Source organism: Gymnoscopelus microlampas, assembly GCF_963454915.1.
Source record: "Gymnoscopelus microlampas genome assembly, chromosome: 7".
Lineage (NCBI taxonomy): Eukaryota > Metazoa > Chordata > Actinopteri > Myctophiformes > Myctophidae > Gymnoscopelus > Gymnoscopelus microlampas.
Window position 1 is genome coordinate 21027697 of NC_139944.1, and position 72089 is coordinate 21099785.

Consider the following 72089-nt stretch of genomic DNA (forward strand, 5'->3'; position numbering starts at 1 on the left):
CTTTAGATGTGAGGAGCACGTTGATATGAAAGGTTTTATTTCTGATCGTCTGATATGCTTGTTTGTAGGTTTGGGGGGTTAGGCCTAAATTGCTACCTTAATTTTCTACTTTCAGAAATCTATTTCGGAAGCAAATGTCTAATGACAACAATTAATGAACAAAGTGCTCCACTTTCCTTTTTCTTTTTCAAATGATGAATATCCCATTTTGGACAAGAGACTGAGCAGTGTTAATGTAAAATGAATTGCACCACTTTCTTTTCCCCCTCACTGAGACACACTGGTAACAGAAAATAGAAACATCACAATTAACCACTTATACTGTATTTTGTTGTTTCTACCCTTGTCTACACTGTGTAGCATGTAAATACTCCAAGAAAATGAACACATTTAAAAGTGCAGTCACTAACAAACAATACACCATCAGACAGTTTGTCAACTGTAGTTCTTCCAATGTACAGTAGTCTACATGATTTCCTGCAAATGTAATCGCCAGTATGTAGGCAAAACATCCAGATCAGTCCGCACACGCATTATAATAGAACACATGAGTGCCATCAGACGCAAGGACATTAAATCTCCTATTGCCAGACACTTTATGAAAGCCGGTCACTCTGTAGCAGATCTGTCATTCACAGTGATAGAACAAGTTAAAAAGTCCAGAAGAGGTGGTGATTTAGACACCAAACTCTTACAAACTGAATCCAGATGGATTTTTCACTTGCAATCTGTTAACCCGGGTGGCATGAATGAAGACCTTTCCCTCCAATGCTACCTATAGGAACCCTGCATTTATCTTATTTTGTACTAATTTGTATAATTTATTTTAAAAATCCTTAAATGTTACTAATGTTACTGTTTTAACAAATATTTTTCAAAAATGTGTATCAAAATAATGCTGACATGACTGGACTGGATGCATAAACTGTTTACATAGTGAACTTCATGATTCAAATGCAAATGTGTTATCCTGGTCTTTCTGTCTGCAATTGATTTGTCCACGCCCTACGGTAACCATGGTAATGACCTTGAGTAGTGATCCTCAGCACCTGAGCTGAGGTGATCAAGCACCCCATAAAAGCAGTGTATTTGTCTGTGTCCCACCATTATAGCACTGACGAAGGTCCTGGGAGGACAGAAACGTTTACTTTTTAATCCACTGAGCACCGAGCACATTATGGGCATCTAAAAATAAAGAAAATGTTTTTTCTTTAACTCTTGTCTAAGGTCTTGTCTTAACCTCCATGCAGTGAGCGAGTCTCCTTCAGTCAGTTTACCTTTATGCTGTACAACAAACAGCAGGAAAACAATATATATGTTAAAAAACTAAACAAACAAAAAACACCTATAATGACATACCCAAAATAGGGACACCAAATTGAAATTTAATAAAAAATAAGTAATATTAATCATTTTCATCAACAGAATAATCACTTTGCCGATCGCAGGTGGAAACCAAAAGCTGCCACTAAATAAGCGGAGAGGGAAAAGCTTCACATTCAACACGATAACCACTCGCCCCTCATCGCTCAATCTAGTCATCTCCCGTCAAATCAACACAAAAGAGGAGAGGCCCGTTTCCTCTGTCAAATGCAGCGAAAGTGGCTGTGCTCTGTGATTAGCCCTGAAAGGGATGCAGAGGCCTGATTGGTGGAGGGATCCATGGGTCAGGCATTGTGCCAGGGCCTCATACAGGGGCTGCTGATTGCTATTCATCCATTGATTACAGTAATTTCGATCTGCAAGCAGGCTACAATTCTATGCTCTGTCGCACGACGGTGTTGCCCGCTGAAAATAGATGATCTACAAGCTCACGACGCGCTGCATCCATGATGCGCCGTGTGCTTGTAGATCAGGCTTGTGACTCTGAGCTTGTAGATACACCGGCATACGATGAAGTATTCAATTTGGCAGGCAGACAGGCGGGCTGGAGGCCTGGCTGGTGCTGTCTGTGTGGTGAGGGTGTTGGGTGGGTGTGTGGGGGATTCTCTTTTCCTCTGGTGATGAGAGAATGAGACCTCCAAACTATTCCCAAATGAAACAACAGAGCGTGTGTGTGTGTGTGTGTGTGTGTGTGCGCGCGCACACACACACACACACACACACACACACACACACACACACACACACACACACACACACACACACACACACACACACACACACACACACACACACACATATATCGGCTATAGCTGATCCTTATGGCTCTCCAATTCCCATTGTGGCTACTGGGAGACCTTGTATAATCACAGTTGATGAGGCAGTTAGTTGAGAATGGTTTTCCAGGAGGGAATGCAATGATTAATCAAGGAACGACACCGACCAACCGGCTTCTCCACCGGCACACATTACAAGGTTGATCTATCCATTGATTATACCAGTACAGCAAACCATTACTTCGCTATAGATTTCCTTCATTGTGTGTGTGTGTGTGTGTGTGTGTGTGTGTGTGTGTGTGTGTGTGTGTGTGTGTGCGCGTGCGTGCGTGCGTGCGTGTGTGTGTGTGTGTGTTAGCAAATGCATGAGTACCACTTTATGGTGGTGGGAATGAAGGCAGCTGTAAATTAATATGCATGATAAATGTTGCCCACATACAAATCCATCCACCTCACTCCTTTCCTCTCCTCAAAAACACACACATCTTAACAATGTTATTTTCACATTTATTGACAAATGGGAGACATTTATTTTACAAAAAAATAAAAATAAAATAGTTTCTACCGTAACGCCTAAGATATTTTCACAGAAGGGGAAGAACATACAAACTGATGTAAACTCTATGAACAGACATTCAGTGTGTTGTCTTTGACAACCATACAGCGTTGTAAAAGAAACCAGTGTCTTTAACACTAACAGTACAGTAGACTAGATTGTTTTGATTATGAGAAAAATACCCCTCAAGTCCACAACCGCACAGATGACCTGCCTGATACAACCATAATGTATGACTGACAATCATTTACTCCTTCCAGATGCCTTGGATGACTATATACAGTAATTTAACACTGTTTATATTGCATTTTTATATCAATTTAGCCTCAATGGCTCAAACAGCTCTTCTTTCCTCTCCTTCCCTGTCACAACAAACACAATGACTCAATATACAGTTCATGTAGAGGAAACCTGTGCCAGTGATTCGACGACATCATATTCCATTGTTCAACCAACCACTCAAACCCTATTATACTTCATTGACTGGAGTCCCCCAGGGCTCTGTACAAGGCCCTCTAATGTTTTCTCTCTTCACCCATCTGTTTGTCGAAAATACAATCTACAAGCTCACAACGGGTCACAATGTGACTCGTCGTGAGCTTGCCGATCGGCTATTATCGCCAAATGTTTGCCCCAGAATAGGGATGCTAGGGGTTCATGTGGTCAACTGACAGCGTGTCCCTGTGTGTGTGTGTGTGTGTGTGTGTGTGTGTGTGTGTGCGTCATGTTTCCGGGGCTTGGCTATAGGTTGTCATACTGCTTGCCCTCTGGGAGGCAGCTTTAGAGGTGACCTAGTTCTCCTGATCATTGTCAGCAGAAGGGTCGTTTCATCAGCGTGCTTTGTGCCGGGGCACTGAACTGTGTCTTGGATGCAGGGGACAGGCCAATTGGACTTGTGTAATGAAGCTCGACACACACACACACACACACACACACACACACACACACACACATCGTCGCTGCTGGGTGGAAACCTTGTATGTCCGAACAATTTGTTAATTCTTATTATAATCTTTTTTGCGATGCGTTGTGTGCTTGTAGATCGGCTATTTTCACTACTTTTGTGGCGACACTCTTGTATGATGAAGTAGGGCATTCATTTAAAGAAATGATTGAAATATGGAGATACTTGGTTTCTGCCCCGACAGCAACGACATGCTGAGGCAGAAGAAAAAAGATGCGCGCACACATCAGGTGCACATGTACAGACAAAAACAACCCCCCCCCCCACACACAAAGCATGCAAGCACAGCACTTGTCCATTGTCCCGTCCAGCGGGGCAGTAGATTTTACAACAGCCATATATTACATTCCATTTTCCTCCAAGGCCTGGGACTCCCTGGTGCTATCTTCTGATGCATGTATCACACTGCCATTATGATCCATTATGGGGAAGGCACCCCGAGATGGAGCTGACGGTGTGTTGCTGATGGATGTGGCTGCAAGCCTGGGCCGTCATTACCTTGCCTATATCGAGTCCGGGAGACACTTTCCTCAAAATGGCGGTGAAGCCACAAACATGGCTCGAAACTGAGGTGGTAAATGATTGGAGTCTAACGATCGGTACGAAACATTTCAGCACATTCATTCTCTGCTTGAGTGTGTCTGGGGCTGCAATAGCTTACTGGTTTCGTGTTTAACTCGCAGAGTCACGACACGATACATTCATCCGACACATTTCTTGTCAGACATACAGCACTGGTGATTTCAATACGTCTTTATCAAAAGGTATACTGTATGGCTGAGCAATATGTTTTTAGGCATTACATTTATATCCTTCATGAAGGTATACCAACAAGTTGTTTAGCGGAAATCCAAAGAGAGATATTGAGAGAAAGAGCTGATCGTGAAAACGACAAAACCAAAACAACAGAAAGTACAAGAACACTGCAAATACCACATGAGAATGGGTGAGTTTACACCGCAGCCACACTGTTGAAGTGAGAGAAGTGACTCCCCTTCAAGCTAAATGTATTTCACATAACATTCATGAATACATAACAATTGTATTGTTTCACATTCATATAAATAATCACTTGTACGCAAGAGTCACTTCAGTATATTAAAAAACAAACAAAAGTCTGCATTCGTGCATAATGCATTTAATAATAACAAAAACAGGAGGCTGAAGTCCGGCTTCACTGCCTGTCCTTAACTACTCCCTTTAGAGGTAACGACACAGCTCACAGATGTCGAGACGCCGGAAATCCCTTGGCATTAAAAGAAAAGAAAAGGAGTCTCTTTGTACACGTGCTCTCTCTCTCTGTGGGGGGTCAGGTGTTGGACATTTGAGATTTATTTTCTTCTTAGAAGTCCCGAGAGAGAGCAGAGCATGACAGATAGGGGGGTATCAGTTCATCAGGGTCTCTGTGTGCCCCCCCCCCCCCCAAGTTTTTCTTTTACTTTTTTTGAATGGTGCCATTTCAGAATGAAACCATACATACACACACACGCTCTCCACATCAGCCCACCTTTTGTTGCGCAAAATGTCTGTTGCAAAGTGGGAAGGGGGAAATTGAGCAAAAGAAGAGAAACTGTGTGTGCGTGTGTGTGCGTGTGTGTGTGTGTGTGTGTGTGTGTGTGTGTGTGTGTGTGTGCGTGCGTGTGTGTGTGTGTGTGTGTGTGTGTGTGTGTGTGTGTGTGAGAGAGAGAGAGAAAGAGAAAGAGAGACAGAGAGAGACATGGAGAGAGAGCGACGTAAGTCTCTTGCAGTCAGTCAACCAGTCAGTTAGTGTATTCTTGTAGCCAGAGGCGGACTGCATCACCATCTGCTCTGTCGTTGTCAGAGTTGATTGCCTGAGAATATAGCCAGCAAACCAAAATGGTCCCGGCCACTCTCCTGTCCTGTCCTCTCCTCTCACTGTCAACAGTCCTGGCAGGACATGTCTATCTGTCAATCAGTCTCGACTGACAGACAGACAGACAAACAAAGACAAACACGTAGTCAGATAGATAGAAAATGAGGGATAGAAAGAAAGAGAGAGAGAAAGTGCAAGGTTTGTGGACTCCTTTGTGTTTCTGGCAGTCTTTCCTTCTCAGGGCATGCGTCTCTCGACCTTGTTCTGTCCTATGTTGGCGTAAGTAAACGGAGGAGCTTGCATGTCCCCCCCCCCTCCGTCCTTCCACAGTCTCTGGTGTGGCTGTCCTGGCCGTCACAGCCCTCTGCTGGCACTGGGTTTCAGCTTGATCAGCCACTCCCCTCCTGGGTTGCTGTTGTACAGGTCCAGAAGGTGCGTGTTGGGATCCAGACAGTGCTCACCTGTGGGACACACACACACAAATGCAGTTATGAACTGAAAGCCTTAGATCATAGGTCTTCAACAAGCAGTTTAAGTACCGAAGCAAAGGTCAAGTTAACTAAGTATTGAGGGTTTAAGTGATTAAATGTCTGAAATACACATTAGCATGAATCCAACATATAAATAGAAAATACAAAACAAAGAAACAAACAACATTAATTTACATAGTGCTGTCAAACAAGTCTATGAAGCTATTTATGAAACTTCTGCAACACGTTCTGCAACACCATTTTATACAACAAAACAAATGTTCATCCCACTCCAAGGCATCATCCATTTTACACACATGTAATGTCCATCGGATCGATGGCCTGAGCCCATCTATACTCTCGTGTGTGAGAGCACGTAGTACATGTGTGTCCTAATATGCAATTGTCTGCTCTGATAAGTGCAGATGCAGTGCCAGGCACAGCTCATTGCGTAAGACCCTCACTACCAGCCTCATCAGTTCAACAGACAGAAAGACATGCGAACGTCAGAGCCAAGAGAAATGGTTCCATCATCCTACTTACCGATGTTCCCTCCCACTTCGTAGATTGCGCATTCCGGGAAGACAGCGGAGCCGTTTCTGCACGGGAGAGATACAGTATAAGAGAGATGATGGTACATGAAGATCACTCAGTTATTCTAAGTTTGATTGCACAGTGGAATGGCACAAATACAAGTTTGATTGCATGGAAAGATCCATATCAGTCGTAATGTTGATTCTGAGAAACGCAAATCAATAAACTGAGTGAAATCATAGAAAATGGAGGTAAAACTAGAGCAAAGAGAGGGAAAGAAGTGCAAGCGAAGGTAACTAGTCATTCTAGTCATCGTACTAGCATTGTACTAGCAACTAATCATACCTCCGTAGCTTGCCCTTGCTCTTGTCAGGGCTGCAGAGGAACTGCCGGTTGAACTGGGCCAGTAGGTCCGACGCCCGGGAGTTGGCGTTGACCTGGACTTCCATGGTGCTGCTCAGATCGCCAACCTGGATCTTCACCGTGCGGGACGGCTGCAAAAACACAAGCAAAAAAGGGAGTAGGTTAACAAACTATTAAACCTGGAAATGACACATTTGAGATGGAGTCCGTCCTCAAGAGGAAAGGAATTACATTTTTCTCTCTTCAGATATTTTATTTTAAACCAAGCATGCCATGTGTGTGAAATGCATTTTGAGGACCATGGTGTATTTTCTTTCGGAGTTATTTCTTTGTTTATAGAGTGTGTAAACGGCAACATTGCAAAGATCTTTTTTTTCTCCGAAAATTGTTACTTTTCTGCCTGATTTTACTTTCATTCTGATTTCATGCATTGTTGTTTTTATCCCAGTGTGATTGTGATGTAAAGTGTCTGAATACTAATGAAAAATACTATACAAACAAAATGTTTGTGTCTGACCTCTGCACATTTCTTGTCGTCTTTGTCCCGGCTGTCCGTGTGGATCTTCCTCAGCAGGTTCTTGATGCGGCGGTCATAGAACTGGTAGCGCTTGCTGCTGTTCTCATTAAGCTTACGCACCTGGCCCATCAGGAAGTTAGGCACCTGAGAAAAACAAAACACATCCTCCTGTCATCCTGAGAGTCGTGTCAACCAGTGGTAGACAGTAACTAAGTACATTTATTTGAGTACTGTACTTAAGTGCATTTTTGGAGTATTTGTTTTTTGAGTGGTGCCAACCACTCCTATATCTGACTTTGTCTGTGCGTCCGTGTGTATGTCCGTATGTCCGTGTGTATGTCCAATAAACAAACATTGATGACAACATCAATACGGGGCTCATCAAAGGCACCACTCTCTTCACACAGGGTGTGATTTTTTATTTGTATGTTTATTTTGAGTTGCACAAGTTGAAATAAAGGAAACAGTCCTCCTGTCCCCTCCATCATTAAGGCTGATTTATACATAGTTGTTGTTCCGTGCCAAAAATTGTAACACGTTGTGAGATGTAGATCTGCTAAAGTACTTTAGTTTGCGGGACACAGTCAAATAACTACATATAAATGAAACTACCCATGAAACTACCATCCATATTGTTGCTGTCGAGCAGAAATCCTGTATCTCTATATTTCAACGTTTTACGTTTTATTTGTAAATAAAATGAACGAGTGTCACGCAAAAGTAGCAAAAACTCTACAAGCTCACAAGGCTTTGTGGTGAGACGCGCTGTGAACTTGTAGATAGTCTATTTTTGCTATTTTGGGAACAAAAATGAAATTGAAAGTGTAAGTGGTTCTGTAGGTTTAATAAATATTTAACCAATGAAAAGTATTAACAAGAGCTTGTTACTAAATAATAACTACATTGAACACAGGTTATTTCTTTTGTCCATATCCTGTAAAAGAATCGTTTTGGACATACATAAGGTTTCCACCCGACAGCGACGATATTCAATAATAACATCAGCATATGTGTTGCTGTCTCTGAAGGCTGGACTGACCGTCCAGAGGAGGTCCTGGTAGCGGATGAGGAGCCTCATAATGTCGGCCGCCTTCTCCGCCTGTCCTTTCTCTGCGCCCTCGGTCAGCCTGCTGGGCACGGCCTTGTGGAGGAACAGGTTGGGAGCCATGATGGTGGCCACGGCCCACAGGTTCATCCTGTTCCTCTTCTCCCTGGACACCACCTTGCTGAGGAACTCCAGGAGCGCCTGGAGGACAGGGGGGGGGGATGGAGGAGAGAGAGCCATATGTTCAGAGATGAACGCATGCGAGAACACATCGACATGCATGCACCAATTATGCATTTAAAGTCTGGAAAAATATGCTTAAACACGCGTACAGAAAAACACACAGACGGGCGCATATGTACGCATGCACATGCACCTGACATGTAGGCCTACAGATGCACACACGCTCAATGAACCAAGAGAGAGGAACACAGATATGGAACCCATTTCAGCATCAGCTGCTCTGTTATCAGAATGGAGACAACATGGTAGCCCAACCTTCCTGGCGCGGAAAAAAATTATGATTATTTGCAAATTGGCTACTGTGTGGATTGCAGTGGTGTAAAGTAACTAAGTACATTTACTCAAGTACTGTTCTTAAGTACAATTTTGAGGTAATTTTACTTTACCGGAGTATTTCCAATTGTCTATACTTTTACTTCTACTCCACTACATCTTAGAGGTAAATATTGTACTTTTACTCCACTACAATTATTTGAAAACTTTAGTTACTAGTTACTTTGCAGATATACATTATTATATTATAAAACATACATTAACCACTTTAGCCCTATTTTACACATAGGCTATTTGGAAATAGCCTATGTATCCTACAAGCTCACAACGCGATGCGACGCGTCAATTGCAGCACTGGTGTGGAGTGCAGCACTGGTGGATTGCCAAACCATGGGGTGTAACCAGACTGACTCTTATAAGAGGCCACTTAAAGCTACAATCTTATATTAAAATTGGCTTAAGGGAGGACCGACCGACCACGTTGTCACGCTCATGTCACTATGACTGAGCCATAACCATATAAGGAGTTCCCCAATGCAGCTACGCCCAAATATGGGGTGTGTTGTCTAACTTCAATATGTAGTCATGGCATCAGCGATCTCCATACATGGGCATAAAAAGGACAAGGACTGACAGATACAGAGACATAAGATATTGTTCGGATCGGCGGTGCGATGTAGGTGTGAGGGCCGAACCTCTGGTAACTGCACGGAATCTGAGTGTCTGTCTGTCTGTCTGTCTGTCTGTCTCAGGCATAACTCGAGGGCCATCTGGTCGGTTCTACATGGAGACCAGCCCACCTATGCCAGTATATATATATATGCATGTGTTCCAGAGCCATTGCACGTCATTTCTATTTCCTTTTAAATCGACCTATAAATGCTTCTTTTTTTTCTTTAGTTGCATTCCTTAGGTAGCAGTGGAGGCAAAGATCTCTGAATGCAGATAAATACTTTGTCTACTATAGAGGAATCATGGGATATCTGGCATTGATTATCAACTTTCATATAGTTTTTCTATAGTATAGTACAAGTTATTTTTCCCACAACGCTTTTGCTCACTTTCACATTCTCTCTTCTCGCTATTTTTCTTTATAATAATAATATACGCAGGGGGAATGGGCACAAAGAACGGGCCGGAAAGAGCCACAGTCTTTCTTCAACAGTTGGTTTAGGCGCGGTTGGCGGCCATGTCATCAAAGGGGTGGAGCGGGTGGAGTGGGAGGCTCTTTCTTTGCCGCTGCAGGCATTGTCGTTGTCGTCTTTGCATTGGGGTTCGCCATCTCTTTGAGGTTGAGGTTCTCTAGTGCCACGTCCAGGGTCATGAGCTCCACGCCGCCCATGGACTTGAAGTCACCGAACTTCCGCAGTGGCCGGTGGCAGTCGTTCTTATCCTCGGAGGAGGAGGAGGCCGGGCCGTCCTGGTCGGGCATCAGCGTCGACAGCAGGAGCTCCGTCACAAACAGGCTCCGGTCGGCCCACTGGGCCTCGCACGCCTCCTGCTCTTCCTCAGACAGCGGCGGCTCGCTCAGCCTGTTGAGTAGGAACTGGGAGCTATGTGCCTTGTGCTGCGTGTTGGACTCACTGGGACACAGGCTGGGACTCGGGTTAGTGTCCTGATTGGTGCTGGGGTTGGCGGCGCCCGGGTTGGTATGGAGGATGGCGGCGGCCGGATTGGTATTGAGGACGGCGTTGGTCCCGGCGTTGCGGGTCATTTCCAGCTGCTGTCGCGCCTCCTGGACCTGCTGGCGCTCCAGCTGTAGCTGCATGTGAAGCTGCTGGAGCTGGGACAGCGACGGACCCGAGTTCAGCTGACCGAGCCCCGAACCCTGTAACGCCGAATACTGAGACAAAAGCTCTGCTATGGAGTCTGTAGCTTCTCCACTGTGGTCGTTGGAGCTTTGGGAAGCGCTCTGGCTGGCAAGCCCGCGTCCCGGGGGAACCACACTTGACTTTTCAGAGGCTCTGAGTGCTCCGTGTTCAAGTGTGAGATGAGCAGCAAAGTCGTTGGTCACACGATTAGGCTCGCCACCCGGCAGCGCTGCACATACAGGACAGACCACCTCTGTGGGGGTCCCTGTGTGCTCGGCAGCTACGTGCTCGTGCAGGGAGACCAGGGTGTGGCCCATTCTGCCGCAGTAGGGACATGTGAAGGCCTGGGGCTGCCCTGGCGAGAAGGCTTCTCCCCCATAACATACGTCAAAGTCAAACGGGGTCAGTATGCACTGCATGGGATGCTCCGTGGCGTGTTTGTCTGAGGTTGCTTCCTTCCCGTAGCATAGTGCGCATAGATCATAGTCGAAACAAGTTAAACATTTGAATCGTCGCCCTTGGAAGTCTACTGTTTCACACGCGTCACAGCTCACACCTTTATGATGACGGGACATCCTAGGAGCGTTAACTCGGCACCCTGTTCAGGCTCTCTGGCTTGTAACACGGAATAAAATAGTGTCATCAGTATAGGCTCCTATATGGGCATGCCCTGTATGGGCGTATACTGATGACATCAGGGACCTCCATATATGGACATAAAAGGGACAAGGACTGATAGATACAGAGATCTCCATATATGGGCATATCAGTCGGATCGGCGGTGCGACGTAGGTGTGAGGGCTGCGTAGCGGCTCGAACCTCTAGTACTGTATATGGGCATAAAAGGGACACAGACAGACAGACGGGTACAACAGGTACTCTGACTATGGGTACAAAGGGTACAACGCGTATTGCATAAACAGGTGGGGCATGCATTACCAACATCGTTCCTGAATGACAAATTGTAACTCTTTCACTCCATTCTTATTTGTAATATTACATTCTTCAAAAGATTAGTTTTCGTTCTTTCATAGCATCATATGCTAATGAGGGTTTTCTATTGCAGTTTTCTAAGCAACATTTCGTAGTTGGCTAAAGGGGATACTTGGATTCAGAAATCAAGGTATTGAAGAATGAATCCCTGACATGGCTAATACACGTATGGAGCTCTCAAACTGTATCCAGCTCCAGTATTTACATGGCTAATACGCGTACGGAGCTCTCAAACTGTATCCAGCTCCAGTATTTACATAAACTGTATCCAGCTCCAGTATTTACATGGTTAATACGCATATGGAGCTCTCAAACTGTATCCAGCTCCAGTATTTACATGGCTAATATAATACGCGTATGGAGCTCTCAAACTGTATCCAGCTCCAGTATTTACATGGCTAATACACGTATGGAGCTCTCAAACTGTATCCAGCTCCAGTATTTACATGGCTAATACACGTATGGAGCTCTCAAACTGTATCCAGCTCCAGTATTTACTTCAGGCAGGTTTGAACTTACATAACAGAACAATCCCCACTGACAGGACAGCTGCAGAATGTTTTTTATTTTTTCCCTGGAGCCATTAAGCAGAGAGTTGATTGGACACTTACATCAGTAAGAATGAGTCACGGTTAATGCATGCCATTACATAACTATAGAGGCTTTCAAATCAGGTTTAAAGACAAAACAGGTCTGCGTTATGAAACTGCCGTGAAATCATATATTGAGATAAACTCACAGAGCAGGTTAACTGAGGAGCGAGCTACGTCTGTGCCACACTGTGTAGGCTATGGGAATATGATTTATGACTGACACGAGAATCTTGCATCAATTTCCTCTCCATGGAGGTTGTAACAGTGACCTGGTCTAATGCCTGATTTATACACAATGCATCATGTGCCGAAAATAGCTGATGCGTTCACATTGTAGAATGCGGGTAGATCAGCTATTTTCTGCATAAATGAAGCATAATAGTTTTGATCTTTAGAGAGTATTAGCGATACAGTAGCTACAATAGAGCAGAGAAGACGTACAGAATGTCTGTAGGGTCAGTGTGTTTGCGGAACAGTCCCTTTGTGGACAAGATTAATTTTCACATTCAAATCTTCACCAAGGGCCAAAATGTTGCAGAGGCCATCTTGGGTGTCAGCTGACTCAGCACGTGAACATATATGAAAAGGAGATAGAGCGAGAAAAAGGGGGTGGTATGAGGGTAACCCTCATAACCTTGGTGCCAGCCTGGTTCGGGCTGAGTAGCTGTGAGTAGTTAATAAACATGCAGCTCTCTCAACAGGGGGACTCTCCATCTGATACTACTGGCTAAAGTGGAACTCCACACAACAGTGAGGGCCAGTCATGGACTGAGTGGACATTCAGTGGGTGGATACAGCACAAAGCAGATAAATGGGCCTCTTGTGCATTCTAAAAGAGAGCCAGAGGTGTGAGGTGAAAGGTCACCATTGTTTATGTGTGTGCATGAGGTTGTGTATTAAACCATTTGTGTCTGGGTGTGCGAGTGTACATTTATGTGTTTTTGTCGGGTCTGTGCAAAATGGTGTGCATTGGAGTTTTTTTATGTGTTTGCGTCGGGTGTCAAGTGTGAGGTGAGCGAGACATGTATGTGTGCTGCGTCTGAGGGCATGCATGAATGATTCGATAAGTTTGGAAGTTGGTGAAAGAATGTGAAGGTGTGAAAACATTAACGTCAGAATAGTGAACAGCGGTGAGAGCTGACCATACTGTCGCAATTCACAAATGGTAACTACAGAAAATGGTGCTGGCTGAACTGCAACCAACAGTGGGGAGAACCTGTGTGTGTGTGTTTGTGTACCTTTAGTGTGTTTCTGTTGGGCTCAGGCAGCAGTAGGATCAGAAGATTCAACATGTGGAGTTTTTGCTTCAGCTCAGAGATGTCTGGAAACGAGAAGTGAGCAAACAAATTTAAGACCTGGTTCACACACATCATCCGTTTCTAAAACATTGATTGAGCTACAACCCCCCCCCCCACACACACACACACACACACAACCAAAAACAAACACACAACTCATTTCCTCTATGTTTGGCCCACGAATAATGGGATGCGTAAGATTAATGGCAGTGTGACAGCGGGCCATTAGGTCTGTTAGCTTATGTCTCCATGCTCACATATCGTTCATCAACTTGAACACGTCATACCGCCTCGTCTCTCCACCTAGACACCCAGTGATGACTCATCAATCACATAGTAGTCATATTAAATCCTTTCTGTTTTTCTCCAGGTGAAACTAATGCTACAGTAATTGAACCTTCACAGGGGGCTCCTCATTGCTCCAGTTACCGTGGCATCGCCGTCAGAGTGCTCTCTGAAAAGGCCACCGACCTGTCTATGTTTAGGGTTGATTTTCCTCTTATTGAGGAGCAGAGATCACAAGCGTCACACCGCTGTCATCACTATAGTGGTAACTAAGATGTGAAACATGCAAAACTGTCTGGTGGCTTAGGGCCTGATTTATGTTTTGTTGAGCTCATGTCGCGACGCGACGCAAGCTTGTTTATCAATAGTTTCGGCTTGCGACACCATCATACCACAAAGTTAGGAGAGTGAAGGCGGGACAAACGGGTCGGACGGTTCTCAATATGACAAATGAACTGTCACAATGAACTGTGAAATAAGTTGCTTTTGGTCGCGTTGTAAGTTTCAACCCGCAAGCTACTCGTAAATATCTTAGGAGCGCACACTGTCAAATCCTGAATGTTAAAGGCTTAGTTTGTAACTTTGCCCTGTGTGTTTACTTAACAAAACAATATATGCATTTTTTTTACCCATCATTTCCCTCTATACCAACAGTCATCAGCCACTACAGTAGTGTGGTGGTGTTTACCTGCAGAAACACGCTGCCCTCCTTCTGTATTTTTACGTTCCGTCTACGGAAACAAACAGTGAAAACACCAAAATACAGCGAGAGGGCAGCATGTCTTCGTAGTTACACCACCACACTGCTCCAGTGGCTGTTGACTACTGAGATGTAGGGAGGGAAATGATTGGTAAAACGTTTACTTATTGTTTTGTAACGTAAACACAGGGCACAGTTACAGACTTTAAACTAAATCTGAGAGTGTACAAATAGACACGAAAGGGGTCTGTGTAATAGTCCATGTTCTACATGGTGGTGGAGGGCCACTGACCTCTGACAGCGCTGAAGGCATTGAGGTGCTCGGCGGTGAGCAGCGGAGACGGTAGCTCACGGATGAACTTCTTGAGCAGAGCGGCAGCGTCGTTGGGGCTCACCTCGTCCCAGCTCACCCCTCCCGAGTAGAAGTTGGACTCCAGGTTCTGCTGGAGCAGCTGGGGAGAAGAGAGAGCAACTCATTCAGTGTTAATGTGGTTTTGCAGATGTACAGCTTCTACGGGATGATTCTTGTACTGGTGAATTCTCATGATTGTGAATTGCAAAAGAAAATTTTGATTTTTTTGCTGAGTTGTTATCAGGACACCTGAGGGAAAACGTGTAGGCCTACATTGTCAAAAAAGGCAACAATGACAACAGACAACAGAATGAGTCATCGTTTTGAAATGTTGACAACATGTCTCAGACATTTGGTCCCTTTCATATCTTTGTTTCCTTCCTCAGAGCTCAACAGCACCCTCAAATGTCCACTCAACGTAATTGACAGCAGACCGACAGTACAAGCAACGGACTGCCATAATAAGGGAATTAATCAGAAGCAACAGAAATTTGATGACAAATTAACTTAAAAAAAACGTATACAATAAGAAAAAAAAAGTATAGCGAAAACAGCCGATCTACAAGTATAGGCCTACAATAGGGCTTAAGCGATTAAAACAGCATATTCATAGTCATCTTCACATAAATTGAGGGAAACTGAATTGACTGAATTTGCATACAAATACCTTGATTCTGGACTGAGAGCCTGGAACCCGCAGGATCCCCTCAGAATCTACACCTTTCCTCTCCAAGAAGGTCAATAACTGTACATATAAATATATAGAGAAATGCACACAGAGAGTGGGAGAGAGAGAGGGAGAGGGGGAGAGAGAGAGAGCGAGAGAGAAAGAAAGAAAGAGAGATAATGGAGGGAGATAGAGAGAGAGACATAAAGAGAGAGGGAGAGAAAGGGGAGATCTCAGTACAGAGTGAAGCATCCACAGCCTCTACAGATCTGAATGTCTCATGTACCTCTGGCCCTCTGCTGGTTACTGTCAGTAACTGCGACCATGAGCAGGGTGTGGTCAAATGGTTTCACATACACTAGTGACATTGAGGATTGAGGCTCACATTCATTTGTGCGTTCGGTTCGGCAGAAATAAAATGTGGTGTTTTCTTATGGTCAAGTAAACTATGATCTTTGAGTTCCAACAGACGCCTTATTTTATGTCAGTTCTATTATATAAGCAGAACAGCAGTCATACCGTACATTTAGAATAGTTGAAGAAAAATAATGAATGGCTGCTTAATGTTTTCTTGATGTCTATGACTGCAATGATAAAAAAATATATATATAAAAAAAACATGCAAGCAGTTGGAAATCTGGAAGCAAAACACCTCATCTGCTCTCTGTAAGTGTTTTATTTTTTAACACTTTATTTATGTCGATTTTTACCATTTATCGGCATTAACATAATCTCAGGGTACACCTGAGCTGTAAGATCACATCCAAAACAGACAGATCACAAAAACAAACAAACAACAATAATAATATAATAATAATATTATTACTTTTGTACATATTATGTAGATATTATGTACAAAATCTATCAATGACATCTAAGATCATTATGTCTGTTCTCTTGGCAAAGAGGCGATTAATTTCGACAGACCACAGTGCATACAGTATGTGATGGTTGCTCACCGCTTGCAGGAAGAGGGGCGTGGCAGTGTTGGCCTTGACCTTCTGGTCGTTCTCCAACAGGGTGGCCAAGGGCACGCCAAACAGAGCGCCGTCTGTGAGGGAAGAACAAGCACCACTGTCAACCCCACTGCCACCTTTCCTTCCCTCTGTCTGACGTAGGGACTGAGCCAAAGTGACAACTGCTGGGGAACCCTGCCCCGCGGTGTGTCTGTATGTGTGTGTGTGTGTGTGTGTGTGTGTGTGTGTGTGTGTGTGTGTGTGCGTGTGCGTGTGCGTGTGCGTGTGCGTGTGTGTGTGTGAATCCTACTGAGTATGCGCAAGTACAGTATATCTGTCAAGTACAATAAAGTCACTGGAGCAAGTCAGACAGTTAGAGCCTTTTTCTTTTATTAACAGGATGCAAGGATGGAAAAGACAACAGTATTACATGTTCGTCAGGTCATGGTAGTAACATTTAGATGTTGTAATTTCCATCCTTGTATCCTGTTAATAAAAGAAAAGGCTCCAACTGTCTGAGTTGCTCCAGTGCCTTTATTCTACTTGACATATCGTTAGCCTCATAGCATAACTGCCTAACTCACTTTTTGGTCAAATTGACATTTTTGCCTAGCTCTACTCTCCTAACACTGCTGCATCATTGTGCCTTATTGCCTATGTCCTAAGCCAATCAGAATGCTTGTTACATTTCAAAATGACCTACGTTTTGAATGTAACAGAAATGCATCCTGATAGGCTGAGAACATTGGCAATAAGGCAGGATGAATTAGCAGTGTTAGGAGAGTAGAGTTAGACATATATAAATAAACGCAGATAAACATGACTAAGTTATCTAGATTCTAGGTGACTTAGGCAGAAAGTGTTTTTTTTGTTTGGTCTCTCCTGAAAACCTTACAAATATTATGCTATTCCACGCACGCACGCGTACCACCATACCTGCGATCTTCCTCTTGGAGGTTTTGTGCCTCTTGATGTCCACCTCCAACAGGTCGCAGAGAGCCGTCATGTCGATGAGCGCCAGCTGACGCACCTTCTTCATGTCGGCGGGGGACAGGTCCTGGATGTGGGTCACACCCAGGCGACACTGGGGGCACACCACCCTCTGAGAGAAGGAGGGGGGGGCAGACAGTGAGAATAACAGTGAAGACGGAAGCAGAACGGAAGAAATGTACAGACAGAAGGAGGACAGGATGTCAGAAGAAGAGAGAGACATATACGCATTCATTGCATTTGAAAAAACGTTATATGTTAAAGCTGCACTTTATGTAACATTTCTGTTCTACCCCGGATTTGAACCCCTGGACCCCTGCGCAAGTGCTGCCATTTTTACCACTGAGCTAATAGAACCTGCCTGCTTGCTCTGGGGAGAAATGACCTTCGAATTTGACCTTCTGGTCAAAATGTGTGTCAAACCAGAAACAGGATTGTGTCAAAGGTCGTGTCCAACCTAGACACAGGATCTACATTTGAATGTCTCTCAATAGAAGAGCAGGGATACCAAATACAAAAAAGTTTGAGAACCGCTGATATTGAGTGTGTCAAAGAGAAAGGGATGGAGAGAGGGAATGAGAGAGCGTTGAAACATTTTCCTATGTGCTTACAGCGTATCACTCTCCATCACTGTGTGTGAAACGTAGCCAAACGTGTCTCACCCGCACGTGTTCTGAGATTGCTAATCCTGCGAGGGAATTTATAAATCTGTTCACCTCTGTATTCATGTCATAACACGTGTCTTTGTGCTGCTGAGCTAATTCCTTTCATTCCTTTTTGAAACCCTGTTGGCTAACAAGCGAGGCGGATGATTAGGGTCAGCTTAAAAAACTATAATTCTCTGAGCACGTTTGGAGCTTAATTTTTTAGAATGAACATTTGTGTCCAGCGTGACCCAACAACGAAAATATTTGTACAGTACATGTACAGTGTATCACTGGAGAGTGACAATTAATGCTTCATTTATACAGTACTCCGTGGTGAGGCAGTGAGCTTAGATCGGCTATTTTTGGGGCATGACACCATCGTACAACAAAGTTGAGTGCAATGGACCACAATGCAAACAAGCCCCCGGGGTTTTTTGTGTAACCATTTTAGCATACCCTTTGACTGTACTACCTAGACTGTTAACAAACTTGTTAATAAAGTATTCAGTCAATCAATCAAGTATAAATCGGGCTTAATTTTCTTCAATCCCATGACATCAACACTGGTGGAACGTGTCAAATTCCCTGGCACTTTCTTTTAGGAATCCATCTTTCAGTCTTTCAAAATATTTCAGGAATTCACTGCCTTCAAAAACCTCTGTTTTAGTGAACTCGAGACACAAAGAGGAAGGAGAAGTGAAGGGTGTCGGGTTGTTACCGGTAGGGTGCCGTCCTCTCTCTTTCGTTGGCTGCTGATCTGGGGCAGTTTGGCCTGTTTGAGGAAGATGACGGCCTGCTCGCAGTACGCCACATCTGTGATGAGGATCTCCTCTCGAGGAGCGCCTCGCTGCTGCCTTCTCTGCCCCTCCGGGGTCATGACTGAGTGGGAAACGCGCGCACACACACACACACACACACACACACACACACACACACACACACACACACATAATGTGAAATATAGACACCTGTTCAGATGGAGGCCATTTCGCTAGGATAAGGATAATTCCTTTTAACAGGTCGTTCATGAAAGTCCTTGCGGTCTTGTTTCCAATGAGAACCTGTGAGCAATTAGGGGTTAAGAGTCTTGCTCAGGGACAAATTTCATTTCATCGACACATATGCTGGCCTGGTCTGGAATCCAACCTGGGGCAACCAGGGCCTCTGGCTCCCTAGGCAGGCTCACTAACCACTCAGCTATGGCCGCCCACTTGAAGCTACTACTTCAAGTATATGATTTGATTTATTGATTTGCACAACAGGAATGATATTCATATACAGAGTATACAACTTCTTTCCTAGAAAGAGGCGACAGAATATTGTTGTGTGGGTGAGGTAAGAAACCCTAGGAGGGCTTATAAAAGTATGAAGTAAAGAGCATGGCTGTAATGGTAAACAACTCCTGAAATATGCAGAGATGTGACAAACCCCATACCTCTCATAGCAATCTAACTGTGCAATGAAAGACACAGGAATGAGTTGGTGATAAACATTGTGCAATGGATAAACCGGTTGTCAGGTGTAACAGAGATTAGTGGGTTCCACTTGCTCCCTAAGTAAGGGCATTTCTTATTGGTTAGTGGGCGGCACCTTATTGAGTAACACAGGTGTCCATGTTAGAGGGGTGCCAGTCTTGATTAGATTTGCCCAAGGTAAGATGTGTTCCTCAGCAGACTATATTTTCAATAAGAGTTTACTGTGATACTGTGATGTATACTGGTCATTCTAAACATGCTAAATGTACCTACATGAAGTAGTGATGCTTTGTACATGTTTTCAGTTAGTCATTTTGACATATCAAACAGTATATTGTCTACAACAAACTGCTGTTAATTCTGTTGTAGACGTGCTGCTGAGGCGTGTGTTACACCAAAAGAGGTGTCTGACCAGAAAATTGTGTCTATTCTTACCAGGTACATATTGGTTTGTTTTATTTCATTGTATTGTATTGTGTTGTATGTTTATTGATTGTTAGAATATGCCAGTCTTGATTAGATTTGCCCAAGACGTGCTGCTGAGGCGTGTGTTACACCAAAAGAGGTGTCTGACCAGAACATTGTGTCTATTCTTACCAGATTTGGCCAAGAATAAACTGTCAACAAAGAGAGGGTCTGGAACTTCATTCATTCACACAACACAACGCAGATCAACTGTTACAATGGTGCCGTGACCCGGATCGGGTTTCCCCGTGGGAGGAGGTCAAAAGGGGGGTGAGTGTAATAGAGTTGTTCACAACCTCAGCCTGATGCCGTGAAAGTCTAATATCTCCCCCGAGCGATAGGGATATCTCTGGCTTAGCGGTAAAGATGTTGGCTTTCCACGTGGGAGACCCGAGTTCGAATCCCGGGCGTTACACAGGCAGCAAGACTACAAACGGCCACTGAGACTTGAAACAAGATCAGAATGCACTGGTATTTAATAAAGACAGACTAAACAGCCATAAGCCTCATTCAAGTATTTTCTATCATGTCACTCCATTTTATGTCCTGTCTAGATTCAGAGCTAATCACAGCACAATCTCAGCTAGGGTTATAAATCTATTTTCTGCATTTGACAAAAAATATTGTGATTCTCTTTTTGTGGATGTGTCTAAAGAATGTGATGCAGCTGACCAATATTTCTTCCTACAACTATGATGTAATGTTGGTTTGGGAAGAAAGCCTTGTGACTGGTTTACATCATTTGTTTGGGAGGCATCAATGTGTGAAGTCGGGAAATGCTTACTCAAGGTTTTTAGTGATAACAAGAGGTAGTTCTGCAAGGTACTATTTAGGGTCCCGCCCTCTTAACTATTCAATAGTGACTACAGTACAATATATTGCATTGCTGATTCTGTACACGCAAGCAAGCAAGTATGTGTTGGTTGAGAAAGAAAAGGTAATACAGCAGTGATCCTGAAACTTTTTAATCAACCCCCATGACTCTGAGAGTGTGCACTCCAACAGGTCCATTTGATTCCATTTGCACACTCTCACAGATTTGTAAGGGTCCATTTGGACACCCCCCCCCTCAAGGAACCCTGGGGGTCTCTGGACCCCATTACAAGAACCACTGCCATGCTGTGATAGCCAGTCAAAATGCACAGTATGTCACAAGTGTGACATACAGTACACAGACAGCCTACTTGCCAATGCTGTGGCCAATGTTTCTAGTGGCATACTGTGCTGGTCTTACCTGATAGCGGCGTTTTGGCAACTGACTCCATATGGTTTTGGGCTCCGTCCTGGGACTCGGGGAGAAGGGTCTAGGAATGGTGAGGAATACGCAAAGATCACAGTTAACTACATGAACCCCACTGGGAGTGAAAGAACACACTGTCGGGTCCAAGACTGAAAAAAGAACCTCTGTTCCAATGGATCCAGTGTAGTGTAGTTATTATTTAGTGTTAACACTTGTCATTGGTTACATTTTATAAATCCCACAGACACACTTCACCACTTTCAGTTTCACTTTCAACATTTTTCTACTTAACAAAAAAGCAGATATACAAGCAGATATACAAGCATTGCAATGGGGCACTTTGAGAGCTTATAGAGTGGCTTTTTTGGCTACTTTTGCGCAACCCCCTTGTACGACGAAGTAGGGAAATTAATTCACGTACAAACTTGAAATATGGATACAAGGTTTCGGCCTGACAGCGACGATATTTATGTTCATACAAAATGAGAAGAACTTTTACTCTCGAGCGACAACAAACATGAAACATCATGAATCAGTTACATCTACAAACAGCAATGAGACCTGACAGATGTTCTGCCTTTGGTCTACCACTGGGAACAACCGTGTGGTTTCTCTATGATAGTGGCTTTAGAAGGAGGAAACGCAAGTGTTTTCCATTGTCGGAGGACAGATAGCGATCCGACAAACCGTGTTTGTATTCCTCTCTCTGGACGGCTCAGACAGGCACCACAAAACCGTGGCCTTTGCATGTGAATTCATTTTATTCCCATGGGTCAGCCATTCTGCGTGGAACATGACAGCAGAATGCAGAGGGGACACTAGTGGGTTTGATAAGTGTGAGGCCTGGCACAGCCATTCTCAACCTGTGGGCCGGGACCAACTGGTGGGCCTTGAGGATATTGCAAGTGGGGCCCCAAATCATTTACACTCACTAATGCTCATGATAAAATGGTAGAACAAAAATCTGTGTCTCGTAGGACGGCCTACCAATGACTTCATCGTTAGGCGGGTTTATTTCTTCAAACAAGATTAAAACATTTTTATTTTGATATTCATTAACATGAGAACAATGGCTTCCATTATAGTATGCTAACTTTCCAGGTATAGAAAGCCTGCAGTTTCTATTAGCTTGGATTCCCCAGTAAGCAAAAACAGTTCAGCAAAAGCGAAGGTATGGCAAGGTTAGGGTTGCCAACTCCCAGAGATACAAATAAGGGACACCTATCCTGGGCGTGTGGTGAAGCCGCGTGGCCGTAAAAAAAATTGGGGGGTCAAACCCCCGAAATGCATAGAAAACTATGCATTATACATATAACACAATACAAACACAATGGTCTTACACCAGCATTAGGCTACTATTCATGATTTGTTTTTTTCTGCAGCCAAGGCACCTGCCATACCTTGGCATACCCAATTGACGCCCCTGAGCAAAAATGGTACCATATTATAATGAGCATTAGTGAGGACCAACTAAATGAAGATCTTCTTCATATAATTGAAGTCGTCCCTTAAGTTCACGCTATACTAGTGCACCTCTGATCATGACCAATGATGCCCCCCGCCAAAGCATGGTCAATGTCGAGGACCAATAGCAAACCCAGGTCTTTCCAGGGTTGTTACTTCAGTGTCAAAATATATATACAAGGAATCCCACGATTGTAATGATTTGCATTATACCTGAGCGATGGGGGAGTTGAAGATGTCTCTGACGTCTCGTGGAGGAGGCTTGTTCCTCTTGCGCAGGGACAGCGTGTAGGAATCCACTCTGCGCTGGACGGCCTCTGCCTGGGTCCGGGTTAGAGTGGACAGCAGGACAGCATTGTCTGCATCCTCGCTGTCCTCGCTTATCAGGGTGGACAGACCTGCATCAGCCAGCCACTGCTCCTCCTGTTCCCCCTCTGGGAAAACACACACACACACCCACACACACACTAGTAAGGCTGGACGATAGGCTTGTCCTAATTATTACATAATAAAACATAATCCTCATAATCGTTTCCATGTTGAAAATTGTTCATACATTTTCAAAGATCAGAAACGCGCTGTGAGCTTGTAGATCGGCTGTTTCCACTAGTTTCACACTTATTGTAAGTCGCTGTGGATAAAAGCGTCTGCTAAATGACTGTAATGTGATGTAATGTAAGGAATTTGTCTAATATCTGCCCTGGGCAATTTTTGTTTCCGAAGCCAAACAGAGATGTCATTTATATTCATATGTTCCAATGTTCAATGCCAAAAACACAATGAATCGTTAATCGCAATTATTTGTGTGCCAGTTAATCGTCAAGTAAAATTTTACTGGACCACATGACTTATATCATGATGTCATCACCAGGCTTTATTTGCCCTGGGAGAGGGGGAATAATAAAAGGACAGAGAGGGTGATAAGCCGTATAGCTTCTCAAACGTTTTGATGTCAAGGACCTCCAAATTAATATGTATTAATATGTATTATCCAGAGATAAACATTGAATCAAAAGGGGGATCCGTGCCCTAATGTACAGTATATCAAACTGGGGGTCATTGAAATGAAGAGGGTTGAGAATCACTGTGGTAGAATCCACAGCTAAACTAGGGAGCATGAGCTACAGTAATACTAGCGAGTCTAGCGGCCGTTTAGGGTCCACAGGAAGGCTGCGTACCAACAAGGGGCGAGGCCCGCCAGCAGCACCTGCCATGCTCTCAGCCGACTCCAGTCCCTCCCCTCCCTCCCCACACTGTCGAGAAATCCCAGCGAGCAAGTTCCTTGCTGAGATGCTATGCTCTTGTTGTGTGTGTGAGTAACGACAAACACATGGAACGCATGGTGAATTATGAGCTCATTGTCCTTGTAACAGGCGTGAAATGCAAATGAGAACACACAATATAATACACACAAGCCACAAGACATGCAGGTGTCCATGTGTGCATGTATGCACATGCAAATGCGCTAGCACTCGCACGCACGCATTGCGTGCATGATATTAAACAATATCACAAAAGGAGCGCTGTATAGTAATGGGTATAATCAAATAATTTCAGAGCACATTCCCCATTCAAGGCAATATTCATGAGCAGCATGAGCTGCAGGATGGCGTCTGTGGAAAGTTGATACTGTTGCCATAGAGATGAAACTGATCCGTTTCCATGACAAATGCATCATTAGACTGGTAGCAAGCTGTACTGAATCTTTCAACTCTGTCTCATACACTGCCCCCCCCCCCCACACACACACACACACACAATGTCAACCCACAGTCACAAATCACAATTCGTGTTGTATAGCCTAATGCACAACATGTATATTGCACAAAATGTCAGAAATGATCGTAACACACAACAGGACGTTCTCTAGATCTATTGCAACATTAAGTGGCATTTTCTTTTACCTTCTGACTGTTTGGAATCTCTCCTGGCGCTGTGGAGGTCTGCGTAGCCACTCCCCTGGCGGATGGTCTCCACCTCACTCCAGAAGGAGTCCAGACACAGCTTGTCGGGGTGCTGGTCCTGCTGGTCCTGGGACAGCGGCGTCTCCGGGGCGACGTGGGCGTGGTGGTGTTCAGCGGCGGCCTGGTCCTGCGGGCTGGCCCAGGGCTCCACGTTCATCTCGGAGGGGCTGGGATCTCTGCCACAGACATGCACACACCGTACCAATTGACACGCGGAAGTACACGCAAATAAATGCATGCACGCGCACATAAGTAAACAACGAGCATAAAAGCAACAGCCACTCCTCCTGCCCAGCCCCAGACACACAAACCCACGTAAAAAAAAAAAAGCTGAGATGGAAATGGAGACTGCAGCGATGCAGAGAGGAGTAGACCAGCCAGGAGAGCCCGGTGGGATGGAGAGACAAAAGGAGCGGGATGAAGAGTGGGCCGGAGAAAAGGAGGGAGCGAGAGGGATGGCGAGCGTGGACACAAAGGGGGGTCTCTATTGTTCTTGCAAAAATGTGGCCTGGAGGCATGTTACCATGTCTCGCCACTAGATGTCATTGTGATGCTGTGCACTACACATTTCCTTGGGCAACGCCTCCTAATCTATTGAAACATTCATGGTCTGCAGGGGTGAATTGGCAGAGACAATGACATACGTCTGTATGCTGACAAAAACACAGAAAACTACAAAAAGTGTGAATTAACTCTCATTCTTCTTGACCCGAACAGTCAAGACAGATAGAACCTTGTCTGTGTTGTTTGCCTGCTTGCAACATAACAAACAAGGGTGAGTATTGTTCTCACACAACAATAGTGCACACACCGAGAGCTGGCAGGCACAGCGGCACATGTATGGGTGAGGAGTCACAGTCCCTTAGTGCCCTAAAAATGTGACCCAGTGACTCCGCAGACAGGAAGTGGAAGACTGACTCACTCCATTGATGTTCAGCAAGGTCACGTTCAGTGATTCTTGGGAGAGATTCCATCCTCTCTCTTTTGCATTCCTGTGAAGGGTACTCAAAGCAGGTCTGATGGCTTGCCATGCCAACGTGAGACCTTTTTAAATGGAAAGCCCTATAATTCTAATAACCAGCATTAGACAACCTGCTGTTTATTTTCATAGTGATCCTATCAACCAGTTCAACTTCCTCCTCATGAAAATCCCCATCACCTATGAGGAAATGTTCCTTTATAATCTGTTTCAAATTCTCTGAGTTTCATAGGAAGAGCAATCTGTCTTAGATCATCAATTATCAGAATGATAAACACTACAGGCTTTGTGAGTTCTGAGCGAGGTGTCAGCTGTTCCTTCAGGACTTGGTAGTGTTGATGAGCTACTTAGCTCATTGATTGGGCAAGTAATTTAAGAAGCTTGTAGCTTCTTAAATTACTTGCCCAATCAATAGCAATGCCAATGTGAGTGTGCAAGGGTCAAACACAAGGTCTACATTATGTTGTGTTTTAGCCATATTGAATCATAAGAAATCGCTTGGAGAAATGCAGTTTTTAAAATGTTACCAGTTAAACCCTACAGTATATACATTACTTCGTTGTCTGGGGTCCCCCAGGGGTCTACTTGGTCCCCTCCTTTTCCCCCCTACACCAATCTTTGCCTCCGTGGATCTACAAGCTTGTAGATCTGCTATTTTCACCAAATGTTGTCACATGCCCAGTATAGGGATCCTAGGGTTTATTTGGTTAAAACTAATTCAAAGAAACGTGGCTATATTATGGACTTGCATTATATTATCATTGCTATATTGAATGGTAACATTGTTAACATACATACTGTAAAGAGAAACATAAAAAACAGCAACTACATGATTGGCATGAATGAATGAATGAGTGATGGTCGTTCACCATATAAACCATAATATACTATTCTAAACCAGCATGGTTACATACAGCAGTAGGGTGCATTGCAAAGCAGGTGAACATCCCAACTAAGTCAATCTCATTTCAAACACCTCAACTGTGGTCTATCAAAACCACCAAATATCTAAATAAACGGGTGAAATGCGAAACCAAAAGATCTACGTTTCTCTCCTCACAAGCCCTACAATTAACACACCGATAACTCCAAATACATATAGCTATATGGACATAATGAGGCCTCTTCTCCTCATGCAACATCTGGCTCACTGACAGCCCACCCTCAAACACAGCTGTGCAAAGCCCAGACGGTTTCCCACCACATGACACTGTTTACTGTAGGCTATGCATCAAACACATCATGCATGAGAGGTCAGAGATCTGAGGCAGGGTACCTCTTCAGTCTGACATAAGGCAACAACTGTTGAATGACTGCATATTAACCTGTGGTCTTGGCTGCGCACTTTTTGCCAACCTTGGTCTTGGCTTCCGATTGGACTCATCATTTAAGATAACTTGATTCCTGATCAAAAGTGTACAAATATGCGCTATTTTGAAAAGAAACAAAGAAACAAAACCTGAATGGAGAACAGATTCATTTCTATCCACTAAAGCAGGATTCAGTTTCCAAAAACAAAAACAAATCGCCCCCCATTACCTCCAGCAAATCAAACCCTGCACTAGAGTAATTGAAAGCCATTTTATAGCACCACTTTTTTTCTAACAAACCCACAGTATAAACTATGCCACCACAGCATTGGTTAGAATCCTGTCTTTACTGATGTTGCACTGGCGGTTTTCTCCCCATGCTCACACTCTAAACTACAGCTTCACAATCAACTATCATGACTTCACTACCCACAGTACGGACCAAAGTACTTCATTACCAGACTGCCAATGTGCTTCACCAAAATATTTGCATAGCGTGTAGCAGCAAACCCTGCTGACCCAGCCTCAAGCCCAGTTCCAGCTCGGTGGACCTACCTTTTCTTTTTGATATGGACGGATGGCTTTACACGCCTGCTACCGAGCGGGCTTCGGACCGGACGGAGCCTGAATCGGTTGACCCTGGCGCGGGGGAACGGCATGCTGGGAGCGAGCCTGATCACAGCCACCTCTTCTCTGCCTCCCATATCCACAGTGCTAGAGGAATCCAGGAGCTATAGTCCAACACAAATACTAAGCTTTGTGTTGTTAAATCTGTCAACTGCTCCAGTTTCTCCTGTACGTACTGTACAGCCAAGGGCTGGTGTCACAGAGCGGTACTGTGGTGAGGCATTAGGGTGGCCTACGCATTCATGTGTGAGCTGAGCTGGGTGCTGTGAGGAGGCGGAATGCAGGGAAGGAGTGACGAAACATCATCACCTCATACTACACACCTGTCCCCTCCCTCAAAACTGACGCAGTGACACACCCTGCTGGCTTGTGCGATGCCCACCAACAGTAAAGTTTCTACCAGGAGTAACAGGAGTAACTAACTAGTAACTTAGATAAATGAGTAACATGAGATAAATATGCCAACCTCTCCACTATGATGAATATAAGAAATATTTAATTTCATGTTTAAGTGAAACATTATCAATGGAATTTTGGCAAGTCCAAATAAAGTGTACTGTAACTGAGATCAAAGATGTATGTTGAAAAACAAACAAACATTCACAAGGTTTAAGACCTTGTGAATGAACTGACAAGCTGACTAGCCCAAAACGTTTGAGTGAAAACAATTACATTTCGGCTTCTATAATTCTTGGGGCGTGTGGAGTTGAGTGGCGTAACATTATCTAACTCCAAATGAGTCAAATAAGGATCCTTTGTCCTTTGTTATTACCAAATGTTCATAGCAAACATAACTTTGGTGGCTGAACTTGAGCTTAACAAAACAATTCCACATACTTCTGTTATGACAGTTAGATGACTAGATGAAACCACACTACAGTCAAGTCCCTTCTCTAAGACAACATCCTAGTTCGTCCTCATACCTGAGTAAGAGCATGTTACCAACAACTGGAAGGCAGGTGGCTGAGTTAGAGAGTGTGACAGGCAGAGAAAGTGAGAGGGAGGGGATGAGAAAGGGAGGGAGATACAGAGATAAACAAAGGGACAGTGGTGTAAAGTAACTAACTACATTTACTCAAGTACTGTACTTAAGTACAATTTTGAGGTATTTTTTACTTTACTGGAGTATTTACAGTTGTCAATACTTTTACTACTCACCTACATCTCAGAGGCAAATATTGTACTTTTTACTCCACTGCAATTCTTTGAAAACTTTAGTTACTAGTTACTTTTTAGACTTTGATTATTATCGCAAAACATACATTAATCACATCATTTCGGCCATTTGAAAATAGCAGATCTACAAGCTCGCGATGCGACGCATTGTGAGCTTGTAGATCGGCTATTTTCAAAAGATTTGTATACATTTTTTAAACTTGTGAAATGGGACATTATGCAGAATATGCACAAAACTTTTACTTTTGTACTTTGTATATTTTGATAACAATACTTTTGTACTTTTACTCAAGTAAATTTTGAATTATGGACTTACTCACTTGTAACAGAGTATTTCTACACTGCAGTATTGATACTTTTACATAAGTGAAACGTGAGTACCTTTTTCCACCACTGCAAAGGGAAAAGGGAAAGGGAGAGAGAGAGCAAAATGAGAGATAGAACATGGACTTGGGGAGGGGGTGGATAGTTAGTTCCTCGAGTGAAACAGGACTGTCAACATTACCATGTGGCCTCTGCACTCATCATCTCCCTTTCACTCTCTCCTGTCATGCAGATGACACGGTCTACTATGTATGGAAGCATGAAAACAGACAGGTTAACAGCACCTGCTAGGGTGACGAGACAAACAACCCTGTTGGTTTATTACCTGCGGGTAATTGGCAAGCAACGCGTACACTTTTCATATGGGCTTGCACGCAGGCAGGTCTATGTGCAGTTCAAATGTGCGCTAATAGAAAGTAGCCTATGTGATCCAATGACATCCAATGACAGCAGACCTTGGAGCCTCCAAGTGAAGGCAACACTGCTAGATTTCACCTTCAACAACATGAAAAAGGAGCAGAGATGAGAACATGACAATAATCATGTCTGTGAAAGAAATGGGGCTTGAGGAAGTGCAAAAACGTGTGGGAGAGTGGGGAGTCACATTTGACGACTTAAGAAAACTATGCCTATTGTACAATCTCACTGCAGAAGACCCCCGAAGACAGAATTGACAGAGGGATGAAGAAGGCTCAGATCATATTTGGCGGGTTTCCTTGTTTTGCCATGGGAATCTCAAGAGGCGAAGCAGCCTTGTGTTTATTTTTAAACCCATTGAAAAGTCCCCTTTACCTTGCTAGCATTATCAAAGGCTCCACAACAAAAGAAAGCACGCCGGTAGGTGCTACTGTGCTCAAGAAACGACTGGAAATGAATACTTTACACAAAAACAAGCGTGTTGGGTCGTGTCTCATTGCATGGGGCCTCACACAACATGAAATATCAACAGGAAACTAAGCACTCCGAGAGAAGAATGAGTAGAATGTCAGGCCGTTGTCTAAGTTTATACACATCTCTGTGGGAAATAACACAAAGTAACCTTAACCGGTAACTCCAGTGGTGAAACACGGTAATCCACTTGAGCACCACAGAGAAAGCGGCTGATACACCAGTCTTTAATCCTCAATTTCTGAATTCCACAGCAAGCCTCTTAGCTTCCAGAGCATTCAACAGTTGGCTCAGTTGGCAGCCTTGAGGAAAAGCTGTACTACAAGCCTGTCACAGCATACAGGACCTGATCCATGACAAAATAATTAGGCAAAGAAATAAACAAATAATAATAATAATAATAATAATAGAGCCACAATTTCTGAATAACAGCCGCCCTATAAAATCAATGAGATCATAACATTGAGCAAGCAAGCAACATGAACCACCAGGATGCCAGAGTCCAATCTCCACACCGTGGACTGACAGAGTGGACACTCTTAATAACTAGCCTACTTGTGGATTCAACTCTAACACAAAGCCTAATGGTGCTAGCAGAGCAGCTTAATCCAGAGCTGAGCCTCCAAGCCCATGCAGCCCTAGATCTTTACCTCCGGCAGCAGCAGAGAGAGACCTAATCCTACCTGGCTTTGGGCCGTCCATTGATTCTGCCCGCAAGGAGCTGCCGGGCAGACGAGCCACTTCTCCCCCACGGCATCCTGCGGTTGTACCCCCAAACTTTTGTGAGCGGTACTAGGAAACAGCAGCTGCCTGCCCCCCCCTGGCAAGCTGTTTCCTTGTAATCTCGTCTCAGTGCATAAACACATTAGAACAAGGACAGTCTCCCTGCACGGGCATGCACGTCACTACGTCGCATCCTGGGGCAGGAAGAGAGTCCGAGGGTCTGTGGGAGGGGGGGGGGGGTTGCGGAGGGACAGTGCCTGAGTGGCTAAATATCTGCCAGGGGCTGGGACATAAGACTGAGGTATAGGAGAATGTCTGAATGGCTGGATGGGGCTGGAACTGGGACAGCTGCTTGCATGACTGGAGGGTGTAGTGGGCGACATGACAGCTGGTGGGTGGTTGGTTGGTTGGTGCGCTAAAGATGGACCAACCAAAGCTCTTTATACAAATATTATATTCATACAATGAGATGTGTGTCTTTTCTTTAATTTGGCTACCATGGTGCTATGTCTTTATGGATTGAATTAGTAAATGGAAGTAATGATCCACCTCACTGTCACTCATTTACAAAAGGATAGTCCACGGGCTACTTCTACGTGAGCATGAACTTTTAGCGCTTATCTCTGCCAGCTAGATCTTAGCTCTCAAAAACACTTCTGACTCCCCAACACAAACTATCGTATTTCACATCCTAAACAAAATAAACCAACCTGAACTTGAACAGATTTCCCAAAAGCATTGCATCACTATGGTTCTTTGTTTTAATGGCTTACATTGAAACTAAGATGATCATCTAGCGAAGATGCTTTTGGGAACATGGCATTGACCTTTTGGAACTGGTTACAAATTCACTATGGTTTCTGGGACTGTGACAGTTGAAATTCAGCTTTTGCCTCACATCTACTGGAAGAGTTTACTCACGCGTTCGCTCACTTATTCAAACCATAACATTCAAATAGCTTCTGGATACTTTACCTCCACACATCTACACAAGGGTATAATTCCTTTATCCACTCGAAGCTTTGTTCAGGTTAGCCTAGAGACACATAGGCTCACTAACCACTTAAGCTCAATTTTGTACTTCGTCGTACGATGCTGATGATGTCGCACAACAATATCAGATCTACAACCTCACATTGTGTCGCGAGGCAACACATTGTGAGCTTGAAGATCTGCTATTTGTGCTATTTTAGAAACTTACAAAAAAAATCTTTGAAGGTTTTCGCCTATGATGACATGCCCAAAATAGAGACGCCAGGGTTAAAGTGACTAATATATATGAAAGGTTGTTAGTTCAACCCCTCACACCAACAGGTGGCTTCCTTCGACAGCCGGGAGCTCCCAACAGCGGGTGGCTGGTATTGCAGTTATGATGCCCAATTGCCCATCAAGGCCACAAAGCCACCGATCCCCAAATAGCTAAAAGGGTGTGTCACTCACTACAGGCAACCCTGCATCCTTAACTCTCTGCAGAAATTGATATGTTGAAGGCGGCTCGTATGTCTTAGTTGGATATCTATCTAGGTCGGAAGGCTTATCTTATCTACACTAACTGATGTCCAATCTACAGTAAACTACAGCATCTTAAAGCCAGTTTACATCAATCATTTGCAACAAGACTAACAAGCTGTGACTTATTATAGTTTTTGAAATATTCATTATTGTTTTTACTTATTTTGTCAGCTTGGTGTTTGATTTCACCATTATTTCAGTTAGTTTAGCCTAGTCTAGTTTCTGCATACTGTAAGTCATTTTTATTTCAGCTTTAGGAATTGACTAGTTTTGGTTTAGTTTTTAATTATTCTTAATTTTAGTTTTCAGGTATTATGAGGAACGCCTTGATTTATAGAAACTAAGGGTAGCATGTATAATGCATGACATCAAATATGATGATGGGAAAACTAAACAAAGATGATTTAGTGTCATTCTATTTAGTTTTGCATTGCTTATTTTAATTCTTATTTCGTTTTCTTTTTTTTCCTTCTTTTTTTTTTTGTTTCAGTTAATTAAATAATTGTTCCCTTTTAGTTGTAGTTTTAGTATTAATAACCCAGACCATTTCAGAGAAAAGGTGCAGCAGAGTAATTTACACCGTCTCAGGTCATAGGAAGGGAGCTGTGGGCGTTGCTTGCAATTCATCATGTCAAGTTCAAGTCACAAACTACGTTCAGAATATTGCAGACTATGAGTATTTGAATCATTTTGCAAGTAGGCCTTAGTTGCCAGTTTTAACTTGTGGTCTTGTTGCAAATCTTTGGTATAAACCTTCCTTTAGAATTTCAGAATGCCTTTAAACATTAACTGGCTTGCTCACAAAATGCAAAACAGATGACTTCTGTCATGAGTCCATAGTCCTGTGTCTACTGCTAGCTTTGTTTATACTAACTACAGTATGTACTCCCACTATTACTGCTTTGTTTAAATGTGTTGAACCATGACTTACTGACTGACAATATTCAAACCCAAGTGTTCTATCATAAATCTAAAGCATCTAGTCTCGTCCTACTCTACCGTTTTATTTCCATTTTGCCAAAACGAACAGAGTAGTTCAAGACCGTCAACAATGAAAGTGTTGTCGTGGTTGACCCAGCGCAATCTGCCAGGTCCTGTTACTGACCCTTCCACTGTACCACACAGTCAACCACTTCCACTAAACTGCAGGTCTCACTTCAATCAACCACTGGCTCATAGTTGTTACTATGTCAAAAGGCCATCCCATTAAAAATATGTCATTTATTTAATCTCTTGTTCTGGAAACCAGGCTAATGGAAATGAACAGTATGATTACTCAGACGCCACATGCTTACTCAATACTTAATTAAACAGCCTAATACTCACCAACAACAAGATGTGCCCACGACAAAGTATTGCTCAAAAGTTATACTTTTATATCAAATCTTATAGCATATAGCATATAAATCAAATGTTATAGCAAATCTGAGTCTTTTAATCTTCCATATACATCTGACGTATATGGGAGATTAAAAGACTCAGATTTGCTCACTACTACGTATACAGGACTCCACGTCACTAACATACAGTATATGACCTGACTGCTTAGGACTGAATCGTCTAACGCAACAGTGGTGTACATTCTTAAGGATTTTAATTCTGAGATATGCATACAGTTTTCTTAGAAATATGGCTTAACTTAAAGTAAAAACTGAGTGACGTAAACCATTTAACCACGTATACATTGTTGGCATTCCACCAAAATGTGGAATGCACTGACACCATCCCTTAAAAAATGTGGTTCACTGGTTTCTTTCAAGATAGGCCTGAAAAAACATCTTTCAACAGACCACACAGGGGAGGTAAACTCACTTTTCCCATAGAAAGGACTGCCGACCCCCCCCCCCCCCTTTTTACTTTGTACATTTAGTGTTTTATGTTGGTGTGATATTTTTATGCTATGTTGATGAATTGAATACATACTGTAGGACCACAATGGAAACAAGTCCCCAGGACTTTTTTGTGTCATCCTTTTATCCCAAATGTCTGACTGTACCTCGTGCTGTACATTTCTGTCTAATAAAGTATCCAATCAATCAATCAGTCCAGAGTCCCCCATGGGTCTATACTAGTAGCTAGGCACACTCCCTTTTTCACTCTACACCAAATCTATTTGTTGAAAACAGTCAATCTGCAAGCTCACAATATGATACATTGTGAGCTTGTAGATCTGCTATTTCCACTTAATGTTTGCCCCATACAACAGAAAGGAAATTCCCTGTCATGGCCACAACTAGTGAGTGTGATCTGTGAGGAGCAGAGCGTCATCATGTCAGACTGGCCTCCACTGACCCAAGTTGATGGATACAAAAAGAGTGGGAACCTCCATGTTAAATTGGCTAGGTCTTCCAAAATGTAAAAAGAATTAAGAATTTGGAAAATTGTCTCTCAAGTAATGTAAAGTATACATGATTTGAACATGCACAGTGCACCATTATCAGTCTTAAATTTAACCTTCAAATTATTTGTGCATGCCCCAAATTTGTAGCAATTGTAGAAATATTAGGCTTTGATTGTCGAATGTTCGAGCATGTTCTAATCATGTATTTCATATTTTTTATCAATTTTTTATATACATATGTGGGAATCTAGGTGACTGGTGCACCCACTGCACCTGACCTGGTCATATGACCAGGAAGTATAAAAGCCAGCTCCTCCCAGTATAGAGCCATTTGTCTCTGCTGTAGGCAGCATGGTTCATGCAGGGAGAAGGAGAACACATGGTAGGCCAAAAACTGAACCTTGTAGATCTGCTACTTTGTGCGACTTCATGCTTATGTTTAGCTTATTGTTTGAGCACATGTTACTACTGGCTTTTGTTTGTTTGGTTGCCTATTTTCTGTTGAGCACATGGAGGCTTCCCAGGCTCTTTAGCACTTTAATTTAGCCAACATCATTGTGTTTTATTATCTTATTTTAATGCATTTATTTATTATTTCAGTTTTACAAATGAAGTGACCTCCTGGTGGTGTCTGTTCTGTTCTGTCTTCCCTACCTGGAGACACGGGTAAAGCAGTATACATTTTATGCATTGCCTCTTTGTGGATTTTAATGTATTTTAGTTTGTAACATCACTGTCTTTTATACAGCTGTTCTGGTGTTGAGGTTGCCCCCCTCGCCTTGGCCTTGCATTGTGTGCACAGTTACTGCAACACAAAGTAGGTTTTAAGCTGTTTTGTTCTTTTAATGATTTGAATATAATGTTTTATAGTGTGATACTAGGGCTGGCAACTAATGCGTTTTGTTTGTCTCCTTAAAGGGACCACACCGGCCACTGTTTTCCACTGCTAATTTACTCTTTTTGTTTTGTTTATTTGAGCCATCTAGCCAAGGTACACTGTAGGCATAGGTTTTAACATTTTAATACTAAATACCTTGCCTTAAGGACCTTAATTGTTGTGCTAGTTTGTAATAGACAACAGTGATGTGTTTTGTCATTTCATGGTAATAAAGTTGTTATATTTTTCCACAAACTGCCTCTAGTAAAGTAATTGTTCCTGTTTAAGGGAAGTTGAACAGTGTAAGGTTTAGGGGTTCCTCCTGCCCCCTCCACAAGCGGGAGGTGGCGTAGTCAGGAATATTACAGTAGTACTACTCAGTTACTACACATATATATATATATATATATATATATATATATATATATATATATATATATATATATATATATATATATATATATATATATATATATATATATATATATATATATATATATATATATATATATATATATATATATATATATATATATATATATATATAATTTTACATTTTGGAAAATATAGTCAATTTCCCATCGAGGTGCCCACTCTTCCGGTTACCAAGTTGATTCAACAGCTGCAGTGGGCGCATATGTTGTACCTCCAGCAGGTACAACATATGATGGCACATCACCACACCATGCAATGCATGTGCAAAGAATGGGGTTAGCCATTAGCCAACATGTCCTGGGCTTTTTTGAACAAATCTCACTTTGATCAATGAAAACGTCCTTTGTGGCAATCAGCCAGTATAGTCAGTAATACAGTACACGGCCGGTTCAATAAATTCACATGGGGGATTTTCTAGGAATCGAATACTGGCATCTTCACACACACGTACACAAATTACACTTCAAACTTTTCAAACTTCTCATCTGTCCTTCCTGGTCAGCAGTAAATTCAGGGTCCTTGCCACACCCTTCCCAACAATCCTTAGCATGCAGATTTTTAAGCCTGAAGAGAGAGAGAGGAAGGGAACAGGTCTTCATGTGACCCTGTAGTGTAGATGGTATGTGCCAGTCTGCTCAACTCAGAGTGCCTGTGCAAAATGGAAGGAGAGACGTGTAGAGCAGTGGTTCTCACATGTTTTCATGTTAAAGCCTCACTATGTAACTTTTTTTTAATGAATAAAATGTAATTTAGTCCAATCTGTATGGTAGAGTATGTTAATACAATATAACTCATACAATTGGGGTGCTTGTATTTTGTCTCCCTGCTCTTCTATTGAGACATTTAGATCGTGTCAAAGGTCATGTCTCTAGACACAGGATCTGACATGAATTTTGACCTGATGGTCAAGATTCAATTTATCCCCAGAGCAAGCAGACCGGCTCTGTTAGTTAATACGTGTTTGGCTACGGATCCCAATCTGAAAATATTTTGTGCCAGGGACCCTGTTTCAAAAATATGTTTCACATGATTTCTTTAAAATAACAAATCTACAAGCTGACTCGCCATGCGTTGTCAGCTTGTAGATCTGCTATTTTCAAATAGCCAATGTACAACATATAGGGTTAAAGTGGTTAAACTAATTTTAATGCTATATTAACAATATTTGTTGAGGACCCCCTGGAACCCCCTCAAGGACCCCTGGGGATCCCCGGACCCCACTCTGCACCACTGGCGTAGAAAAGTAAGCCACGATTAGAGAAGAGGACAGCAAAGACGATGTCCCTTGCATCGCTGTATCTCACATTGGACCGTTCTGAGTTCTTGACAGCACATGTACCATTGGTTGACCACTTTTACACCGGCTTCCCTATTTTGGGCTTGTCATTATAGGCGAAAATATCGATCTACAAAAGCTCGGCTCTTTTGCTATTCGTCCAACGGCAAAGTATATAGGGCTTAAGTTACTTGGAATGAAGGGTTTCGACTAAAATGCTGCACATGTAAGACAGAGAGAGAAGAGTTCTCCAGAATCAACAGTGAGTGGAAATGGTCCAAAATAATCAAAGCCAGAGTTGAACTGGCAGACGTCCGATGCTGCATATTCACGACACTGCAGCGTGTCAGTCAACTCTAAAAGTCAAACACAATATTAAAACCATGGCTACAAGCCAGCAGGAACACATGCACACAAAATGGCTGCAAGCCAGAGACATACATAATGATGAATCTGTCTTTGTTGTATAAGCCCTGCAATTAAGTGTTCCTGTAAATCCAGTCTTTGTAATATTCTGCACAATTCTATACGTCTTATGTGGTTGTGTGTTATGTAAGCACCTACTGTGAGAAATCATCTCCAAATAAACAAATAAACTATCTATACAGTATGCTTGCCCCCCCCCCCTTTACATGCACACACACACACACACACACACACACACACACACACACACACACACACACACACACACACACACACACACACACACACACAAATAACCTAAATGCAATGTACTTAGCAAGTCTGCAATCTCTGGAGTTAATTTGAGAACATAATACAGTTCCAAGACTTCCCAAATGAGATGCAGCTGAAGTAGGTTTTCAGGCCAAGAGCTACAACTCACCAGTCTACAGTGGGGGAGTACATATATATAGTTTACTATATATAGTTTAATGTAGATAGATGTATATGGTTTGGCACAAACTAATCATGAGCAATTGTGCATAAACCCACTGGACTTCACCTGTGTAGGCAGGAGTCTCTTGTAGAATATGTGCTTCAGATTCCCGCCTCACAGCACACCTACAGAGATGTGGGTGTATTTACTGCACTGATGTGGCTGATCAGCTTTCATCACAAACTGATGTGTGCCTGCAGTGTTTGGCTACAACATGATGTGTAGGTGGGGTAAGTTGAGAACTTACCCCACATACAATGGTGGGAGGTGAGAAGGAACGAGTCTTTTATCTGATGCTGTCAACACGTTTTAAGCCCGATTTATACTTAGTCGTACGACAGTGGATCGACAGTGGATCGTTCATGAACCCATGAAAAACATGTAACCAGTGGTGGACAGAAACTAAGTACATTTACTTTACTTATGTACATTTCTGGAGTATCTGTTTTTTTGTTTTTGCAAGCTGATGACTTTCACTCCGCTACATTTCAAATAGAAATATTGTACTTTTGACTCCACTTCAGAGTCTACGAGACTCTTGGGATCCAAATGTACAAAAATATATTATGAATTAACCACTTATAAGCCCTATTTCAAATCCTATATTAAAATTGGCTTACGGGAGGACCGGCCGGCGGGCCACGTCGTCACGCTCATGTCACTATGACTCCATAACCATAAGGAGTTCCCAATTCAGCTACGCCCTAACATGGAGTGTGTTGTCTAACCTCTACGTGTCGTCATGGCATCAGGCACAAACAAATCAGTCGGCTCCATATATGGGCACAAAAGGGAGAATGCCCATGCAAGGGCATATACTGATGACATCAGGGAGGGATCTCCATGTATGGGCCTAAAAGGGCCCAAGGACCGACGGATACAGAGATCTCCATATACAGTATGGGTATCGGTCAGATAGGAGGTGCAACTTAGGTGTGAGGGCTTTTCAGCGGCCCGAACCTCTAGTATAGTGAAAATAGCCAATCTACAAGCTCACAACGATTTATGATCATTTTGAAAATTTGGAATATGTGTGTATTTACTTTGTCCACCACTGCATGTACTGTAACACACAGCTGGCAGAATCCCAGTGCAATGCACCTGTCAAAAATACATCCAATCAGATCCTTACTGCAAACACCAAGCATGCAATGCTGCAACACTCTGCGTACACCGCAGGTGATCATAATAACAAGGTGATAAATGACTGATTGAAACCCTAGCTGGCGGCATAGAACTCTATCTCCCCAAATGATCAGGTAAAACTAGCTTCCTTTAACGAGGGCCATTATTTCCTGGTAACACAAACCGACCGTGGACTCATTTGCTTTAGTTAGGAAAACAACACGTCTGACCCTCTGTTAATGTAATCAAAACCTCATACAGTAGGTTGTTTCATGACATTTAATTCACAAGGGACTGAGGACAGAGGGTGTTGTTTGTTTTCTTTGTTAAATGTGGGTCTATGAAGCCATTTGAGACCGTAGGCTTAACTGTGATTAAGGAGCTGCACAAATAAACTTGACATGATTTAATATCACTTACTTTGACTATTGCTTTGATGACCTACAATATCGTGATATGAGACTACATATTGTCTGGGATTTTGGATACTATAATTTCATAATATCGTCACAAGACAAGTGTTTTCTTCATTTTAATCACTTAATACTCATTTTATACTTTGTAAAAAATCAAAAGTAGCTGATCTACAAGCTCACAACACATCCTGTACAGCTTGTAGATCGTTTCTTTTGTTTTGTTGCTATTTTAGAAGTTGTTATTTAAAAAGGGTAAGTGATATTTTTTGGTTAAAACAAAAACCTTTTTGTTAATAGTAATCATTGCTGTAGTGTTCAGTAACAGGGGTCTCCACATCTCTCCAGCTCTTTAATAAACAGAAAATACATTTTCAGGCAGGTTGCCAATTTCAGCCAATCAGGAGAAAGTACCCATTTATCAGCTTTGATGTTATAGTTCCAATTTTTGTTTTACTCACTCCTTTGTCTCATCGTTTTCAATTTCACTTGTTTATCTTATATCCTGTATAAGTTCTCTCTCCTGATAGGATAAATTTGGTATCCTAACCTTAAAATGCAGTTTCTGTTCAAAGAGCTGGATAGACAGGGAGACACAGACCCCAGTTACTGAACAAACACTCTAAACATAAAAAGGGGGATATTTTACCCATGACCCATAAAAATGTATCCACGACCCCAAAACACTGGGTCCCGACCCAGTGTTTGGGAAACACTGGTGTAATCCACTTGTGGTCCATATGGTGGTGAGAGTAACATTGACAGCTCTCAGCTGCTGTGACTGAGATTATGTGAGGTCATGAAGTCTTTGATACAGTCTGTCACAGTCTGTTTGAACTAGTAACTACTAAGTAGGACTGGGTGATATGGACAAAATCCTATATCACAATATCTTTGTAATATGACGATAATAACGTAAAAGGTATAGTTAAGTGATGTTCTTTTGTAAAATGAAGTGTTAAATAGCTCCATATTCTGATTATAGTTATTGATATAGCAATGACTTTTAGTCAATGAATTTTGTCCTACTTGGTAGTTACTAGTTGAAACAGACCGTGACAGACTGTATCAAAGACTTCATGACCTCACATAATCTCAGTCACAGCAGCTGAGTACCTGAGGAGCCCAGAGCACTGAGAGCTGTAGTCTGCTACTCTCACCCACCATATGGAGCACAAGTGGATTACACCAGTGTTTCCCAAACACTGGTGGTTTAGGGGTCGTGGATCAATGTTTATGGGTCATGGGTAAAATATCCCCCTTTTTGTGTTTCCTAAAAAAAATAGGCCTATTGTAATTATAAAAAATATTTTACAATTATTTATTTATTTATTTTTATCAGAAATTTCAAAAACAAAAGAAGAATTTCAGAAAAAAATCTAAAGAATCAAAAAATAAAATCTATTTATAAAACTTTCAATAAATAGTTAAATTCACTATTTGAAATATGGTTTAAGTGGTTAATCCATAATGTATTTTTGTACGTTTGGGTCACGGTGAGATACCGAATTTCTGTCTGGGTTGAAAAGTTTGGGAACCACTGGATTTACCCTACTTAAGCTGTTTAGAAAGCTAAGAACCACTGGTTTAGAGGAACACACTTGTGTTGCCGAAAAATTGTGTGCCCTCAGACTGTGTGCCCTCAGTGCCCTTGAGCAAGGCACTGAACTCCCAACTGCTCCAGTGGAGCTGCTCAGTGGCCAACAGTATAAGGACTGTGGTTGTACTGGGCTTGTGTCTGTGTGATTGTGCAGGGCGTTGCTGAAGAAGAGCACTCATGCTCAGCATACCTACCCTGGGTAAATAAAATAATAAAAATAAAACAGAAATCTGTTTCCTTACCATAGGTAATAATGACTATTTATGTTGTTTTGCACTATGGCAAAGAGTCAAATTCCAAGAGAGATTCCTTGTGTTATTGTATTTGTACATTTGCACTGCCTTCAGAAAAATGAAGAATATTTCATTTCGTATTTTTCTATTCTATTAACAAAAAATATATTTTAAAACACAATCCCAAAATTATGAGAAGCCAATGAGTTAATTAAGCCCCTGAAGATTTTGATAATAATTAATAGGATAGGTCTATTATCACAGCCTATAAAGAACATCATGATTAGAATTGGTCCAATTAAATTAAGCAAAGATTAATGGGCATTGGGCAATTTGCTAATGGAATATGGAAATGAATAATTATTGGTAGCTACCGTGGCATAGGTTATAAATCAACAATATAGCCTAACTGACACCCTTGCCTTGCCTACATTCTGCATGAGTTGCCGCACTGTGCATATAAATGCCATAAAGGCTGCACAGTTTTGTACAGTTGTCTTTCCTGAGCAAAAAAAACAAAAACAAAACCTCCGTAGCAACAGCTGATACCCTAGCAACCTGGAACGCTTTCTCTCTGCACTGAAACTCAGGAACGAATATTACACGCAAATGGCACACGATCAACAATAACAACACATCCAATTCTCCATAAGTGCTACAACAAACTGATCCCTTCATAAAACACGAGCTATATTTAACCTTTAGAAAAAAAAACGGGAGCCTTACTAATTGTACAGGAGAGGGGCGGGTCGCAGAAAACAAAGGAATCTGCTTCACTGAACCTGACCGTCAGCTTACCTGGAAAAATAGCATCGAACCCCCTGTGCATGAAGATCCGATTCCCTCTGCAGTGTCTAGTGTAGATTCTGTGTCAATACCAGGCTCCTGTACTGAGTGATGTAGGCTAAATAAATACGCGACAAAGTGATAACAAACAGATGGTCGTATATAGGCTTCTTGCCTTGGCTGCAGAGCTGCTGCTGTCTGCTGCCATCCACATTATCGCTGTCACCTTGCTGCCTACGTCAGTGGTTCTCAACCTGTGGGTAGGGACCCCCAGGGGGGGGGGCAACATTGGCCAAATTGTCAAATAATATAAGAAAGAGGTGAAAATAGCTGATCTACAAGCTTGCAGATGGGCTATTTTCACAATATATATCTGTGGAACCGAGTCAAGCTAAATTGAATGCCCCAATTCCTACATTCATGCTTGTCGGGGTGGGGGGGGCAGTAACAGTTCAAATAATATGATTATTTTGGGGGGTCACGGCCTGAAAAGGTTGAGAACACTGGCTTACGTCACCACGCCAGGCATTATTCTGTATTCTGTATTCATGATTCAGGTGACCAACTACCACCAAGTCAATACATGTATGGATTAAGAGTAGCTGGATTTAGAACCGTAAACGTCTTGGATTTTTCAACAAAATAACATTTACGATCCATTAGCAAAACTGTGTCAAACAAGCATCTATCAACAGCTGTAGAAAGAGGTTTGACCTGAAGGAATGGATTACATTACAGGATAGCTGTGTGTGTGTGTGTGTGTGTGTGTGTGTGTGTGTGTGTGTGTGTGTGTGTGTGTGTGTGTGTGTGTGTGTGTGTGTGTGTGTGTGTGTGTGTGTGTGCGTGCGCGCGCGTGCGTGCGTGCGTGCGTGCGTGCGTGCGTGCGTGCGTGCGTGCGTGCGTGCGTGGGTGCGCACGTGTGTGTGAGTGACACATATTATTACAATAGAGATTGATTTCTATCATCATGGGTAATCTACTATCTTTCTACTCTCCTGGGTAATTTATGTTTCACTTACAGTATTCATGTCTTTTCATATCAGCCTTCATAGATAAACACACACGTTCACTATTGTACACTCAGCCACACTAGTTGGAACATAGCCTACTCATTTAAACTGCCCCCGTACTGCAGCCTGTATAGTCAGGACATTTAGGTGGGAAGATCATTCCTCATGGACAGATAAAATTCTTTGTGGCATCCTGTTTTTGTTTTCATTGTCGTCTCAGCTTTCTTTTAGACAATCCAATTCATTCCAGGCGTGTGTGTGTGTGTGTGTGTGTGTGTGTGTGTGTGTGTGTGTGTGTGTGTGTGTGTGTGTGTGTGTGTGTGTGTGTGTGTGTGTGTGTGTGTGTGTGTGTGTGTGTGTGTGTGTGTGTGTGTATAAGAGAGAGAGAGAGAGAGAGAGAGAGAGAGAGAGAGAGGGGGGGGGTGGAATACAACCACCATAAGGACTACCTATCAACGCTCTTTACGACCAGCTTAGTGAATCAGACCCATTGTGTGTATCCCTGCACTGTTTACACCAAATGACCTCGGTACATAGAAATACTGTACATATGAAGAGAGCAACTACCTTCAATTACATTTGAATAAATTGCTGCTATTTGTCGCAAAGGTTTTATATCAAGTGAATGCAAAGCATTGAAATACTGCATTTTTCCCAAAAGTTTATACCAAGATAACCTTGGATGTATAACTATTTCTACAGAAAATGCAAAATTTGTATAGTTTCGTAAGATAGCCTTCCCTCTAAGTTGCAATGTAACACAGCTCTGTTTACACTTTTATTTATTCCCATTTATATTTAGTATTTAAATGTACAAAGATTGTTTTGTTTTGATTGTCTTGTTCCACTTTTGCTTTGGCAATGGAAACGCATGTTTCCTCATGCCAATAAAGCTCCTTTGAATTGAGAGAGAGAGAGAGAGAGAGAGAGAGAGAGAGAGAGAGAGAGAGAGAGAGAGAGAGAGAGAGAGAGAGACACACACACACACACGCACGCACGCACGCACGCACACGCACACACACACACAGAGGAACAGAGCATGAGGGAAATACGGCACAGAAATACAGTAATACAGTATAGAGTCAGACAGACTCATGGAGGTAGAGAGACAGGCAGCAAGAAAAAGCAAGAGGGAAGAGAAAGATATCGGGTAGCAGACACAAGACAGTGTTAATTTACCTCCAACGAGAGTAGAAATGGTGCCCAAATGGATCTTTACAAGTCCATTTGATTCTATTTTATACACTCTTCGGAGTTTAATCAACACTGAGGACTTTACTGTGTAGAGAGAGAGACGGAAAGACAAACAGAATGAACAGGCGTTCTGGGGGGCAGCCCACAGCCCACTCTTCCTGCCATTGTTTCATCCTTGAGACCATCATGGGGCCTTCTTAGACCACGCCCCCCCCCTACACTCACTGCTGCTCAGTTTCCATGGAGACAGAGAATATGCTTGCAGATGATTGCATCTCCTCTCCTGCTGAAAGGCATTCACAGAGACAATACCCTAATACCGGGCTTTCTGTCACCGAGAGAAGAAAGTCACACATTTCTTCTTTTATGTGGGCACCACATGTGTTTGCCAAGTACAAGAATGTATCTTGTACTAATGGACCTAATTGGACCTGAATGCAAACAAGCTCTCAAGCTTTGTTGTGTTTTATCCCTTGGACATATTTGTACAATATGCTAATATCATGCATCTTGTCAGTAAAGATGTAAGTCAGTGTCAGTCAGTCAGTCAGTCAGTCAGTCAGTCAATCAATCAATCAATCAATCAATCAATCAAATCAAAATCAAAATCAATCAAAGCATAAAGGTTAGTTGACATTTTTGCCACATTAAATGCAGATGTGACAGAGATTTAACCAAATACATTGATATAATCAAAAATAATCAAATAGAATGATCAGCTGACTATTGTGCATTTATGTAAGGTACTCCTGTCCATCTATACTACCACTTGGGTATACGCAGATTATGCACATGCTCAAGCATCTACTGTATGTGTGGGGGCACATACAGTAAAGGGTCTCCCTTTTGTGTTTTTTTTCTTTGTCCATTTGCTTTTGTATGTATATGTGCGGTTAGTGTGCATGTGAGCAAATGCACAAGTGTGCATACTCTGTGCTGTGTCCAGGTGTGGTCTGTGGTCACACGTGTGCGTGCATTCATGCATGCATGCATGCATTCACGCATGCATGACCCATAACAAGCCTTAGAAATGACTGATTGAAACCTTATCTAGAGTGAGGAACCCTATCTCTCCTAATGACCGTGGTAAAATTATAGCTTCCTTTAACACAATCATTATTTCCTCTCCTCAACCAGCTTACAGATACATGCTCCTGTTGATGGAACTGGCTCCGGCACAAGTAATGGGGCTTGATTTGCATCAAACACGGTCTGCTTTGCTCAGGTATACTGCACTGGCTCACGTGCTGACGTGCTGTAAGCTGCATTGCTTAAGTTCCTTAAGGCACTGCACTGCTTTAGTAGGCTATGGGAAGAAGGTCAGACATCTGCTGTCTTTACACCCTCTAGTCTATCCCATTTCACACTGGCACGTGCAGCATGCCCTGCTTCTATCCAGGAGAGAGCTCTATAGTGTGGAGTCCCTTGACTCTTCTTTGAAGTAGATACACGGTATATTCACAGTAGCGTTTTTGCTCCTATATGAATGTAATGTTTTTCCATCTGAACAACACTTATAGACATGGTAAACATAATTTTTCACACATAAGTAAATAAAGCAGGTTATTATTTCTTTTAAACAGCATTTTGGATAGGAAAACTTGACAACAACACTGACAACAAATCATTCTGTCTGCCCAAAAATTGTTACAATTTATTATTACAGATTTTCTTCTAATAAAGACCGTTGTCGTGAAACAAACAAAGTGTTTATTTTTGCTATGGTATACCATAGACAAGTTAATTTAAAAAAATGGTTTGACTTGAGTGATCCGATTACATAAATTCTGTGACAAAGGCCACTATTCAGGCAGGGCTGAAATCACGTGCCGCTATATTTAACCCACACTCACTTACACCTCTTCTTCATAACAATGTATCCTGCTTTGGGATTAACCCTGATTTGAGTAGGCCAACAAAGCAGTGCCGCAAGGGCGAGAGGTCAAGAGCACAAGGTCTGATGACATGAGCTATGGGGATAAAATGAGGACTTAAACATTGCATCATTTCCTCCGTACATTTATTTAGAGTTTTCATCATCAAAATTAGAGAACATATTGAAATTAAAAAGGAAATTAATGTCAATGTTTAGAATTTCATGTTCACTGTGCAGGTATAGGTAATGTTGCTGCTAATGTGATTGAGGGAGTAGATTGAAGATAATGTGTATGATATATAATCTAACATGCTCTTTAGAACATTTAGTGAGAATGTTCTGTTGTCCTGAGCTGAATAATACCACACGTTTAATGTCATGTAACCTGTTTTATTAAATTGTATTTTTGTCTTTAACTATCATAGTATTCATGTCTATTATATCGTCACACAATAGGCATTTGAGCAGAACAATGTGAGGGCCCAACGGACTCAAAGTCTCCCTCATGTGGCCTGATTGTAATAATACAGCCTGACAAAGGATGTTCTGAAACATCCACAAAGTGATATGATAAGATCAGTCATGCAAAATGTCATGGTTCACTAGCCTGAGGTCAGTCATTGCCAAACCTGTTCAGAAAAAAAGAAGAAGCTTTGTGTATGAAATGACATGCAGCTGATAGTCAAATCAAATACTCAGCGCTATAGAGACCGTAATAATCATGAAGCATTATAGTTGGATAAACAGACCATTCACAGATATGGCCACAAGTAAGATATACATCATGGCATACAGTAGGGCAATATCGTTAGCTTTGTTCAGGAGCCCAGGAAGTTTAGAGGCTCATTCATGTGTCTCTAATGGGGAGCCTTTAATAAACATAAATACAAATATAAACTTTCTGCAAACTTATATCTTCTGAGCAGTGGTGTAAAGTAACTAAGTACATTTACTCAAGTACTGTACTTGGAGTACAATTTTGAGGTACTTTTACTTTACTGGAGTAATAAGTAATACCAGTTACTTTGCAGATTTAAATTATTACATTATAAAACATACATTAACCACTTTAGCCCTATTTTATACCTAGGCTATTAGCCTAGGTATACGCGATGTGAGCTAGTAGATCTGCTATTTTCAAACATTTTAGTACTTGCAGTGAAGTAAAGCTAACACTGTAAATGCAGTGACGTAAAGCTAACACTGGCCTGCCAATGGGATTGAATAGTTTTAAGCTGCAAAACTCATTTTAACCAATCTGTATAGAAGAGTATGTTAATACAAAATAACTAGCAGGCCTACATCGACAAAAAGAGGTAGTCTCTAAATACTCCATTGAGACATTTAAGACCCTTTTAGAATTTAGACTTAGGACACGTCGGCTACTAGTTGACAAGTACATAGTAGCTAGACTAGCTAGTATAGCTACTGCCTGAAGCTCAGGTCTCTCCCCTGAGCTTCAGGCAGTAGAGTCGAAGAGTCAGTTGGAATACATTGAGGACTCTAGCTGGAGCACTCATCCAATTTCACTATGACTATGCATGCACCTCATTGATTGATTGATTGATGTACTTTATTTAGTAAGACATGAGAACAGTACATGACAGTACATAACAGTACATGGAAGTACAAATTCGCAATACAAGGTCTACTAAACTGGATAGCTCAGTTAAGCACGCAGCTTGTTTAAGATGAGATCCCCATGCACACAAATCATGTTGACATATAAGAGACAGACAGATATACACACTACTATACAGAATGTCATACAATCAGTTTACAGGTTACTGGTATGAAGGGTGAAAAATATGTACAAAAAAGAAAGAGAGGGGGGGGGGGGTTAGGTTAGGACATGGGGTAGGTTAGGACTTGGACAGGGGGCATTTTTGAATTGCAGCCTCCTGAAGGTGTATCTTTAGGGCATTTTTGAAAGTGAGTAGGGTTTTGCACTCCTTTACTCCTTTTGGTAGGGCATTCCACATTTTAGATGAATAGCATGAGAAAGAGTTCATTCCCTTTGTTGTGCCAAATCTGGGTTGAACATGGTTTGTGGAGCTGCCTCTGGTGTTATGATCATGGACTTGATTAACATTTTGGAAGTATTTTGACAAATACAGGGGGATCCCAATGTTGTGGTGTATCTTGAAGACCAGGCCCATAGCAAGTTGCTGTACTCTGTCCTCAACCCTAAGCCATCCAAGCCTAGCAAAATGATCAGGGGTTAGATGGGTTTTGTAATTGAGGCCAAGAAGTAGCCTTACAAGTTTGTTTTGGGATGTTTGGAGCCTTGTTTTTAGGGCCTTGGAGGTGTTGTGATACCATGAAGTGCATGCATAATCATAATGACCTTGTATGAGGGCCCCTACAAGAATCTTCAGAGTATTTTTACTGACTTTACGAACAAGCCTCCACATCCTCCGTGTTATTTTGTGGACCTTTTTGATCGTCTTTTCAGCGTTTTTGTCACCTGAGAGGTTTGCCTCCAAGATGGAACCCAAGTAGGTAATTTCCTCCTTTCTTGTGATAACATTTTCACCCACTTTGATCGTGAAACTCTCAGCCTTTCTAAGGTTAGGGTTGGACCCAAAGAGGATGGATTCAGTTTTACCCAGGTGTAATGAGAGTTTGTTGTCGGAGAGCCAGATGCAGATCTTGTTGAGTTCAGTGCTGAGGGTTTTCTCAACCTGCAGCCTGTCCCTGTCCGAGACCAGCAGAGCCGAGTCATCTGCGAACAGGAACAGTTTGCAGTCGCAAGCTGAAGACATATCATTCACATATATCAGGAACAGTAGTGGTCCTAGTATGCTTCCTTGAGGAACACCACAAGTCACTGGGAGGGGAGGGGACTGGGTGCCGTTTACTTCCACCACTTGCTCCCTCCCTTCCAGGTAGGATCTCATCCAGTTCACCGACGTGTCGTCAAAGCCTATTGCTTTGAGCTTATTGATCATAATTGGGTGATTAACGGTGTCAAAAGCCTTCTGGAGGTCCAGCATGACCATGCCGCAATATTTGCCCTTGTCGACATCTTGTTTGATAGAGTCGTTCAAATAGAGAAGGCATGTGTCAGTGGAGTGGTTTGTTCTGAAACCAGATTGGAATTCGTAAATTAGATTTTTTTCGGCAAGGTACTTATCAACCTGTTCATAGACTATTTTTTCCATGACTTTCGAGATGGAGCTAAGAATAGAAATAGGGCGGTAGTTGCCAGGGTCTAATTGGTTTCCTTTTTTGTACAGAGGGGTCACTCTTGCTTTTTTGAAGTCGTTGGGGACCCGTCCCTGTATGATGGAGAGGTTTATTATGTGGGTAATGATTGGGGCAATGGAGGCGGCTGAGTCTTTTAGAAATTTAGCGGGGATGTTGTCGGGACCTGTGGCTCTGTGTTGTTGGAGTGCACTCAATTTTTTAAACACCTCATCTGTTGACACAGGGGAGAGTTTAAAATCGTCTTTGCGTACACCCTGTTTATCGTAAAATGAATCAACATACTCTCCACCATGACTCCCAGAGTGAGGGGGTAGTTTTTCAACTAACTCTGAGGCCACGGTCGTGAAGAATATGTTGAGGATTTTACTCACTTCCCGTTTGGATGAAATGAGAGTGTCATTCACCTTGAGGTTTATGTTTGTAAACCTGGTTTTCAATTTCTTGCTGCAGCCTAGTAGGTTGTTGAATAGCTTCCAGAGCTCACGTGGTTTGTTTTGATTTTCCTCAATTTTGCCATCGAGGTAGCTTTTTTCTGCTAACAACAGCATGCCATTAACCTTGTTTCTTAGCATGTTTTTCTCTTTTTTGAGTTTCGCTACGTGGGATTCGAGACCTTTATTGAAGCTTTTGGCAAGTTTGATCCTACTTTTATGATAGTCAGAACACTTTTTGTCTCTGACTTTCATGGTAGTAAGGATATCCGAATTCATCCATGGAACCGAGCGGGTTTTGACCCTGATGGTTTTCATGGGAGCCACACTGTCCAAAATTGGAATGAATTTGGTTTTGAAACCAAGCCAAGATTCGTCTACCTGTGTGCTGTTTAGTACGTCGGACCAATCCTGTTCCTCCAGTCTGTGATCTAAGTCCTCACTCTTGTAGTTTTTGAGGTCTCTGATCATGACTGTTTGGTGGTAACCGGTCTTTGGTTTACGTTTCTTTCTGGTGCAGAAGATCATGTTATGATCAGATATGCCACAGGTAGAAACACCACTATTGAGGATTTTGTCCTTGTCCGTTGTTAGAATGAGATCTATGATAGTTTGAGTGGAAACACACAGCCTTGTGGGCTGAGTGATCAGCTGGTGGAGTGAGTGCCGATTACAAAACCCCCTGAATGACTTAAACACTGACGCTTCCTTACGGAGCATGTCAGTGTTAAAGTCACCAAGAAGTACTGTCTCCTCATTGTCCACTTTAGCTAAACATTCATCAAGTCTATCATAGAAATCAGTCTGGTTAGGAGGTCTGTACAAAGGCCTTAAAAACAAGACTCCAGACATCCCAAAACAAACTGGTCAGGCTACTGCTTGGCCAACTCATCTAACCCCTCCTCATTTTGCTAGTGTGGGATGGCTCAGGGTAGAGGACAGAGTACAGCAACTAGAGGGAGCTCCACAAATCACGTTCAACACAGATTTGTCTCAAACAAGGGGTTACATTTGTTCTACTGCTATTCCACCAAAATGTGGAATGACCAACAGTCATAAAAAAGTGTGAATCCTTACTCCCCTTCAAAACCGCTCTAAAAGAGCACTTACAGCCAGGTGGCTGCAAATTGGAACTGGCCCCTGTAAAAGCATTCAAGCCTATCACCAGAAATGAAAAACTTAATTAACACAATACTGATGACAGTGCTGTCAAACAAGTCTATGAAGCTATCTATGAAAATATGAATAAAGTTTAATATGCAACACAATTTTAGACAACTATGTCCCTCAGCGAAGGGGGTCCTTGGCATAGGTTACAAAACGCTGAAAACCCCTGGCCTGCTCTAGACCAGTGGTTCTTTTTGGGGGTCACGGCCTGAAAAGGTTGAGAACCACTGCTCTATGCTACATTAAAGCCAACGACATATACTTACACATATAGTGCAAGTAACACAGGATCTGCAGCACAAAATTGCTGTGTAAGACATCTAGCAAATGACAGGCAATAGAGATCACCCTTAAAAAAAACCTGCACTCAGCAGTCAATCATGTGCATTGTGGCGTCAGCTTGAAGCAATAAGGTCACTTGATTCCCCTAAGCACTTTCTGTACTCTGAAACAGCAACCTATGCTGGTTGCTGCCCTGTGTCACTGCTGTTGCTGAGGTAAGGAGAAAACGCATGAAAGGACATTATTATTACTGCTAGTGCTGTTTTTATGGCAGGTGCACAGGGACTGTAGCTGTAGTCGACATTATTTACCACGCCAGCGCCACCCAGTGTTGGAGTTTGTCCATGTCAAACTAGATGGGGCGTCACTCTGCTAACTAGACATTCAAACCATAGAAATTAGACTGTGACAGTGGTGTAAAGTAACTAAGTATGTTTACTCAAGTACTGTACTTAAGTACAATTTTGAGGTATCTTTTTACTTTACTGGAATATTTCCAGTTTTCAGTACTTTTACTTCTATTCCACTATTATATCTCAGAGGCAAATATTGTAGGCCTACTTCAATACTTTTATACTCCACCACAATTATTTGGAAACTTTAGTTATAGTTGTAGTTGTTATTACAAAGCGTATAACCCCTTCAGCCCTTTACATTAATCATTCATAATTTTAAGTTTACACCGTCAGTACACAATAGGCCCTGTTACTAAGCATCGCTAATTGCACCACTAGAGGGAGCTCCGATCTCTCAGTAGGATACAGAATGCTTCTGTATGATACAGATGAATGATACAGATACAGAACGGATACAGAAGAAATAAAAGGAAATTTGAGGTGGTCTGCGGGGGAAATGCAATTAAATGTTTGCAGAGAAAGATCATTTACTTAAGCATTTGACTGGATTTGCAATCGTTTGTTATAGACTCAGTGTACTGTTTAATATGGGTAGAATCGTCTGGCCTTTCCCTAAGAGATTGGCATACATCTATAAACTGATTGAGGCTCAAATGACTGCAGAATATGACGTTCATTACCAGCTTGAGCTTGTCTCTGAATAGCTTCTGGAATGTGTTCTGACTGCTAAATGGTTCTGTCCTGATGAGGCTTCTACCTCAGTACTTGAGTAAGAGTACAGATACAGTACTCCTGGTCAAATTTACTCCACTAAGTAAAAGTAGCTCAGTCAAAATGTTACTCAAGAGTAAAAAAGTTATTGCTTATTTGCTTTTAAGCATAATACTTAAGTATGCAAAAGTACATGCTTTTAAAAAATACTCAAAGTACAAGTAAAAGTAGACGTTTTCTTAATTTCTTAATTTTTATATCAATGAATTGCTGTAATGTTTTCACAATTAATTTATAGGACCTTGTAACTCTTTCAGAGAAGTAACTCTCTGAAACCACCTGCACTACATGCACTGATGTTCTTGCTTGTAGAACCACTACGTTATAGAAGGCCCAGAAACACCTATAAACACATAGAAATGACTGAGGAACCAGAATTAAATAAGAAGCGAGTGGAGGGGGAAGCCAGAAACACGGCTAGTTTGAGAAGTGTGCCCAATTGCATTTTAGGGGGGGGGGGGGGGAAACAGCCAACCTAAAAGTACTCAGTACTTTACTGCCTTCCTTATTACTCAAGTAAGAGTAATAATCAACAAAATCTAATACTCAAGTAAAGTACAGATCCTAAGAATCCTCATTTACTCTGTTACTGTCCACCACTGCCAACAAGACAAGTTGTCTATCAGGAGAACACATTCTGAAGCAATATCTCAGAGAAATATTTCAGTAGAAAGCGAGGTTTGCTCACATAATGCATGTTTACCACCTGCAAGGTGCCCAGCAGGCCAGCACAACCACACTCCACCTAACCATCCAGAGCAGCTGTCATCGCTTAAATAATGATCTCATCTCTGATTTTATTCTGTACTTGCACATTTGATTCAATATAACACACACACTGCACATACATGCACATATGTTCACACATGTGCACGCATCAACACTTTTCCACACAAGCACGCATACTGTACATAGGCTATGTAGCTAGTTACACATTTAGAACTGATACCTTATGTTCTTTTGGTGTATTTTTTGTTTCGATGTAATGTTTTTTTATTTCTTTTGATTACATTATAATAATTATAATGAATGATAATAATAATGCATTTATTTAGAGTCCATGAATAAACCCCTCATGGGCTTCATGACTCTCACTGCACGATATACTGTATTTTAAGATGTATGGAACCTGAACAGATGCCAGCCCATCAGACGGACATGTCTCTGACTGCCTGAGTGAAGTTGGGTGATCAAGTTAAAGCCTTTGTGGGCCAATTGGCCTAATTGACTAGTCTAGTCACCAGACAATCGCAGACGCATCATTCCTCCAGGCAATGGGATGTACTGAGCGAAGTACGAGTAGTGCACTGACTGCACGGTGGCATGTTTTGGTGTTTTTATGCCTCCACTGGCAATAGCCATGGCTGGATGTACAGTATGTTTCTGTGTCCGTCCGTCCGTCCGTCCGTCCGTCCGTTTGACATTTGGCACAAGTGTTCACTTGGACTCAAGGATGAACTGACTAGAAGTGGGTAGTCAAAGATCAATGACACTGTGACCTCATGTCTGTCCCAACATCGTGGATGCGATATCTCATATTTCACGCCTTAAGGGAATTTTATGTCATTTGACACAAATGTCCACCACAATTTTGTGTCCAACTTATTACAAACAGATGGACAAAGGTCAAAGGTCAAGGTCACTGACTGTGACCTCACAACGTCTTCATTTGCTACATATACTATATGGGTCTGGATAGACACAGATGTAAATGGTAACTGGTCAGCGGAGCCGCAGAAGCATACAACTAAAATGCGCTTTTTATAGTTGCTCTGGGTATTCTTATTAAACTTCTGCTTGGCCAACACATGAACAAATCTGCTTAGCTTAGACTAAACTGAATTTGTTTGATTAATCAGAGTCATTTGAAGCTCTGGAAAGTTTCACTGATATGAAACCGCAAGATTTCCTTCTTCAGGGTTCATGGGCAGAGATTCAGAGATTGCCATGGCTGTTTTAAAGTTTGTCTGCCTTGTCTGTCTGTTTCATCGTTTGGAATTAAATGGTATAGGCTAACAAATGTTTTAACGGGACCTAGAATTAAGGTTTTTATTGCTCATGTGAATGTTCATAATTTGGTAAAAAAGGTGGATGAGATATTGCTGTCCAGAAGAATAATGCATGTATGTGCTTGTTACAGTGAGACTCATCTGGACCAAAACAAACTGACAAATTGATATGAAAGGATACAATATTATGAGGAAGAACAGAAACAGAAGTGGAGGACTTGCTGTCCTATAATATACCGTATATATTCAAGAGCATGATGCTCATAGACTGACATTAACAATCCACAACTTACTGCAGCGAGGCATAAATGTGTTTACTGTTCAGCAGCAGCTAAATGTTGACCACCTCATTCTGTTATCTTCTGATCAAACTCTAATTAGATGTTGCAGTTTAGAGTGCCGATGAAGCTTGCACCAAAACTAATATACAAATGAAATCACAGATGCTCCATCGTTTTTTATGGCGTGGCACCGCAGAGGCAAGCCATCTAGAAAAGGGTCTGTCTGTCTGTCTGTCTGTCTGTCTGTCTGTCTGTCTGTCTGTCTGTCTGTCTGTCTGTCTGTCTGTCTGTCTGTCTGTCTGTCTGTCTCTGTCTCTGTCTCTGTGTGTCCGGATCAGTGGAGATAATCTCACAAACCACTGGACCAATCAGTACCAAAGTTCTTGTGGATATTGCCAGTAGGCCACAGAAGTACCTCTACTAATTTTGTTTTATAGCCAACTGCCATCTGGCCGACTTCACACCGGGCACCGCATGCCCTCGGTGGGTCTTGAGACACCCGAAGGAAATGTACACCTGCACGCACACTCACACGCACGCATGCAGAGATTTGCATTATTTATAGAAGGAAGTCAATGGCGCTCCGATAAGGTTGAAATTTGGAGTCATATGTCCTAGATATGTCATAGACAACTGACATCATAGATGACTGACCTCACAGGCTGGCCACATGAAGTCTGACATCACTATTAGAGCCACGCCGTTCCCATGTGGATCCTGAGATCCACATGATTCGATTTATTTTCTCCAAGTGAGGAAATATAATATTCACAGTTCTTTAATCTGGTTGAAATTCATATTTCAACGGCTTGAAGTTGAAATCATCACTCAAGTATAAGGTGTCATGCAGAAAGCCAATAAAAACTAATGAAATTACTAAAGTTGTCATATTGTTGATTGGTTCACAGTGTCAACTCATGCATTGAGTTGGAGAAAACTGTGCCGGTAGCATTTGAGTGGCACAGTGAATTAAATACAGTTTTATCCAGTATAGCTACATAGTGAATGAAATAAATCTCCAGTAGCTTATATTTAACATAAGATTAGTGAAACTGAAAAGACATCTTTTCATTATTTGAATAGCTAAAAGGGGTAGGAGAGAATACAGCTCTCCAGGTGGAGCGAGGCATGAGGGAGAATTCACAATTGAAATGCTATAACCTGCTTCGTTGAATGGAATACCCCAGGGGGTCTGTGCTTGGAAGGGCAGGGGGTGTCAACAGATGATTACAATAGTTGCGATTAATTTCAAACATCTGAAGACTGAAGATATGCCTGGAAAGTCTGGAAGTCTTTTATTACTTCTTTCTTTTTTTTTTATCAACGTAGCTTTGAGGCTCTCTCTCCTGGCTACCAAACTGTGGAATAAACTCCCTATTGCAGTCAGATCTGCAGAGTCACTCCCAATGTTGTGCCACTGTCTGAAGACTGACCTCTTCTGACTCCATCTCACACCCTAGCACTCCTCTCTCCTTGTAACCCTTCTTGTAACTAGTTATAGGCTGGTAAAGGCTACTATACATACTATACATATAGCCGTATATGTTGGTTACTTGTTCACATTCATTTGTTATTTAGATTCGATTTTCTTGCCCATAAATGTTGTGAATTTAGTTAATATCTGTTCGGACAGATGCTAGGTTTGATGTTTAAGGTAGGCTAGTTCTTTGAGGCACAACATTGTTCTCTTTACTTTGTTGTTTGTTGAGTAGAGTTCATGCTTACTCTGCTTTCTGATCTCGCACTTGTAAGTGGCTCTGAATAAGTCTGCTGTACATTTCATTTAGCTACTTCAGTACACTTTAACAACAAATATAATGGGACCACAGCAGAAAAATGCAGAACATTTCATATCCAGGGATTCACATTACAGACACTCCCGCTGACTATCCTGAGATTGCTGGTTCAGAATATACAGCATGACTAATGTGATTGTGGATTACTGAACAAGTGGTGTTTATGGCACCCTCATCAAAGCAGTAATTTGGGGCAATTTGTTAGAGGGGTTGTCACAAGCATATGTTCCATCATCTTTTCAGGCTACTGCTGCTGCCTGAAGGTGAAATTGCTTGTGGTCTGAATGTTATAAAGAAAGCTGTGTGATGTACAATATCTTACAGTACAGTATTTTGCTGTGCCTGCCTGGGTGCTCTATTCAAACATGATAGCAGCACTCCCACGGAGGGCTAGTTACAGAATTAGACCACACAATGCCTGCAGCACAGAGGGAATTGCCGCTGTGCTGTTATCGTTGGTGTCTGTTTTAAGCATTCATTGTCAAAGTGCTGTGTCATTTAATTCAGAGAAGAAAAAAGAGAGCAAAGCTTTTTTTATCACTTTCTCCCTGTGAGTAGCAGAACACGGTGAAGGGAGATCTGTGTCCCAATCATTACAAAGCCAAATACTTCATTAGTTTGACATACATTTTACACAATAGCTGTTTCCCTGATACTTGCGGTATGCAGGGTGACCCACGAAGTAGAGCAAGTCTAAGCTTGAGAGTAAACATGGGTGTCTTTCTGCACAAATCTATATGGAAATCATTGGCTGTTTTTGACATTAGTATTCTGGTGATAAATGTAAACAGCAGGGGTTCACAGTGTTTATTTGGGATATTATTTTTAAATAATGACTGATGCAAAACGCCAAAAGAGACAGAGACACAGTGAGCAATTAGAAATAGCAGAAATCAGAGTATAATCGTGTTAAATGTCATAATTATCCTTCCATATCAACTTAAAATCAGACTTTCAGAGCTGCTTATTGTCTTTCTGCTTATTGTCCAATCTGTTATTACAGGTTAGAAGATAAACACAACGATGTCCACATGTAATGTGACAAACAAGTGTCACCGTACATCTGGTATTCACTGTTGAATCTTCACTGCCTGAAGTAGCCTGGAGGATTCCATCCTGATTTATGGTTTATGTAAATTCGTCTGAACCGCTCCAGGCGATGCCTGAAGTGTTGCACCTTGAATATCAAGCTAAACTATACTATGGATCCCTTGCTTAACCTCAAACCCCTTTCATAGATCCACGTAAAGCGTGACAGGAATTAGCCACTTAAACCCTATACTTTGTTGACCCCCAGGGGTCTATACATGGTCCCCTAATTTAAAAAAGTGAATATAATTGTGTAAACTGCACAAATAAGTAAAATATACTGAATTATACATGGAAATATAAACAATAATTAATTTAAATATTTGATGAACTAAGTGAGCCTGGTGGTGAGGATGACAGTGTCCTGAACCTATTTCGGGAATAAAGGGAGCTGCCACTATATATGACAGTGAATTAAACTGCTATCAGAAAAGTTGTGTTATTCCATAAATTAATTAGAGCAAAGCCATCTATCTTTTTGTAGATTTGGTGGCTCTGGTCCAACTTCTTGATTCATGAGTTTCCTCTTCTACTGAGACATCAGCAATATGCAAATAAGTTTGAATAAATGCTCCCTCCCAGGCAGCATGTTTATTTGTAAATTCACAGTTCTTGGGCCACAAGTGTGCTTCTATTTCTTTCCCTTAGGGATCGCTTGCGTGGCATAACTTTTCCTTCAAATCTAAAAGTTGCGCCGGGGTACAATTTCAATTTCTTAAGGTATCTTCCGTTTAATGAGAAATATAAAATATTTAACACAATCTGGTTAAACAAGATGTGGAGATAGATAGATTTGTTTTCTTTCCTCATCAAAACTTTATGTATTGGAATTCACCAATGAATACTCTCAGAGCATTTTATACCGGGTTTGCACAATCCTAACCATGAATGAGAATAGAGAGATGACAGGCAAGGTCACCCAATTATTTTCCTCTTCCTTTATCTCCCAGTGTACTCAAATCCAGGATTTCATATTTCATTCAATTGGTTGCAGTATGAACTGCCCCCATGAGATTCACCCCACTTGTTCTTGGCATTTCAATAGCAATTCAATGGCATTTCCTTTTTCCATGCCGACAAAGTAGTCTCATTTGCCTGTTCAATAACCTACCTGAGTTGCCATTTCCAGCTGTCACATTTCTACTCAGTGTAAACTCTCATGTGTATGAAGTATCGGGCCGGATCAGTGGCCTAGCGGCCCGGGCACTTATGCTCTAATGTAGCCTGACAGCGCATCGCGGGTTCGAGTCCCGTTCCCGACGATCTTTGCTGCATGTTTCTCCCCTTATCTCTCTCCCTGTTTTCTGTCCATCCCCACTATACACTGTAAATAAAGGCAGAAAAGGCCCCCCAACATGCAAACCCAATGCAGTTTTCTGGATGTCTTCTCAAACCCCCTCTCCCTCACTGCCTTCTTTCAAATGAACCAGTGAGGTATTGTAACCAGATCCCCCAGGGGTCTATCCTTGGCTCCCTCATTTCCTCCCTTTACACCAAATCTCTTCACCCAAAACAGCTGATCTAAAAGCTTACAACGTGTCGCATTGCAACGCATTGTGAGCTTGTAGATCGGCTATTTTTGTCGAATGTTCGGATATTTTGGCCAAATGTTCACCTATTATTCAATTCAATTCAATTCAATTTTATTAAAGTGTCAAATCACAATAAGTTGTCTCAAGACACTTTACATGTAGAGAAGAGACCCAACAATCCCACCCTGAGCAAGCAATTTTGCGACAGTGGCAATTATGACATGCTCAGAGGAGGGACGCTAGGGTTCAAGAATGGGAAGCCCAGTTGAACAACTTCAGCTGAACAGAGGAGCATAACTTCAAGAACATATTTGAGTGGTGTTACAGGTGAGACATGAACTCAAACAAAGACATTGGAAAATGGCTTGTCAGCCACATACTGGTGGTATAGGGCAGGCTGCGAAATAGCTACTTTTCCCCCCGAAAATCAGCTTTATTCACGAGCAGACCAGGAAGAAACCATAACAAGCTTCAAAAAGGCTAATCCCCCCATCTGCCTGTCTGCCTGTGAGTATAGAGCAGCCCTCTACACGCACGCACGCACGCCGCACGCACGCACGCACACACGCACGCACACACGCACGCACACACGCGCGCGCGCGCGCGCACGCGCGCACACACACACACACACACACACACACACACACACACACACACACACACACACACACACACACACCACCCCTGGTATATAATATCAAGACTTCCCACACAAATATGTATATGTATGTACATACACATACAGTATAGAACCATGCTCACAGCACCTTCAAGCAGCTCAATGTGTGCTATGCCTAATGTACCTGGGGATTCTTCTTACTATTGCTGCTATGATTTTTCATGTCTAGGGACCCATTGAATCAGTTTAAGTGAGAAATTCTCCTAACACCAAATTGTGAACGGGTCTACAGGCCAGGTACAGGATTATATTCTTTATTGTCTCTTTGTACTTGTTATTGCTGCCACAATATGGAGAAATCAAAACAAAATACATTTCTCTTGTGTTCTCGTATATAAGATACGTAACAATATAAATCACAAATCTTCCATTTTTAATCTTGAATGTATAGGAATGCAGAATTTGTCCCTTTACTACAAACTGAGACCTAACTGGGACTTTACAACTGCAATGGTTGACATTTTGGCAGGCAGGTTGATAGACAGGCATGCGTGACAACTGTGGATGTCTGCCTGAAAATGTACAATACCTCATCTTCACCTATCATTCAGTGTCACTGCACGAGTTACATTATGCATGTGGCTGGCTTCAGTGATGTTGTGCTTTTTTATGCATGAAGCATTCAGAGTGCAGTTGTGCTGATGTCACACTCCACCCCATTGTATTTTCTTGAAGGCGAGACACAGACACCGCAAGACTGGGCTTATTTAAAGACATGAAGAAAGGGGAAGGAAAGGCATGACAAATGCCAAGAAATTGTGGTAAAATGCAACTTCTGTCACCCTGATGTGCAATCACAATGCTACACTTTTGTGTATTGAGAATCTCGAATCTGTTCAGTGCTGTTAACGAGGAGAGGCAGGGGTCAACGGTAAAAGCTTCAAATGCATTGTGATTGATATCTGACAAAGACATTGTGATGGCTAACATTCACAGTGAAACGCCATTGATTTGCAAAAAGAGCTTCAAGCCAGGTAGCCGATAATGAGACATTGACATGCTAACGAACCAGTGAGATTTGACAGGGTGGACTCTGGGCTTGTGCCGTCTACTGTACCTGCCATTGATCCAATCTCCAGAGCGAGCGGGTCGGGAGAGATAGGGAGAGATAGAGCAATGCAGACGAGAGACAGAGATAAATACGTGGAGATAGTGTGGTGGGAAGGAAATCAATGGTAGTCAGAGCTCGCTTGCAATGCACTTTCAAAAAGCAATGCACAAACTGAGAAACCAAGATTGATGGAATTTTCTTTCTGGAAAAAGAGTCCGGCAGCATAACAATTGGGCTGGATACTTATTGTCAATCTGCTTGTCTTATTAAACCCAACGTCTGTTTGTTTGTCTGCCTTGCTGCCGTCTTCAAAGGACATAAAATGAGGCGCAGGTTTACACGTACAAATTGTTCATTCCAAAACCACTGAAACCGTTACTCAGTGGTTGCTGTAGATTAGTCATTTTTATCTGTGCTACAAAGGATGTCAGTGTTTTATGTCTCTCTTGCATGTGTATTTACAATATAAAAGCTCTTTTAAGCTGGTCCAAAGAACTGACCTGAGGGTAACTGAAGGGGTGTGGCTGTTTCTCTAAGTCCATATTTGTGCTGTTTATTAACGCCAGGCCTTTTCAAAAACAGGCACACCTCTCTCTCTCTCTTTCTCTTTCTCTCTCTCTCTGTGTCTCTCTCTCTCTCTCTCTCTGTCGCTCATACACAATGTTTCCATAAGCCATGGCCCTTATGTGCATATCTGATATTGCATCTGCTGTTATTTAAATACCGCATCCTGCTATTGTTAACCACACACCTAATGTATCCATCATGCACCTCATGTATATATTTCACATTGCCCATATTGATATTCAACCTGTTTTTCTCTTTCTTTCTTTCTTTTTTTCCTCTATCTCTTTCTACCTTTCTTGAAACTGCAATGATGGAGCCTGTACTCAAACAATTTCACCACTGTTTTTGTTTCTTTACACCTGTAAGCTTGTCATGTGACAACAAAGTCTTTCTTTCTTTCTTTCTTTCTTTCTTTCTCTCTCTGTCTCTCTCTCTCTCTCTGAAAAGTGGGGCACCTCCAGTTATGGTGTGAGACCATGAAATATGTAAAGAGTGCATTCTGAGGACGTCTCATCATGCTAGCCACAATGGGGCAGCCATGAGGGAGAGGAGGAAGAGTAGAAGTGAGGAGGAGGAGGAGGAGGAGGAGGCGGAGGAGGAGGAGGAAGGTACTGAACAAATACCTCACTCCATCAACCTACACTGCTGACCTAGTTTCTCAGATCAGTGGTACGTGTGATGAAACACCAAACGTTGACTTTCTGCACAGTGAGGCCACGGTCTGTCTAAGGAACTGACACTTTTATTTTAGCCACGTATAGCTTCCACTCGAACAAGTGAGAAAAACTGCAACTGTGTGTTCCGATACTCCGAGATCTATGACCCTGTGTGTGTGTGTGTGTTTGTGTGTGTGTGTGCGCAAGTGTACAGTATGTGTTCTGATGCTCAGTCCTGAGAGATCATGGCTCTGTGTGTGTGTGTGTGTGTGTGTGCGCGTGCACGTGCGTGTGTGTGTGTGCGCGTGTGTGTGCGCGTGTGTGTGCGCGTGTGTGTGCGCGTGCGCGCATGTGTGTAAGTGTACATGTACAGAATACATGTGTGTGTGTGTGTGAGAGAGAGAAACAGACAGCGCGCGAGAGAGCATTGCATCTGTAAATGACTGTGTACAGTATCAAAGATGGTGCGCACATGTGTGTTTATGTGCATGTGGTGTTTTGTGCTAATGAGTGTATAGTAAGGAATGTGTGTTTGTATACGTGCACTGCTACATGTGCAGAACCCATGTGTGCATGTTACTGGTGCCATTTATATACCACCAACCCCTGGATAGATACAGTGTGATCATAATGTCTCCCGTGAGGCAAATTAAGTTCATCACAGACCCCACGACCTTCTGATTAATTTCCACACCAGTTTCTTTCCAAATGCTTGGCGACGTCTTCACAGTGCAGATGATGATATTACAGTGTCTTGGAACATATAGCTGGCACGCTAGAAGCTTTAATGAAGCAGAAGGATGGGAAATGAATTTCCGTCATCCCTGAGGAATCTCTCAGCCCATATTACTGTGGCATCCGCCTTCTCGGTCCCCTCGCTGCTCACTGACACAGGTGGAGGAAGCACCAGCAGAGCTCCACCTACGGTAGATAGATGGGTGGAGAAGCAGAAAAGAGTGAGGAGAGAAACTGTGAAAAAAAAGCTGAGTCTATAGAGAGATGTGATGTGAGTGAGTAAGAGAGACAAAGGATGTGGTATAGGCAGAGAAAAAAACATGCAGACTGAGACAGACATGGCTACAGACATGTAGGCAGAAACAGAGAGAGAGAGGGAGAGAGAGAGAAAGAGAGAGAGAGAGAGAGAGAGAGAGAGAGAGAGAGGGAGAGAGAGAGAGAAAGTGAACATTTTCTAGAGAGAAGGAGAGCTCCCGTAGGAGGGCAAAGAATTATGTTCACATTTGCATTACATTATATAAGGTCTATTTACTCAGTCATCAGGAAGGAAGTTCAGAAATGTCATTCTCAGCTTCAACTTCAGTTTCTTTTCATGCATCTCATGAACGTTAAGGCAAACAAAAAGCACGATAGGGAGCTAAATTAAAATAAGTTCACTGGTGAGAGCTTGCAGAAAAGATGGCAAGGTGTTTCTAAGCCTACACGGTAAACTCCAGTGTTTATAATGTTAATTTATCCATTTGTAATTCTGAATAATTCATAATTCATTAAATTAACAGGGGAGTGTGTGTATTTTAGCATTTGGGAATGGCAAATTCTAGGCATTTTCTGTTCAATTTTGGCTTGGTACAGTATAATATTAAATCATATTTGGACAGCTCAGAAAGCAACAGATGTGAATTTTGTAAAGTAAAAAAAAGAAATAAATAAAAGTGAAAAGCATTGGTGTAAAGTAACTAAGTACATTTAACTGTAATTGCTGTATTTTTACTTTACTGGGGTATTTCCCATTTTCTATACTTTTACTTCTATTCCACTACATCTCAGAGGTAAATATTGTACTTTTACTCCACTACAATGATTAATCACTTCAACCCTATATACATTTCGGCCAATAGCCATGGCTATTTTCAAAGATTTGTATACTTTTTATACAATTGAAAATTTGTGAAATGGAACTTTCTGCATAATTAGTAAGCTAATTTCGACTTTTGGTACTTTAACTTAACGTCTTTAAGTACATTTTGATACCAATACTTTTGCACTTCTACTCAAGTACATTTTTAATTTTTGAGTTTTACTTGTAACAGAGTACTCCCACATTGCAGTATTGATACTTTTACTTAAGTAACAAATGTGAAAACTTTTTCCACCATTGGTGAGAAGGATGCTACAAGTTCCAGGGGCCCCGAGGGGCCTCCATCACCACTAGCATGAGGTCTTCTTCTCTGCATTCTGCTCCAAAGTCTACTTCTTCGTACGGCGGTGTGGCTCGCGCCCAAAAACATCGCAGATCTACAAGCTCACGGAGCCTGGCGGACGCGACGCGCCGTGAGCTTGTAGATCTGCTATTTCCCCCTGTGTAAGAAGTCTCCTCCTCCCTCTTGCCGCCCCGCCCTCAAGGAGTGACTCTCGTCTCTCTCTCTCTGCAGCCACAACCCGCTCTGTACTCAGTCTCTCTCTCTTACTAACGGGACAAGTTAAACCTCTCACTCACACACACACACACACACACACACACACACACACACACAAGGAGGAGGACATGGTGAATACTACTCAAACATCCATGTGAATCAAATCGGAACGACTTGATTTGAATTGAAACGGAGCGCGGGGGGTGAGTGGAAACAATGCAATATATCACACATGTCACTATAATGTTAACTAACAGAGAGGTTTGAACCCCCTCTTCATAGTGATGGTAGACGGTAGGAAGAAGGAGCATGCCAGCCCTTCTCTGGTTCTTTTAGCAGTTAGCTACCCCCCCACTTTGCCGAAAAACCAAGTAGTAACTGAAATATAGAGTAAAACTGAAAGATACGGTAACGCGGCGGTTGTGCATTATCGACGTTGGAAGCGCTTTGAATCGTAGGTTCTTTCGGGTTATAAAGCATAGAGTTGTAACGGTTTAAAGACGGAGCTTTACATCCTCCTCACTCAGCGGGATGTTGCCATTACTCTGACTGCTACAATGTTGCACACTCACCGGAGGGGGTCCTACCACCACGCAACAATGTTTAGTGGCAAAGAAGTGTGTGTGTGTGTGTGTGTGTGTGTGTGTGTGTGTGTGTGTGTGTGTGTTAAGAAGACTTTTATGCTACTTCACGGAGTTTGTTTGGAACACACCGATGTGATGGTGACTGGTGAGGTAGCGGGTTTTAAAGGTGCAGTCCGTAACTTTTATGTCCTCCCGTGGAGGCAGCATTCGAATTGAGAGACTACATTTGTACCGTTCTCTCTGAGATATTTATTGCACGTCTTCTATGAGCTTCACTGCTTCAGGCAGTACTGCAGTAGGCTACCCCTTGTACAGTATAGCCCTGATACATGACTGTCATACATCATGACTGATGACTGTCCAAGACAGTCATCAGTCATGATATATGACAGGCATGGATCCAAGACAGTCTGTCTTGGATCCATGGCTACTACTGGTCAAGAGGTATCCAGTCCTGTCCTATACCGACACAAGGGGATACATTTCTCAATAGAAGAATATCGAGACCTCCTCCAACCACTGCAGATGTAGTTGTATTAATGTTGTGCACTTAGAAATGGATGCATTTACACTGGGGGATTTGACCGGGCACTGACATGTGAAATAATTAAATATTTCTGCTCAAGAGGAAGAATATTGAATATCTAGTTATTACTCTGTTCTGTTATTTGCAAAACAATATCCCTTAAGGGGTTTGATTGCTGTGTGAGTGGATGCTTAGTGTTGCCAAATTGGGCTGCACTTGGTAACAAACCTGTAAATTGGTAATAGATAGATCAATATTTTGGTAAATGCATACATTCCATTCATACATACATATAATTATTCATTTGTTGTATCTTGTGCACAAAATGTCTACTTTTTAGTTAATAATGTGATTTCATTTTTGTTTATAATCAAAGATCACCCGTTTCACCTCATATGGTATTGGTTCCTGTCTGCTTGGAGTAGCTATACACACATCTCTCTAATGTTTATAGCTTCAGTTGAATGAAATCATTTAAGAACAATATATCACAAACCTACTTATGTAGGGAAGTGCTGAGGCAACTAGAAAAGAACACAGTCCAATCCTCAGTGTTATTTAATCTCTGAAAAAATGGACCCAGATGAACCTGGTTTGTTTTTGCGTAAGTTTTCCCACTCTGAGTTAAATTAACAAAGTTGATTTTGCCGTGAACTTGACTGTGACCCTTTGGATTGAGACATGATGGATTTTATTTTCTCTCTAGCGGCCACCATCGTGCCTTCAATCTTAACCAAGTGCAACGTCTCGTAGGGACGGGCTTGTCAGCTTCACAGAAAACAAGACAAGACGAACAACTGATAGACCCGTTTTTGTCTGTGCTGGTCTAGATGTGCCTTGCGTTAAGGCGGTTGTTATCTGTGACCGCCTTTCTGTTTTACCCTTTAAATGTTTGATGTGAGACATCTTTCCGAGCGCCTTCCTTTTCCACTGTATAGCTCAGCATCTGCACTGGGGCTGTCATCTCCTGTTAGGGAAGGGCCTGTTAGACACTAGACAGTGCCCACATGCACTCAAGTGTACACACACACACACACACACACACACACACACACACACACACACACACACACACACACACACACACACACACACACACACACACACACACACACACACACACACACACACACACACACACACACACACACACACACACACACACACACACACACACACACGCCACGTCTTCATGCACAAATTGGCAGATGCACAAGTGGATGTCATTGGTGACTGTGCTTGCTCAATGCTCATGTATACATACATAGACAATCTAATGTATATAAATAAACACGTCCACATCCACGTGCATGCATTCAAACACACAGACAACATGTGTGCTGTAGACACGCACACGCGCACACACACACACACGCACACACACACACACACACACACACACACACACACACACACACACACACACACACACACACACACACACACACACACACACACACACACACACACACACACACACACACACACATCATTAGTCATAAATACACTCTCACTCTAGCAAGTCTAGCATGTGGTCACTAAGGCACACACTGTGCCATCGTAAGATCATGCACCCATGGTGCAGTATGAACACACACACACGCTCTCACACACACACACACACACACACACACACACACACACACACACACACACACACACACACACACACACACACACACACACACACACACACACACACACACACACACACACACACACACACACACGCGCACACACACAATGTTTGCCTTCTTCATGTTAAAGTGAGCCATTACTCTGGTGTTTTATAGATGAACCATTAGTCTGCATGCAGTGCAATGACAGGATTAGATTCCTTTGACTGTCTGTGTGAGCGGCCTGTGTGATCTCTTCTTCTTAGACGCGGCATTGGTTTGCCGCCGTACGCCTCTCTGCTGATGAGAGCTGCCTGCATAATATCGTTGCTGTCAGGCAGAAATCTGTAGTTTGCACATTTCAACTTTTTATGTTTTTTTTTTTTTCGTAAATGAATACCCTGCTTCATCAACAAGAGTGTCCCACTAAAGTAGTGAAATGAGCAGATCTGTTTGTAGATCGGCTATTCATTTCACTATTTGTTTTGAAAATGATAATAAAAAAGGAACGGTTGTGGACATACAAGGTTTCCACCCGACAGCAACGTTATACAGTATTCTCTGTAGTGTTGTACACTAACCGTTACTGTTTAATTATTCCGATACAGTGATTTTGGCTGTTGGCTCATGAAATATTGAACGTGAATAGGCTTGGGAGATGTGCTTTTATTCCTTTAAATCCAGCTTGCCTTGGAGCTGGGCCCTTAGCCGTCTCTCACTGGCATCATACCATGTAAACAAAAACACCCCCTTGTCAAAGCTGTTTATCACCACTTGGATTCAAAAAAGAAAATCTAATTTCTGTTGCCACTAGAGTCGTATGCTTGAATTAAAAATATGTTCCTAGTCCCCCCTGCCTTTCAAGACGCCTTCCCTAAGTTATGCTTCAGGCCTCGGTGCTTTGCTTACTATTGAAGTGATTATGCTAAATTAGATCAACCCATTTGATTTCAGGTGGCATGGAAGCGGAGGGGCAAGGCACTCTCTGCTGAGGCAGGCACATCTCAGGATAACTATCTTTCCTACTTAGGGATCCTTGAACTCTTGTTACCCCGTTTCTTAGCTACTTTCTTATCTTGTTTTCTTATAACTACACACACTTGTGCACAAAATTCCCTGATGTGCGTTTAAATGTGTAGATTTGGTTTAAGAGCCAGCCAGTACTCCTATTAGGCCACATTTCGTTCCCACATATTTTTCAAAAGAAGTAATTGTTGCAATAATTGAGGAGGGCAGCAAGAGAGATCCTTAAAACGATCCTTACCATATGCAGGATATCTAGTCTGGGACTCCGAACCCCTACTACTACTCTCTGAGAAATCAAATCCAACAGTACGGACAGACTGCATGCGTCCATATTAACACTTTTTTGTGTGTTTTGTACCCCCTTTTCTCCCCAATTTAGTCATTATGCCAATTATTTACTCCCCAGACAGATACTCGACAAAGCCAGATGCACCACTATAGTGTGGATTCGAACCCACAACCTCTGCGGTGGTGGGCAGACACTTTTACCACTGCACCACTTTGCCGTCTATTTCACAAATAGTGAAATAGACGATCTTCAAGCTAAGTGCGATCTTCAATGCGTTGCATAGCGACAATGGTTCCAGCCTTGCGGGTGTGTGAGAGATTCTGTATGTGATTTTGAGTGAGGGCATTTACATATGTATGCATATTGTGTGTGTGTGTGTGTGTGTGTGTGTGTGTGTGTGTGTGTGTGTGTGTGTGTGTGTGTGTGTGTGTGTGTGTGTATGTGTATGTACATACAGAAATAAGTGTGAATTTGTGCTTCTTAAAGGAACACTCCACAAATTATTTCAATCTCATCTCCGATTAAAAAAAGAAAGTCAGAAGTTTACAAGCTATCTACAGCCTCCCACAGAGGTAGTAGACACTAATAGTTTAGTGAGCTTTAGGACTGATATGTGAAGATGAGGTTGGAAAAAAAGGTGACGTGTTCCTTTAACACTCGGTTCCTTTAACACTCGCTTGTATGCAGCAGATAGATACTCATCATTAAGGCAAAGTTAATCGGCATGGCTCTGCATGCCTCTGTGCTCATAACAGCATCCTCTGTAGTGTGCTGCATTTTGTGCATCTTTCGCTGACCTAGCAGCACAGTGTTGTTTGTGGCTCAGTGCATTCAGGCTCCGTCTCCTCTACCTCGTAGTACACCAATCATCTAAACACCAATCAGAAACAGTGAATCACTGTGAACAGGAAGTGAGCTCATAGCGTTTTGCGGGTTGCACTCAGTGTTCAGGAAGGCATTTGACCTGAGGGGCCATTGTGAAGGTTTTTTCCTCACATTGTTGTGGAAAGCAGTGCAAGCTTCACAGGGCCAGTAGATCCTGGGACATGGTTACTGCTAGGTAAATATTATTGAGAACTTTTGATATTTTCATAATAATGCTCAAGGATTTGCCTACAAAGTCATTCACTATCCATACAGCCTATGGTAAACACACTCAGCCTGTGAAGACAGTGAAATTGCTTATTAACTTGGGGGGAAAGAATGGCTCTTAGATTATAGGAACACAGCTGTTGGACTTCAAAGGCCAAAATTTGCAGACACTGAAAGTGCTGTAGAAAAAGTCCCAGTGGGTTGCTTTTAGGACCCCCGCTCTTTGCTGTCTGGGATTGGATCTTTTATGTCGGGTTAGCTCTGTGTGTCCTTTATGTGCGCTTCGGCCCTACTGGCTCTAAAAGGACACACACACAGACACACACACACACACACACACACACACACACACACACACAGAAGGCCAGAGATTCATTACAATAGTAGTGTTCGTTTCCTCCAGTTTATTTACTCACATTCTCACTTCCACACAAACACACACATTCTCCAAGTTGTTGAAGGAATTTTAAGCAGGCTACCCACGCTCGGTACAGTGACAGGTGGGGAGTTATGACCGGGGCGGTACACCTGTCTAACGGTAACGCAGGTGTCCTAAGGCGGGCTCAGGGAGGACAGAAGCCTCCTGTGGAGCTGGAGGGCAAAAGCCAGCTTGAGCCAGACATGAACTCTGTGAAGGCAAGGTGGAGCCTCACGATACTTCTGTCTGACTTTTGGGGTATTAAGTGGGAGGTATCGGAAAGTTATCAGTATTGCTTAAAATATGATAAGTTGTTTCACCACCAGCGAAAGGCTATAACCTTTTTTTAATCAATGTTCTTGGCTAAACTTTCCGTTTTAAAGTGGGGCTGCTATCTGCAAAGTGTCATCTGTACCACTACCCAGTTTGAGATATTGATGAGCAAACACAAGTCAGTCTGATAACCTCCTTTTAAAGAATCCTAATAGAGCACAACTGGTTTTGAAACACTCTGTGTGTTCATTCCTTGATAAGACGCAGGCAGATTCCTTTATCCCTGCCACATGAACTGATCTACCTCACATTCATTTCACCATGAGGTCTTACTGTAAGATATGTGATCTCTTGAACATACATCGGTTCCGATGATAGATCGGCAAAAACGACCGCTTGCCGCACATCTCCTGACTTGGCTAATGTTTACTGCTGGAGTGGATGATTGGCAACACATTTTCCTGTCTGGAATATGCCGATATTAGATATTAATCTACAGTTTGTTCCCCCCCTCTCCTTTTGCAGGTCTATGAAATGTTATGTAGATATTAAAGTTGTACGCTAGCAAGAGAGGCTAGCAGTGTACCAATGTAGAACTATGACTATAACTATGCCAGCGGTCATGACATGGGCTGAACATCTCGCTGTAGCAGTGGATTAGACATGACAGTTACTGCAGGCTGGCTGCGTCTCCGTCTTGTTTACTCTGGCTGGGTCTTAGCTCAGGACTCACACCATCATTAGACAGTGAAATGAGTCAACCCGTGGATGGAGCCGCTCTTTGGTCACGTAACAGGCAATGAGGAAAAATTGGATGATGGAGTCAGGGGAAAAAAAGAGAAGAAGACAGAGAGGGAAAAAGAGCAACAATTTCAACCACTTTCTTCAACCTGGCTGGCATCCCTATTTTGGGCATGTCATTATACGTGCAATGCATACAATAGCAAATTGAAAATAGCAGATCTCCAACCTCACAACGTGTTGTTAGATACTAGATTGGCTATTTTCGCTATTCATCATACGTCAAAGTATATACGGGTAGGTGTATAGTGTGTATACATACAGAATTGCATACATATCATTGTTGTGGTTCTTGGAGTGAGGTCTAGGGACCCTCTGGCTTACTTGAGGGGGTTCCAGATGGGTCCTTACAGGTCTGTAACTCTGAGAGTGATGGTGGTCCTTGAAATTAAAAGTTTAAGAACCACCGGCATTGCAATTTTATAGCAGACAAAGACATGAAGTCCACATACCAGCTCTGACAGTGTAAACCGGTTACGTAAACGATTTTGGTTCCTCAATGTTTGATCCGGTTCCGGATATAGGGTTGGGATCTTTGGCTATTCAAAAATCTTTAAAATGTGTAAAAATCTAGTAGATACATATATAGATATAGATGCAAATCTTTGCTTCTGGGGGTCCCTGGAACTAAATATTTTGAGATGGGGGTCGGAGGTCAAATACATATCGTTTTGGGTGGTCCTTGACATTGAGAACCACTGATATATAGCAACATACGTTTTTCAAAAAACTGTTAGGATTTAGAAGACTT

The 72089-nt window shown here is 42.4% G+C and overlaps 3 protein-coding genes across 4 annotated transcripts in view; 1 reads left to right on the top strand and 2 right to left on the bottom strand.

Annotated features, from left to right (window-relative positions):
* Positions 1 to 2651: 2651 nt before the first annotated feature.
* Positions 2652 to 31044, bottom strand: arhgap40 (Rho GTPase activating protein 40). Of its 2 annotated transcripts, none has more exons than XM_084062773.1 (15): positions 30846 to 31044; positions 24799 to 25034; positions 23108 to 23328; positions 21425 to 21494; positions 18969 to 19129; positions 17550 to 17715; positions 16617 to 16708; positions 15658 to 15735; positions 14931 to 15090; positions 13594 to 13676; positions 8437 to 8643; positions 7398 to 7541; positions 6863 to 7011; positions 6527 to 6582; positions 2652 to 5974 (listed from the first exon to the last, which is right to left on the bottom strand). In XM_084062773.1, exons 1-15 carry the CDS (start codon positions 30917 to 30919, stop codon positions 5868 to 5870), a joined length of 2004 nt encoding a protein of 667 aa, XP_083918899.1. In that variant the 5' UTR covers positions 30920 to 31044; the 3' UTR covers positions 2652 to 5867. The 2 variants fall into 2 exon arrangements, with proteins under 2 accessions (XP_083918899.1, XP_083918898.1); XM_084062772.1 differs by lacking the exon at positions 30846 to 31044 and adding an exon at positions 27703 to 28001.
* LOC311049420 (E3 ubiquitin-protein ligase KCMF1-like) lies at positions 10154 to 11344 on the bottom strand (the record flags this gene model as incomplete). Its single annotated transcript, XM_084062992.1, has 1 exon — positions 10154 to 11344. The coding sequence occupies one exon, from the start codon at positions 11342 to 11344 to the stop codon at positions 10154 to 10156; it is 1191 nt and encodes a 396-aa protein (XP_083919118.1).
* A 33758-nt stretch (positions 31045 to 64802) lies between the features above and the next one.
* ppp1r16b (protein phosphatase 1, regulatory subunit 16B) overlaps positions 64803 to 72089 on the top strand; it is a 149058-nt gene continuing 141771 nt past the window's right edge. The window contains exon 1 of the mRNA XM_084061448.1: positions 64803 to 64916. The gene's annotated coding sequence lies outside the window, so the exon portion shown is untranslated. The remainder of the gene's footprint in view (positions 64917 to 72089) is intronic.

What these genes read in the sequence shown, in the direction of transcription:
- arhgap40 (XM_084062772.1), bottom strand. Translation starts at nt 27,851, where the DNA reads ATGGGAGGCAGAGAAGAGGTGGCTGTGATCAGGCTCGCTCCCAGCATG. An exon ending in AGATTCCAAACAGTCAGAAG is followed by an intron (nt 23,329 to 24,798) that starts GTAAAAGAAAAT and finishes GTGTTTTCCCAG; the next exon opens with AGGGGGAACAGGAGGAGCAG. An exon ending in CGAAGTGGGAGGGAACATCG is followed by an intron (nt 5,975 to 6,526) that starts GTAAGTAGGATG and finishes TGTGTCCCACAG; the next exon opens with GTGAGCACTGTCTGGATCCC.